At 43.8% G+C, this 60,948-nt stretch overlaps 1 protein-coding gene and 1 pseudogene across 1 annotated transcript; both read right to left on the bottom strand.

Annotated features, from left to right (window-relative positions):
* Positions 1 to 12,370: 12,370 nt before the first annotated feature.
* On the bottom strand, positions 12,371 to 13,428 carry LOC127770022 (putative F-box protein At3g16210). The gene is made up of 2 exons (XM_052295692.1): positions 12,656 to 13,428; positions 12,371 to 12,569 (listed from the first exon to the last, which is right to left on the bottom strand). Exons 1-2 carry the CDS (start codon positions 13,149 to 13,151, stop codon positions 12,493 to 12,495), a joined length of 573 nt encoding a protein of 190 aa, XP_052151652.1. The 5' UTR covers positions 13,152 to 13,428; the 3' UTR covers positions 12,371 to 12,492.
* A 25,637-nt stretch (positions 13,429 to 39,065) lies between these two features.
* Positions 39,066 to 45,227, bottom strand: LOC127769271 (aspartic proteinase nepenthesin-1-like; annotated as a pseudogene).
* Positions 45,228 to 60,948: the final 15,721 nt, after the last annotated feature.

Here is a 60,948-nt window from a genome sequence, read left to right as displayed (position 1 = left end):
TTATTGCATCAATTAGTGTTTACAAAGTGCACCAACAGCACTCTCACCAAAATCTCGAACTAAACTCGAAACCCAAACCTTCTCTAAACTCAAGTCTCTCTAAAACCGATACCGGGAGGCCTCACCCTCCCTCTCTATTTATACATGAGGTAGATTGTGCAAAGCCCACGAATCTAAGACAACTTAGGACTCCTAACCCACGTAGGAAAACCTCTCTTGCAAGTATACAACTCATCTCTTTCCTTAACTCAATCAATCTTACCGAATTTGGACACCCTTCCAAATTTGACTCCTCTTTCCGTACGTACACAATCCCTCTTGTATACCTCATGAATTTCTTCATCACCACATGCATTGTCCTCTAGCCTTTAGCATCCCGCATGATCTATTGATCCCTGGACATCAACTTCTCCCAAGTCGACTCCGATCTATCAACGGCAACACTATCCCAAGGCCTCAAGCAACAGTTGCACATGCAACAACTAAGAAACCATATTCCGAGCACAAGTTCGTCCCAACTTGATAACAACAGTATCCATACACATAGGAACAATCTAGAAGTCAAATCCCCGAAGGAAACATCCAAATCCAACAAGACAACCTGAAACCAAACACGATCAGAATCCTGCCGGTCAAACCGTCGGGTCGGCAGTTCTGACTGCCACAACACCTGTGGTCTGACCAGCGACACATAGCCGGTCTGACCGCCAGGGTCAACAGAAAACTACCACTTCACAAAATCAACCATCTATTAAATCTCCAAAATAACATTAGCAAACCAGCAATATTTTCATCACAAAATCTAAATCAACTCCTTGATTTTACAAAGTAGGCCAACTTCGGAGGAACACTGAAGAGAACTCACAGAGCAGGAACCGCCAAGAAAAGGCCAGTTGGGTTGGCCTGGGTTCGGCCGAACCCACAACTGCATCGTTCGCCTTCTGCTTCCACATGGACGTCCCAAATGGCTTCCCAAAGACGGTGGAATGGTGTTTCCAACAATTCCAACTGCCAAACCGTCTTGTGGAGACTATATCAGGGCCTCTCCTCCCTCATTCACAACACACACCATGCATGAGCTGAATTATAAGAGGCTCTATTGTATTTTTTTATGTACATTAGAATAGGAAGAGAGTAAGGAAGAAAAAGTCAGAGGAATTCCGCAATTGTCGGTATTTTTTACTTTATCTTTTGTACCTTGTTAATTACTCTGCTTTAGTTGATATTATCTTTATCGAGTAATTGAGATTTGCTTTGTGAGGATTATCTCTTAGTTAGTTTCTATTAGCGTATTGGATCATTGTTCATTATTGTTCATTAATAGATAGTGATTATTTTAGTGTTTAGCTAATGCTAGAGTAGTAATTAATTGCATAGGAGCGGTTGTTGATGTGAAAACACAGCTGTCTAGGAGATCTGCTTAAATGCAGTGCAGGTCCAAGGCTAGCCTCGAGTGTCCCACTAGACATGCCAAAAGCGTGTTGATGTGAAAACACAGCGGCCAGGGAGATATGCTTAACTCCAGTGCAAGTCCAAGGATGTGCCTGATTTGATCCTACAATCAGCAAGAAAGACAAAAGCAGAGTTAATCAGCCGATAGTGTATCGTTGGTGGTCTCAACCGATGAAGTTAGACCAAATCGGCTATGGACTGGACATATCAAAGAATTAATATTAAATCCTAAATATGCCTCATCAGCTATAACAGTATCTATCAAGATTGATAAAAAAGCTTAAGACAATATTATTAAAATAGCCGATGTAACCGTATTTGGAGCAAGAAAGATAATGTACTAGCTAATACTCTAGTACAAATCCATATAGGCAAATCAATCTATAGTAATAAACCAAATAGAGGTCAATAGTCAATATTGATAGCCCAGCCAATATGACCTGGACTTGATATATTACTATTAGGTGATCTGTCTATATCGGTGGTAAATATACATGAAACGGATAAATAAGTGTTGGTAGCGGTTAAATGCCAATTTTATGCCACCAATACCTGCATAAAACATCCAACATAGTGGTACGGTTTAAATCTAACATTTTTCACGAGTGTTGGTGTATATTTGGATACAGGTAATAATCCACCAAATTCGGGAGGAAATACAGACTTAGTAAATGAATAATTCTATCCATACAAGAGTGGGTCTTAAACTTCATCGAAGCATCAGAAAATGGGCCAACTTTCCTGGAAATGGATATGGCGGAGCAAGGAGGAGGCCCAGACCGAAGCTGGGGGCCATCTGGCCCAGCCCAAGTTCGGCCGAACCCTGTGATCGCCGTTTGATCCAAGGTTTCGCATGGACGTTCCAGATGTGCTCCTAATGGCAGTTGCGGGGCAATTCCTACAATTCGCATAATTACAACCGTCATACATGCCTGTAAATAGAGTTCTTCACTTCACTTCTCACACACACTCCAAGCTTGAACTGAATTATAAGAAGTTCTATTGTACTTTATTCTATACTAGTAGTAGGGAAAGAGTAGAGTAGAGAAACTCGGAAGAATTCCAGAGTTGTCGGTAATCCTCTTCTTATTTCTTTTACTCTATTATTTACTCTGCTTTAATAGAAATATCATTCTAAATAATTGAGATTTATTCTGTGAGATTTATCTCTTAGTTAGTTTCTAATTAGCGTGCAGGACCATTGATCACTATAATCCAGTAGAATATAGTGGTTGCTTTAGTGTTTAGCTAACGCTAAATTAGATATTAATTGCTTAGACGTAGTATCTGGGTAGTTAATTTCCGGTGAATGCTTCGTATCCCATGGTAGGTTTTAGGTGGGTGTCGAGGTGGTGACAGCCCTCAATTACACTAAAGTCCTCCCTGTCCAGGTACGTAGTAGAGCGACATCTAGTAGTAGCGGGCTGACCAGTGCCCGAAGTATCGCGTTAGGATTAAATTGAGCTTTGCATAGACATTGTCTTTCACTAGTAAATTCTCTCTACCCTTTGCAGACCCTTGATTTATGTCCTTGGAACCTGCTGAAGAGCTGACAAACACCTTCCCACAGTAGAAATCGATACCAAGGAATACTCTCGGGTGAAGTGCTACATCGGTATCTTCAGTGCGTGTTGACGGTCGCTATCGATCAGTTTCGACCGTCAATATTACCAAAATAAAGGAGAACTAGTGATGCTTGCGATGTATATATATGTTAGAATAATAATATTCCACTAGTATTAGGTATACTAACCTTTTTACAGAGAATGACCATAAAGTGGAGGAGAATCGACATCAACACAGACGATAAATCAATCGGACGATGTCGACAATCAGACTTATGCATGAATGGGCCAAGAACTCAGAATTGACACGATGAATTGGTCCAAAATTCATAAGTCTACGAAGTGAAGCAATGGAGGAGGCCACCTGCCGATTTTGGGCCAGGTTGGGCCGGCCCCTAGTTCGGCCGAACCTTCCTCTTCACCATTAGATGTGGGGTTTGGCAGGGACGCTCCAGATCTTCTCCTGATGGCGGTTGCGGGGTACTTCGGACATTTAGCAGCGGTTACAACCGTCATACCTGCCTATAAAAGGAGTTCACTATCTTCACTTCAACACACACCTCAAGCAAAGCTCTCTCCTATTCTCTCAAGTTTAGTTTAGTAATATCAAGCTAGTGGAATAGAAATAGAGTAGAAATCAGGAGTCCGGAAGCCTTAGGAAGAGTTTGGGTATAGCTCTAGTAGCTCTTCTCTTCTCTTTTGTAAGCTTTGTAATACTATTAGAATATTCTTCTATATACATTTATGGTATTGAAATACTTTCCGAGTATATGAATGCCTATTTTACATTATGTTTATGTTATACTGAATATGCTGCTAGCTTATCTGGGAGATGCTTTGGTGCGGGTATAATGTTTGCTTATGCAATTACTCTATGTCATGACAGTGATATTAGAGTAGTATCTGGTAGTTTAGACGTGGTGTCTAGATTACGAGATATCATTATTTGGGGTTATATGTTGCGGATGAGAGGTGGGCCGCTAATGGTGACAGCTCAGTATGGGTATTCCTCCGCGCGTGTATATAATCCTAAGTTAATTCCCTGGGAAGTGTATTCCTCCGTATTTAGCCCCGATTGTATGGTCATGACAAGCTTTCGTAAGGAACTCGGCAGTCAGGGGTGGCTTCTCGAAGTACCAGGAGGGCATCGGATAGAGGATATTAGCTAGTATATCAGATGACTAGAATGTATGTATAGTATGTATACTAGAAGTATAGGAATAGTTTATCTTTCTCTTTTCTTCCCACTTAGCTTATATAATTTAGTATGAGAATGAGTAGCTTAAATGCTTGTGTGTCAATCTACCCTTGGATTATCTTAACCCCTATTTAAGATATGATTATTGCAAGTAATATATAAATTATTAGTCAAGTTCTCTCTACATGATCTTCTCTCGGGATAAAATAAATACAATACCCTTAGAATACTCTCAGGTGAAATGCTACATTGGTATATCCGTACGCTTGCGGATGAACTCTGTAACCATAATATACCAGAAGTATTTCTGCGCCATTGCTGGGAATTATATTTCTAGTAATGTCGTTAAGAAATACCAACAGTGCGCTTGCGAATTCTATCTGTGACATTAAGAAATACCAACATTAAGCATATATATTAGGTAAGATCGGTTGAAACCCCGATGTTACCCCTATTAGCAATCAAGAAGCTGACTAGAGATTATGGTTCTAAACACGACTTAGTAGGTCAAATGTACTGATGCAGCACTAAGTACGAAAAGAAACACAATATCTAGACGATCAAGCCGGCTGATATAGCTAAATTGAATTGCTAAGACTAGATTAACAGAGACATATGCTAGCAATGGTCTTGATACAAGGACTAAGATATCTAAAACGACATAATAGCCCCGATAGCACAGGCCATCGAGACAGGTTACCTCTTGCGAAGCGAACTCATCATAAAGTAAAAACAAAAAGGGTGGCGATGTGCTAAAGTTGTATTGGATTGTTTACCGTATTACAATGCTAGGGGGTTTATATTTATACCCCGAATACAGATTTAGTCCATTATGGACATCTTGATGTGAAAATACGCCCGCTGTTGACGGTCGTTATCGATCAGTTGCGCTCGTCAATATTACCAAAATAAAGGAGAACTAGTTATGCTTACAATGCATATTTATGTTAGAATAAGTTATATTCCACTAGCACTAGGATTCTAACATCTTGCATCGAATAAATACAAAATGGAGGAGAATCGGCAGCAAAACGGATGATCAATCAATCGGACGCTATTGAGAATCAGACTTGCGGACAAGTGGGCTGAGAAAAACAAATTGACACGACCAAAACAGTCTGAAATTCACAAGTCTGCGAAAAGAAGCAAAAGAGGAGACCACCTGTCGAAATTGGGCTAGGTCGGCCCAGCCCATGGTTCAGCCAAACCCGTCGTGGCTCTGTTGGATGCAGGGTTTTGATGGACGGCTGAGATTGAGATTGGCTCTCTATAAAGGTTGGAGGGTATTACCGACCTTTCCAACCGTCGTACTCAAGCTATAAAAGGCTCTCACTCTCTTCATTTCAATACACACCTCATGTAAGAAGAATCAAGCTCTCTCTCTCTCTCTCAAGTTTAGTAGTGTTCTAGAGCTAGTGGAGTAGGAATGGAATAGGAGTCTTAGTCCGAGAAATCTTCGGAAGGATTCGGGTATTAGAATATTCTTCTTTATATTACTAGAACATTCTTCTTTATATTACTATCATATTGTATTACTTTCCAAGTATATGAATACCAACTTTGTTATATATCGTAATTATATTGATTATGATGCTAGCTTATCTGGGAGATGCAATGGTGTGGGTATAATGATCATGCATACGATTGCTCTATATGTCATGACGATGATATTAGAGTAGTATTTGGTAATTTAAACGTGGTGCTTAGATTACTGGATATCGTTATTTGGGGTTATATGCTGCAGATATGTCGAGGTAGGCCGCTGATGGTGATAGCTCAGTACGGGTATTCCTTCGCGCGTGTATATAATCCTAAGTTACATTATGGGGAGGGTACTTCTCCGTATTTAGCCCCGGTTGGATGGCCATAACAGGTTATCGTAAGGAACTCGGCAACCAGGGTAGTCTCTCGAAACACCAGGAGGACATCGTAAGGGGAGTATTGGCTATATGATTAATGCTTTCATCTTTGGATACCATGGGCCGATGACTCTTCTGGATATTACAATGCTCACAGGTCTAGATATCACCTCATCAGCCAACCCCATCAGCTTAAAGACCAAAAGCGAACACAAAATCAAAACCAAAGCTGGTGGTAGCTGGTCAGGATACGTAAGCTGATGTATGGGCACTGGACCAATGACAGATGAAGAACACATTGCCTTCCTCAACCTCTGGCTGGAAAGGTGTATTTTCTGTGGAACAACCTGTGGTGTAACAGCCAACTTTTTGCTGGTTATTGAAGAAGAAGAAAGAGGAAGTGGCACCGGAACTCACCAATTGCAGCAGCATTGTATGCCGACCACATCCAAGGTGAAGATGGCAGTAACAGCGTTCCGAAATAGAGCACGGAGCAGGAGGTGATAGCAGCGGACAAGATGACAAGATGACAATGTCGCCGGTTCGATCGCAGTAGCAGTGCTGGAAACAAGATGACAATGTCGCCGGTTCGATCTTCCCACGCAGCAGCTCGTGTTTGCGATGACAGCGGCGGCATCGGTGCTCACCCGGGCTGCGAGAACAGTGCCTGCTCGATATCCCAAGGTGGCAGCATATGATGGCAGCGATGCGGCTGGAGCTTCCTGTGGCGACATGATTCATCGTCAATGGATTTGTGCGACAAAGGATGGTGGCAAGGAAGACAGCGGCTGCGGTAGTGCTCACCAGTGGCAGTGGCTGTGAAGGCGGCAGAGGAGTTGGTTAGTTCAGTAAAAAGAGTAAACGAGAGAAGTGGTGCTGCTTTTTATAGAGGACATGGAGCTGAGCAGCCAGGAGTTGGAGCGGCAGTAGTGATTGGAAAAACGGATCAAACTCATCAAAGCTATTTAATTTTTAGCACTCATGGAGTGAAATTGATAAAGGAGAGGAAGGGGCCAGAGAGTTTTGATGGAGAAGGATAAGGGCACCCACAATGGTTATCTATAGGCTCTCTACAAGATATCCATATCAGCATATTTTTCTACATGGAAGATATTAAATGGAGAGAAAGAGCAAAGCTATCTACTAACTTAGAGATAGTCTATAGGGAAAAACAAGGCAATGCATTAGAGAGCTATAGATACCCATATAGACATACTATTGAGGTGGTTTACTATTAATCTAGTCTATTGCTGAGATATACATGTTTTATAGATAGCACCTTACTTTACCATTGCGGGTGCTCTAAGTGACGCGGCTGTTCGTCGTCATGCGCGTGTGGAGGATGAAGTGAGTGGTTGGGAGCCGAGAAGTAACCGGGAGATGAAAAAAATGAATCAAGCTCATCAAGACAGATTCAAACTTCGGTATTGAAGAGAGAAATTGATTAGGGAGGAAAAGAATGGTTAGTATTGGAAGTAGTGGCATGGTGTCCTGGCTGAGGGAGGAAGGAGTTAGAGAGGTGACTGCACATTGGTAAACTGGCTCCGGCAATTGAAGACGATTCAATTTTTGGCATATCGAAGAGGAAAAATTGATAGTGGAGATGGAGAGGTGGCTGGGGAACTGGAAAATTGGATCAAGCTTCATCAAGTTGATTTAATTTTTAGATAATCAAGAGAGAGATTGATTAGGGAGGGGAAGAAATTGATTTTGCTGCATGATTGTAAGACATGCATGGCGCTGCTTGATGGAGAAACTGAAACATCTGGCTTCTGAGGGAGAAGGGGGTCACAGAGGTGACAGGCAATTAGAATAACGGATGCAATTGGTGATGGTGATTTAGTTTCTGGCATTGATAGAGAATTAAGAGAGAGCAATAGATTAGTGGAAATTGAAGAAGGGGGGCATGGAATAGCCTGGAAACCAGGACAGGTGAGGAGTGGCTTTGGCTCTAAGCTTCAACTCCTCTGCACATAGAAAATAGAGAGAATAGATAGAACTGAGAGAGATTGGTAGAGATACACAGAGATTAGGAGGCAATGAGAGGAAGGAAAAAGAAAATGAGAAGAGAGGAAAGAGGAAGAAATACAAAGGAGGAAATTTGAATTTATGGAAAATTCAAAATCTGGAGATTTTGGATTGTTAGGAATTTTGAGGAATTTTTCTAGAGAGGGAATTTTAGGATTTGGAAGAATTAATCAAATTGAGCGCCACTTCCAAACTCAAATAAAAACCAAATAACTCCATTTAACAAACAATAAAATAATAAATGGGCAGCGTAATTAATTTATTTAGTAAAATTAAACCCTTATTCATTTATGAAAATTTTATTGAGCTAATTTAGGCAAATAAACACAAATGTGAATTTAAAAAAATTAAGAATTAGCTACAAGAAATCAGGACGTGACACCCTCTAACTTAAGTTGCTGATAAACAAAACGGAAAAAGCTACCAATTTTATTTTAGAGTATACACTAGTCGATTGCTCATAATCTGAGTAAAACAATACTTTAAAGACTAACATAGTAGAGTTTATAATAAAATAACTACCACCTCCATCCCAAATTGTAGCTATTTCTAACTATGCAATGTACTAGCATGAACTAGAACTACATATCATTATTATTTTACTTAATTTCAAGTTTCTGATTTTAGAGCAAACAGACTAATACTAAAACAATAATATAAGCAACATAAAATTCAGATAATCATCCATTTCCTTGGCCACCTCCTGCCTACACAGGGGTGGGAGGTACGGGCCTTGAAAATTCTTAAATAATGATATTGCCCATAACATCCTTCGTAGAAAAAGAAGATGAGGGGCCACCAGCAATACAGGTCATGTAGAGAATTGATAATTCTCAGCAGAAGTCACACAACAAAATTTGTGTAGAATTAAACTTGTTGTTCATATATCCTGTTTTATTAAAAAAAATGCAGGACAAAGAAAGTTAGAGTAGATAGCATTCACGCGGTTTCCATATATATGCACCAAACAAAGTAATCTGCTGTGAGGGTCAAGTGGCAGGTAATGTTGATAACTGAAGCCCAATTTTACCATTCCAACCCCCCAGTAAAGTGGAGATTAATAGACAATCAGATCCATTTCAACCATAAAAATATAAGTTGTAGTCCTGAACTAAGAGAAAAAAAGAACGGGGGAAAAGAATACAAAAGGTTGTGTTAAACGGCGCCACTTGAGACAAAATCTTAGTAGATGGCTAGCTGCTACACTTGTATGTTATAAAATTGTAGCAATGAGCCTCAGTTCTTAATGGATAATCTCTCACAAGTAGCACTTCCCTAGAACTAATGCTAGGTACTGGAACATGCCTAGCAGTTGATATTTTCCGGAATTATGAACTCTATCAAACATTAGTTCAGCATTTAACAACTACAACTGACAAAATGATCCAGGCAGGATATCATCCCGTATGAATTATATGCTTTTTCCCTGCCGATGTATCAGATGTACTTTTACTAAAAAAAAAACTGCAGAGAACTAGGAGCTAGCAATTTGTAGTACAATACCCCCCCCCCCCCCCCCCCCCCCCAAATCACAAACTAGAACACCATGTCACCAGCCCCCCCTCCCTCTGCCACCAGATCTCTTTTCTCCCTGCAAAAGTCAGAGAAAACTTACCACGAATTTTTAAAGTTTATGTATCTCTCACCGGTTACACATGACCACAGCTACAATACCCTGCAACAGACCGGAGACCATAGCTACCCTCCGGGGGTTGGGCCTTCCATCTATCTTACACACAAAATTGTCAACAGAATCAAAACAGAACGAACCATAGGAGTTGCTCTGGCTGCCTTGCTGCAAGGACCACCGTGGGAGGCACTATGGCCACGTTGCCGACTGCCGGCATGTGAAACTCCATGCCCACCTCGCCAACTGCAGTAAGAGATGCTGTGTCCACCTCGCCAAATACCCATGAGGTGCCATACCAGAAAGACAGCCCACTACAAGCCACAAAGGAAGGCTTTCAACTATGGGGACCAAGAAAGCGTGAGCCCGCTGCAAGCCACAAATTCGCCTGCTGAGCAAGAAAGCATGAGCCGCTGATGAATCACCAGGTGTTTCCTTTTGCTATTGGAGTTCTCACTCTGTCAACTGTGGGGATTTCTGTTTAATCGATAACCTCAAGATAGACTACATGGAGACACAGTAGACACTTGGTAAAACCAACAAAAATGAAGAGCAGAGTAGTTCTCAAAAGGGGGAAAAGCCCTTGCTTCTATTGAAAGCAAGATATGGGCACAAAAGGTTTATCGCTGGAGAGTGGAAACACCAGCTTTATCATAAATGAGTATAAAAACCCAACATTACAGCGGCCATGTGGACGTACTTCATCTCCCAAACAAATCCTGACAATGGAAAATCAAAAGACACTGAATTTACTTTGTATGCACACTTTCAGTCTGTTACCGAGATCTTCAACCTTCCCTTTGTCCTCACACAAGAGCACACTAAGATTGCAAATAAAATAAAAAAAAAATTTATTTTAATTCATCGACTAAGGATTTTTTTTCTTGGTTGCAATTTTATTCCGAGTATGCCAAATTGCCCAAATGTAGGCCCCAAAGCCAAAATAAACAAAAAATATATCACGTAATAGCTAAAGCCACACCTCAATTTTAGCCATCAGTTTAGAAAAATCCTCTCTTGTACCAGGAAACTTATCCCTACCAAAAGCCTCCATTAAACAGGCCCAACAAAAAGAGTAGTGCCTTGTGGGTTGAAGAAACAATATGAGTACTGGGATGCAATACCTAAACCAACATGCTTCATATCTTTTTATATGGACAGTGTGTTTTACATCTTAACTGCCCCAAGTGTTGAAACAGGAACCTAAAGAAGATTTCACTGGAAATGAAAAATCTAGTGGTGACAAATTTCTTTTTCCTACAGTATTCAAATCAGAAATAGTCAAATTAGAAATCTATTCTTCTGAATGCTAGAGAATTCTCAATTTATGTTTTGAACACTAGCTGAAATGAGTGATAGTGCTTCCACTCCCTTCTCAGAAGTGAAAACATTAACAACTAAAGTAGTCAGTGCACCCAGATGCTAATGTAAAATTTGTGTAACAAGGAAGCACACTATTACTATCTCACCTAATATTTTTTGTTGTATAGGTGTTTGCGTTACAGATTTCCCCATTACAGACAACTGCCATCTCACTTGATATTTTTCACTGTATAGGCGCACGTATGCTTTCACAGATTTCTTCAGTATAAACTCCAGTCATCAGTTATAAAGGTTAATTGTTTGATTCACTGTCAAGTCTGATTGATTGGCTGTGAAATAATATTTAAATAATTGACGCTATATGGACATACAACAAGGATGCATAGTTTCTAGCGGTGGACCTAAATACGTTATCTTCTTATGAAGTATATTATTAATGCTATGGACACTTCTACACCCCTAGTGCAATTTTTGGTTTTTGTTGTGGTTTGGTTTTGTGCCCAAGCATTGCCTCCAGCAAAACACTTCTTGTATTTCTTGTGATTCTCTCCTTTAACTCTCCACCTCACCAATTTGATATTGCTAGGTAGGACCCATACTAACCTTAACATTAACACCCATAGATCACCCTGACAGGAGAAGGCACACCCATCTCCATTCAAAGGAATAATATTACTATTCAGATGAATTTGCAAGCATCTAACAAAAAGGTCACTGAAAGACTCAAAGTACACCAAATTTAAACAGAATAGGACCATGGTAAGCTGTGAAGACGATATTGTCCTACCATTTGAAAAAAAATGTGGTCTACTAATTTAAGCTTCCTACATTTCAATATAATTTCACATGGGCCACATACTTACTGAGTAAGGAAAACGGTTGTCCAGAAGCATCATTGTAGCCTACAGCCCTCGGAAAAAACGTGGCTCTCTCACACAAACACCATCTTGCATCGGGAAGAATGCATGGCTGACTAGGCTTTCTTTGAACCAGTGCCCAGTGACATTTGGACACACCCCATCCCATAAGAATTTGTCCACCAACTTTCCCTTGCTGTCAAAATGGAACATGTACCAAGGATGGCGACAGCGGATTAGCACATCTCCATTCTCAGACACAACTGTTGCATAGTAATATTTACTATCTGTAATACTGGTCATCTCCAGCACTGGCAATTTAATTTGGTACTTCAGTGACCAGACTCCCATATCATAATCCTGCAACTCCCAGAGCTTTGCAGTTGTTACAATCATATCAGCACCAGTACGACTTAAGCCAAGAATACCATCCATCTCATGCAAATTAGCTTCACCGAAAGCTTTAGGAGAAGGTATCAACCTGATGAATGACTCAACCACCGGGTCGAAAACGACAACTTTGTGGTGAAAGAAGCAGCCAGGACCCCAATGCAGGCAACCGTGAAGCATGACAGGCGGGTGCTCATTGGCAGAAATAATCCCTCGAGTCAAGAATGGCTTCATTGACTCTGATGACACAGGCAGGACAATACACCTCGGCTTCTCAGAGGAGCCCACCGTGAGGACATAGTAAGCATCAATTGTACTGGTGTTTACATCCTTCCAGAATAGGACACGGTACTCACCAGACGGGCGATGCAGGTACAGCGCGTCGACTGTACCGCCGGTGAGGCCCGGAAGTATAGTCCACTGCCGCGTAGCCGGGTTGCAGATATAGAAGCGGTGGTTGGCGAGGGTCAGGAGCAAGAGACCGTCGCAGGAGGCGTAGATGGTGAAGTCATGGCGCTGGTTGTAATCGTTGAACGCGAGAACCGGGCGGCGCCATGGTGGGGAATGCCGGAGGTCGAAGGTTTCGACGGAGGCGTCGGTGACTTCGCGGCTGAGCCGGCTGATTGGGCGACGGAAGGAGACGAGCGGGAGCGACGGCTGGAGGCGGTGGTGCGTGAGGAGGAAGTCGGCAGAGGTGGCGAGGCGGCGCCAGCTGCGGCAGACCGCGCGGCAGCGGAGGAGGTCCTTCGCCGGCAGGCGGACGAGGATCTCCCACAAGAGCTCCTCCGGGACGCTGCGGGCGGCGGCGCGGCGCCCGCCCCGCGTCCGTCTTCCTCTCGTGGCCTTGGGCATGGTCTCCGGATCCGCAGCTAGCAGCCGGTGGTTCGGCTAGCAATGGCGAGAAGCTAGGGCTTTGGCAGGGTGACGGCGGCGGCGGCGCTTGGCGAGCGATTTTGGGAATTTGGGGGAATCCTGACGAGAAATGGAACGACAGAAGGAATTAAGGGGCTGTTTAGTTCAAAAAATATCGCATCGAATATTTGACACATATACATAGCATTAAATATAACTAAAAAGAAAAACTAATCACACAGTTTGTAGGTAAGATTCGTCCATGATTAGTCATAAGTGCTACAGTAACCCACACATGCTAATGACAGATTAATTAGGCTCAAAAGATTCATCTTGCGGTTTCCAGGCGAATTATGAAATTAGTTTTTTCATTCGTATCCGAAAAACTCTTCCGACATCCGGTCAAACATCCGATGTGACACCCAAAAATTTTCATTTCACCGACAAAACAGGCCCAAATATTGAACATATCCTATATCCTATATACCTATACAAGTCATCCCTACTAATTAACTAGTTAAATCCCTGCGCGTCGCTGCGGGCATAACAAATTAAGTACTCTACTTCACAAAATGTGAAATATTAGTGTGAGTAACTTGATAAAAAGCAATGAATTTGCTGAGAATATGTGATGGCATGGGAAATGTCAGCAGTTGGCCAAAATTTTGAATGAGAATGTTCTTCAAGAAAATTACTACTGTAGTCTGCTAACATACCGCTACCATATTTCTTATTAGGCGCAACACACCACTACTGTATTGCTGATTAATATAACTTAAATGAAACAAAACCAGCTATAAATTTGGTTAAATATCACAATAGAAAGCTAAGGATATGTTCAGATCTGGTTTTTCGCTGCAGAAATTGCAATTATCTGCTATTATTTTCTAAATTATGAATTTATGATGAGGAAGCACAAGCTGTAAATATGGATAACCAAATGCGAAAAGAACCATTGACAACTGGATGCAGAATAATTTATCATTAATTGTAATTTGATCATATATATTCTTCCAATATAATGGTGTAAAGTATTACACTTTTATTAGTGAGGTACAGAAATAGCACATAATGTAACTTTTTCTGTGTAAAAACTACAGAAATGGGTCGAACTTGCGATCCTGAACAAAGGAAAGATAGCTATGAATCCATATGCCTGATGCAACTCGACTTGAGCAAGTGGTGGTCATGGTGATCGGTACGTGGTGGGTGGGTAACATATGTGAGCCACATTTCCTCGGTTTTCTCCTCCTGGAAGCTCAAATTAACAGAAGGTGCACTGGTGGAGAAACCGTTTGTAGTCCCGTTTCGTAACCTCCCTTTAGTCCCGGTTGTCCAACCGGGACTACGAATCCGAGACTATTAGTCCCGGGTGAAATAACCGGGACTAAAGATCGGTCAACCACGTGGCCGGCTGATCCATATTTAGTCCTGGTTGGTGTTATCAACCGGAGCTAAAGATCTGTGTACCATTTTTTTTATCTGCATGGCCCTGTTTGCTGCATGGTTGATTTTATATATATATATATATATATATATATATATATATATATATATATATATATATATATATATTACAATACATATATATGCATAATATATATATTACAATTCTATATATTACAATGCATATATATAGAATACATATATATATATATGTATGTGCATATGTGTATATGTATAAATACATATATTACACACATATTTATAATTTAAAGCACTTAACATTTTATGTGCATATATGTTACCAAAATATATATTAACACTAAAGTAAATGTACGTACATATATATATAAATATATATATATATATATATATATAAGTAAATTTGTTTGGTGCTCCAAGGTGCCCGGGCACCATTGTTGAAATTGAGTATATACCCAATTCAAATGAGTATGAAACTTTTTCAGTTACTTAGGTATTAAAATTAACTACTTTACTAACTAGTTCAAAACAAATTTGAACTGAATTTGAACTTGTTTTTGTTAGATTTTGATTCTAGGTATATAGCATCCATACATATAATTAGTTAGGTATGTAATCATGGATTGTGAAATAAAGTTAAATTTGAGTTGTTTTGTTAATAGGTATAGGTATGAATCAAATTATTATAACTAGGTATATACTCACAATTTGAAAATTTTGAAAAATTTGAGTGATTTTGTGCATTTGATACCATGGTGCCTGGGCACCATGGTGCCCCATATGAGTGTCCTATATATATATATATACATGCATGTACAGTACAATTCCGATGCTCGCTCGCTATAGCTACGACTTCGACGCCGGCGTTACGTCAGAAGAGGAAGGACCGACGTTATGAATTGTCGATCCGTCGTACTAGAATTCACCATCGGGATTAAGGACTTCTTCGTTGATGAATCCCATCAATTGTTCTTGAACAGCCGTGATAAAATCCTTGTGTGGGAGATTTTCCCTCATGTGAATACGCTATCATTCGAAAAATAATGACATATCAATATATGAAATTAATAGACAACTTAACCGATCGATACGCAATGAAATTTTGAATGGTTTATGTATACGTACATCGAGCTCTCGTGTGGTGTATATTTGGTTTGATAGGCAGTGGGCATACTCGCATACGTAGTAGCCGCATAAGTTAGTTCCCTAGTCCTGCTTTGCACACTACATGAGAAACGATGAGAGATTTAATATACTCTTTATATTAACTGTAATTAGAGATTCAATTCAATATAATTTTGGATCATGCATGTACTCACTGGAAAATGAAACCTCCGTCCAAGTTTTTCTTTCCAAGTCCCATGGACCAATTGACGGAACCGATCCCAAGCCCTATATGTGCAGTTGCAAGCTATGATTAATTAATTATTACCCGAGATCAACATAATAGCAACAGAGTCCCGCGACTTTGGAATAGATGGCATTATATTACCTGTCTATTAGTTGGAAGACCTTGTCAAAAACCTTCTCCTCTTTATTCATTGAGTCGTACACAGTGACTCTGCATGCGTCTAAGTCGAAAAATAACAGGACCTAGTGGAATCTGGAATATGCATGAGATGAGATAAATATCAGAATGTACACGTGTTATATGTATGGGAATGAAATTTGTTCGAACGACAATAAAAACTCACTCTGTGTTGTATAGCAGTAGTATGAACATCTTGAAATGCTGCTGCGTTAGGAGATGGACGAGATTGTCCTCTGTTTCTTTCTCGTACTTGTCGATCAATTCGGTGTTGATTTTCCAAGGGTCGATGAACCTAGTATCGTAAATCCCCCGCCGTCGGGCCCTTTGAATCTCCATTCTACAACGATGAAAGGAAATTATTATTGCTTACATATATGCCAGGAGGTAATTATTGAACGAAACAAATCGAACTCAAAGATACTTACAAAATCCATGCGCTCAGAAGAGAGACGTCGAGGGCGTCCAGATGGTACAGATCGAAGACATCCTTGAAATGGATCCATAGAACATCTTCTCCTTGCAAGAAGTCGGGGTTTCTGATCCTCGCTCCGAACATCTCTCTACCCTTGGCGCTCATTTCCATGTACCGTTTATGGAATTTGTACATTTGTGTCGGTAGGGACTGCAGCTGCTCAGGCCTGACAAGCGGTTTACCGAGTTCAAACTTGTATGCCACTTCCACCTTCGGGATTGGTGCGCCTCCAACCAACTGATCCATAGTTAGACCGGTGTCTGAAATGAAATCCGTTATGCCAAAGTCTTCGCCGGTCACCAACGGCTCGACCTCTTGGTTTGGTTATTCTCCAAGCTGAGGAACTGGTTTGGACTTCTTGTAATAGGCTTTCCTAAGTGTTCGGTCATAGTCCGATAGCTTTAAGGCCTCTTTGTTTGTGGTGGACATTCCCTTGAAGAACTTCTTCACGCTCGGGTCAATAGGTATCTTCTTTACAGGACTCCGAGGCTTGAGTTGCCTCTTCACTTCTCCTGCCACATAAGTGTCAAGCTCCTCTTGACTGCAATCGTACGGCGGCTCCTTGTTTTTGGTGGCGTCAACTTTGGCCTTCTTCATTGCCCTTGTGCTGGCAGGAGGTGGAGCTTGGCGAGACCTTGTCTTGGGAGGTGCAGGCGGACACGGTGGAGGTGGAGGTGGAAGAGGCGGAGGAGGCGGAGGAGCCGGAGGAGATGGTGCAGGAGGAGGTGGCGGAGGAGCCGGAGGAGATGGTGCAGAAGGAGACGGCGGAGCCGGAGGAGATGGTGCACGAGACGCCGCTTGTCGCCCAGGGAGGATGATGTACCGCTTGCGCCATAGTATAATGGCGTGGCTTGTGTCTCGTAGATGCGTCTCACCGTCTCCTCCTGGGTAGTCCAACTCAAGGTCCTCGTACGCGGCTTCCACCAGCTTAACTTCGACCCTCGAGTATCCTGCTGGAATCGGCCTGCAGTGGTAAGTCCCTGAAATGTCCGTTGGATGGCCATTCCCGACGCCACCTTCACGTGATGAGAGGTTATCTATTAGTATTCAACCTAAGCAGCAACTTGCTGAACGTACAAGTCAAAAATTATAAAACTACGAGCATACCTTGATTGATAAGTTCTTGAAGGGAATATGTAGCTCAATGGTGTCCGCTGCGTGATCTCATCAACGGGGCAGGTGGTTTCGTCCTGGGTTTACATGGCGTCCATGCTCTGTGATCCTACCTGCCCCGTTGAGGCGCAGCTGCTACGATTGCCTAATGGGCTGACCATTGGAGGAGGTATGTACGGCTGGGGATCCTGGGACCGATGTGCTGCCATGCGTTCATCCACCTTCCTTGCCACCTCCTCTTGCATGCCGAGCTCGTAGCTCGATACCATGTACTCAAGATCTGCAATCTTCGCCTCGGTATCTCTCTTGCTCCTCATCCGACTCCTGCACGTGTGGACGTTCTCCTTGAATCCAATCTTCCAGGGAATCACGCCTTTCCCTCGTGTTCGTCCTAGATGCTCGGGAGTCTGTAGAGCGAGTGACAGCTCGTCCTTCTCTCTGTCGGGTCGGAACGTGCCCTGAGAAGAGGCTTCCACTGGGTCCGTTAGTTGACTGGCAGCCTCGCGTATCTGATTGCCGAAGACCAGGGAGCCATCAATTGGGTTAAGCGTTCCACCGTGAGCATAGTACCAGAACTTCGATTGATCCGGCCATTTAGCGGTGGCCGGTTCGATACCCCTCTCAATCATTCTTGCCTTCATCTCCTCCCACTTCGGCATTGCGACGCTATAGCCGCCTGACCCCAAGTGGTGATGGTACTTCTTCTTGGCGGCGTTTTCCTTGTTTTTGACCATCATCGCTTGCCCTTGTTGCCCTATCTTGTAAGCAACGAACTCATCCCAATGATCCCTTAGCTTTGGGAATACGTCGAAGTTCGGTGTTAGCCCCTTCAGGATGTATTTCTTGTACAGATCTCCCTTGAAGCTCTTGAACTGTTCTGCCATTTTCTTAAGAGTCTACTGTTTTACTATGTTCTCCGTACCCGTAGGGAGCGTGAACGTATTGAGCATTGTGGTCCACAGCATCTCTTTCTCTGATTCCGGGACAAAGCTGTCATTATCCCCGCATGCCCTTGTTCTGTGCCAGTACACCTTGCTGACAGGCACGTTGTCCCTCACACAACACAACCACTGTGGCGTACAAAATTCTTGGCTGCTTCTACCGGGGCACTAGGTCGGCCGTCAGCGTCCACCTTAGTTATGATGTGCCGACCCTCTATCTTCTTCACAGCACCTCGTTGTCCGCGTGCCCTCTTCTGTCCAGAGGAGGGATGACTTCCACTAGCCTCCTCCTCGTTCCCCTCCGCTTCCCTCTCCACAATTCCTTCCTCGTTCAAGTACTGGTTTGGATCCTCGTTCCCCTCTTCTTCATTCCAGTACTGGCTGCTTCCCTCTGCGATTGTATCGAACAGTATCTGTTCCTCATCGCGATCAACCATCTGTTCATAGAAGGAATATTTGCTAAGCGTAATATTAAAACTCTACTAATCTTGTATTAAAACTCAAATAATCATATATGCTAAGTCTAATTAAGTTTCGTATATTAAACCTCTAATAATCTTATATTAAATCTCTAACACTCACATATGCTAAGTCTAATTAAGTTTCATATATTAAACCTCTAATAATCTTATATTAAATCTCTAACAATCTCCAACACTCACATATGCTAAGTCTAATTAAGTTTCGTATATTAAACCTCTAATAATCTTATATTAAATCTCTATAAATCTCTAACACTCATATATGCTAAGTCTAATTAAGTTTCGTATATTAAACCTGTAATAATCTTATATTAAATCTCTAACAATCTCTAACACTCACATATGCTAAGTCTAATTAAGTACCGAATATTAAACCTCTAATAATCTTATATTAGAAATCTAATAATCTTATATTAAATCTCTAACAATCACATCTTTACATCACTTGCCTGCACGAATTCCTTCGAGGGCTAGCTACCACTTTGGCTTGAGGGACGACGACGACGACGACGTCTTCTCTGCAACATGCAAAAAAAATGTATTAATTTAAACGCAAAGGAATATATATTGTATTTCATGTTTTCAAGTCTATATAATCATATATATATATATATATGCTAAGTTCAACAAAAGTTTAATTATCTCGTTCGTACACGTTTCGCTCACGTTCGTTCTCACACTTTTAGTTCAAGTTTATTCACGTTTGTTCACGTTTCAATCACATTCGTTCGCGTTTCATTCACGTTCGTTCACGTTCATTCACGTTCGTTCACGTTCGTTCACATTTCAATCACGTTCGTTCGTTCACGTTTGTTCACGTTTGTTCGCGTTCGTTCACGTTCATTCATGTTTCAGTCATGTTCGTTCGCATTCGTTCACGTTCATTCACGATCTCTAACGTTCGTTCGCTTTCGTTGACGTTTCAAGCACGTTCATTCGCGTTCGTTCACGTTCGATCGCGTTCGTTCACGTTTCAATCACGTTCGTTCGCGTTCGTTAACGTTCGGTTCACGTTCGTTCGCTCTCCTCCCACTTCGGGCGGCCGTGGCGGCAGCGGAACGGCGGCTTGGCGGCGCGGCGGCGTGGCGGCAGCGTGTCGCGGCGGCGGCGTGGCGAGCTCGAGGCGTGGACGCGGCGGCGTCGGCGGTGGCGGCCGCGTGGAAGTCGGGGTCGGCATCGGCGGTAGGCGGAGGAGGGGTCGGCCGCGCGCGTCAACGTCGACGGCGGCGTCGGCAACGAGCTAGGTGGTGGCGGTTTGGAGAAAGAGAGAGAGAGATAGAGAGAGAGAGGGGGGCAGCGATGGCGCTCACCCCAGAGCTGCGGCGGCAGCGTCGGCGGCGGAGGCGGCGAGGACCGCGAGACGACGGCGAGAGACGATGGCGGCGTCGGCGCGGGGATGCCCTAGCTAGGCAGTGGCGGTGAAGGAGAAGCCGAGATCGATCGGTGGAAAACTTCTAAGTGTTGGTGGAGAAGACGAGGGCGCATCGGGAATATATATACCCCTAAATCTTTAGTCCCCGTTTGTGCGAACAACCGGGAGTAAAGATATCTTTACTCCAGGTTGTTCGCACTAACCGTCTTTAGTCCCGGTTGTTCTTATGAACCGGGAGTAAAGATATCTTTACTCCCGGTTGTTCGCACTAACCGGGACTAAAGATATTTTCCCGCTATTTCTAAATTCTTTTTAAACCCGGTTAGGGTTAAGAACCGGGACTAAAGATGATAGCACTGAATATTGAATTTCATTGCATATGTGTTTCTAAAATAGTAAATAATGCATTAAAATTATTTAAAGCCAAAAAATTTATGACAAAACCTTTGAAAAATTGTTAAAAATTCTAATAATTATACATAATTAGCATATGCATGATATTAAATTGTTAAAAATTCTAATTAACATATGTATATACCACATGCATGATTTAACACTTTTAAAAATTCTAATAATCATACATAGTTAGCATATGCATGATATTAAATTGTTAAAAATTCTAATTAACATATGTATATACCACATGCATGATTTAACACTTTTAAAAATTCTAATAATCATACATAGTTAGCATATGCATGATATTAAATTGTTAAAAATTCTAATTAACATATGTATATACCACATGCATGATTTAACACTTTTAAAAATTCTAATAATCATACATAATTAGCATATGCATGATATTAAATTGTTAAAAATTCTAATTAACATATGTAAATACCACATGCATTATTTAAAATTAATAAAAATTCTAATAATCATATATAATTAGCATATGCATGATATTAAATTGTTAAAAATTCTAATTAACATATGTAAATACCACATGCATGATTTAACACTTTTAAAAATTCTAATAATCATATATACCTAGCATATGCATGATTTAAATTTGTTAATAATCATATATAACTAGCATATTCAATACATCCAAAAAAGTTTACATCGTGTACACAACAATTACAGCAATACATCGGCGGTGACGGTTGTTCGCACGTACTTTTTCCTCATTGTTGTTCCTTCCTTGTGATCGCTATGTGAGTAAGGGGTGTCTTCATTTGATAGGAGGATGCTAGGGTCAATCGTCACCGTGAAAGGGGGTTGCCCATCAAACTGATCGTAATCCTTGTCAGTCTTGTCCTCTGCTCCGACGATTTTTCTTTTGCCTGGGAGAACCACGTGGCGCTTCGGCTCGTCAGGACCTTTGCCCTTCTTTCCTTTGCTAGACATGTCCTTCACATAAAAAACTTGCGTTATATCATTGGCAAGGACAAAAGGTTCGTCCGAGTATCCAACCTTGTTAAGGTCAATCGTTGTCAATCCACTGTCATCAATCGTTACGCCTCCACTAGTCAACCTAACCCATTGGCACCGGAACAGAGGGACCTTGAGAGGTCCATAGTCAAGTTCCCATATCTCCTCGATGGCACCGTAATACGTGCCAGTTGTACCATCGTGTCCCATGGCATCGATATGAACAACACTGTTCTGGTTCGTGCTCTTCATTTCTTGGGCTCTCGTGTAGAATGTGTACCCATTGATCTCATATCCCTGGAATGTCGCGATTGAGCCAGATGGACCCCTCGCCAGGAAGGCCAGTTGCTGGTTAATCGTCTCGTTACCCATGAGATGTTGTCGCAGCCACGCGGGGAAAGTATCAATGTGATGCCATGTAATCCATGCATCGGACTTACTGATGCTTCTGGCGCGAACTAGAGCCAAGTGCTCCTCGATGTAAGGAGCCACCAATGAAGATTGTTGCAGAACCGTGAAATGGGCTTTACGGAATAAATTGTTGTCTACCGTCATTATTGCTTTCCTTCCGAGAGTTCCCTTTCCCGTAGTCTCCCTTCATGGCGTGATTCAGGTACCCCGATTGGGCGAGGGTCTTCAATAAATTCTACGCAGAATTCAATGACCTCCTCTGCTCCATACCCCTTGGCGATGCTTGCCTCTGGACGAGCACGGTTACGAACATACTTCTTCAGAACGCCCATGTACCTCTCGAAAGGAAACATGTTGTGTAGGAACACAGGCCCAAGAATACCGATCTCTTTGACAAGGTGACAAAGTAGATGCGTCATTATATTGAAAAATGAAGGTGGAAATATCAACTCAAAGCTGACAAGACATTGCACCACATCATTCTGAAGGGCTTCTAACCTATCCGGATCGATGACCTTCTGCGAAATTGCGTTCATGAAAGAACATAGCTTTGTTATTGTTGCCCGGACATTGTCTGGGAGGATACCCCTTATTATAACTGGTAGCAGTTGTGTCATCAACACGTGACAGTCATGAGACTTTAGGTTTGTGAACTTCTTCTCCTTCGTACTTATTATTCGCTTTATATTCGTGGAGTATCCAGACGGTACCTTGATGCTCTCCAAGCATTCAAACATACTTTCCTTCTCTGCCTTACTAAGAGTGTAGCTGGCTGGACTCAAGTAATGGCTGCCTTTCTCCTTTGGTTCCGGGTGAAGGTCGCCGCGTTGTTCCATATGCTTCAGATCATTACGTGCTTCCAGTGTATCTTTCGACTTTCCATATACACCTAGGAAGCCAAGAAGGTTTACGCAAAGGTTCTTAGTGAGGTGCATCACGTTGATTGCGTGGCGGACATCCAAGAATTCCCAATAGGGTAACTCCCAAAATATGGAGTTTTTTATCCACATCGCCGCGTGACCATCTTCGCTCTCTATAGGCTGGCTGCCAGGCCCCTTTCCAAACACTACTTTAAGATCTTTCACCATAGCAAACACTGTTTTCCCGCTGCGATGTTTAGGCTTCGTACCGTGGTCCGTCTTATGTTCAAAGTGCTTTCCTTTCATCCGTACTGAGTGGTTTGCAGCAAGATATCGACGATGACCCATGTACACAACCTTCCTACAGTGCTTAAGATACGTACTTTCTGTTTCATCCATACAGTAAGTGCAAGCCTTGTACCCCTTGTTGGACTGCCCGGATAGGTTGCTAAGTGCAGGCCAATCGTTGATGGTTACGAACAGCAGCGCTCGTAGGTTAAACTCCTCCTGTTTGTCCTCGTCCCACACGATGACACCTTCCTTCTTCCACAACAGTTTAAGATCTTCGACCAGTGGTCTTAGGAACACATCGATGTCGTTACCAGGTTGCTTGGGGCCTTGAATAATAATCGGCATCATTATATACTTCCTCTTCATGTATAGCCAAGGGGGGAGGTTGGAGATACACATCGTAACGGGCCAAGTGCTATGGCCGCTGCTCATCTCTCCAAAAGGATTCATGCCATCCGTACTTAAACCAAACCTTATGTTTCATGCGTCCTTTCCAAAGTCTTAAAATTTTCTGTCGATGTTTCGCCACTGCGAACCATCGGCGGGGTGTCTCAGCATCCCGTCCTGTTGACGTTCTTCAGCGTGCCAACGCATCATTCTAGCATTCCCCTTGTTCCTGAACAAACGCCTTAGCCGTGGTATTATAGGGAAATACCACATCACCTTAGCAGGAATTCTCTTCTTCGTTAGCTGCCCGTCAACCTTACCTGGATCATCTCGTCTAATCTTGTATTATAGTGCTTTACAAACAGGGCATGCTTGTAGGTTCTCGTAGTCCTCACCGCGATATAGGATACAATCATTCAGACATGCGTGAATCTTCTGAACTTCCAGTCCTAGAGGGCAGGCTATCTTCTTAGCCTCGTACATTGTCTCAGGCAATTTGTTTCCCTCCAGAAGAATGTTCTTGACGAGTTTCAATAAATCGCCAAATGCCTTGTCACTAACACCATTTTTTGCCTTCAATTGCAAGAACTCCAGAGGGGTATCCAACTTTTTGTACCCCTGCTCGCAACCTGGGTACAACGACGTTCTGTGGTCCTCTAACATCTTGTCCAATTTATGGGCCCCCTTTTCACTTTCGCAGTCCTCCTTGGTGTCCTGCAACATCTGACCAAGATCATCCGCAATGTCGTTATCATCAGCATCTCTGTCCTCCTCGCCCGTTTGATTTCCTTCAAATCCAGCGTACTGAGGAAAGTCTGGAATATTGTCGTCTTCCACTTCATCTTCTTCCATTTCAACCCCTTGCTCTCCGTGGGATGTCCAACAATTATAGCTTGACATGAACCCCGACTCAAACAAGTGGAAATGAATAGTCCTGGATGCAGAATACTCCTTCTGATTCTTACACTTATTGCATGGACAACAAATAAAACCCTTCTGCTTGTTAGCTTCGGCCACTCTCAAAAAATAATGCACGCCATCAATAAACTCTTTGGACTGCCGGTCAGCGTACATCCATTGCCGATCCATCTACATGAAATAAAAAAAATCGTACACAAATAATCATTCGTACAATAATGACAGTCATACAATAATGATAAAATAATCACAAACTCTTTCAACAGTCATACAATGATGACATATCATTATTCATACAAAAATTATAAAATATTCCACCAAATAATTCTTATTTATTATTTTTGAAGTTTTAAATTCTTTTAATTTTCAATTTAGTTTGTTTTCTTTTATTTAAGATTAACTTTCACTATATTTTCCTACGCAACTATTGTATAAAACCTTCTTTAGCAAATAAACAAAATTTCTATATATTCTTTCTTTTCCCACACAAATTTTCTCTCTCATCAACTTACAACAAAATTTTGGAGACAAAAGTGTGCAAAACATAGCTCCAAATGTAATATGACAAAAAAAAACATTGGAGGATAAAGTTGCTAACCTTTTAGGCACCTCCGATTTGTATATAATCACCAAAGTAAATTCACTAGAAATTTTGGCATGACCTCCCCTCTTTTTTGAAGAAATTTTGAAGCTTGCTCGGGCTGGAGGAGGAAGAAGACATATATAAAGGGGTGGGACTTTAGTCCCCGTTGGTGTGTTACCAACCGGGACTAAAGATCGCTGGGATCTTTAGTCCCGGTTGGTAATACTAACCGGGACTAAAGTTACGATCTTTAGTCCCGGTTGGTAACACCAACCGGGACTAAAGATCCGGGGGGGGGGGCCTGACAAGCCCTGACAGCATTTGAACCGGGACTAAAGATCAAATATGGCCGTTACCCTTTTTAACCGGGATTAAAGATCATCTTTAGTACCGGTTTTTATTGCAACCGGGACTATTGTGGAAATAGCCCGACCGACGAAAGATGGTTTCTCCATCAGTGGTGTGCTGTGATAAGATAAACTAAATATGAAAACGTAACGGGTAGGACTGCAAAAGTTGCTTCAGTGAAATCCAACACGATTAGAAAAAAAGGAGTAAATTTCACATTGGGCTAGCTTTTTTTACCCAAGTTTTACATTGGACCAGGTCTCACTCAAGTTTTACTTTGGACTATGATTGGCGATTTGGGGTGCTCTGCTGGCTTTGGTCCATTCATGCAAGCAGGCAGTACTTTGATTCTCTTCTCCAACACTGGAGGTCTTGCCCAGTCGGAGTTGCCGCAAGAAAAAAATGGAGTTTCTACAAGATTCAGGATGTTGCCGTGTGGGTGCAGCGCGTGGGAGGTGTTCTTCGTGCATCACGGCCAAGCGTGAGTGCGTGCTGGGAGAAAGAACAGCTGCGGCCAGACTGGCCTCCGAGAGCAAGTCATTGAGGTGATAAGAGAAAATTGATCTCCCATTGACGGGGATGTGTGAGAGGTTGCGTAGAGATCGGCGGTGACGGCTGGGTCGCAGACGCTAGCTCGTGCATCCTTCCTCGTGGATGGGCTGGCCCAAATAACAGACCCCGTCCAAAGTGAAATCAAGCGTAAAAACATGTGGTGCTAAGTGAAAACTTTAAAATATGAGATATTTGGGAGTTCCCATTGATAAAAAAAGGATATTGAAAAAAGATTGGAAGGCAGCTGAAAACAAAATGGAACATAAGTTAGGCTGCTGGCAGGGCAGATTCCAATCCATTGGGGGGAGATTGATCCTGATCAATTCCAGCCTTAGCAATGTGCCTTTATACATGATATCATTTTACAGACTTCCCACTGGGGTGAAGGAGAGAATGGATTTCTTTAGAAGAAGGTTGCTCTGGCAGGAGGAACAGGGGATTAGAAAGTATCACTTAGTTTAGTGGCCTGTGATCTGTTCTCCAAAGGACCAGGGTGGCTTGGGAGTCCTAGATTTAGACCTTATGAACAAAGCCCTACTTGGGAAATGGATCTGGAAACTCGAAAATGAGGAGGGTTGGTGGCAAGATATTTTAAAAAACAAATACTTAAGGAAGAAACCAATGTCAATTATAAAAAACAAACCTGGTGACTCACATTTTTTGCAGGGGCTGATGGAAATAAAAGATAAGTTCTACTCTTTGTGTACTAAGAAACTTGGAGATGGGAAATCTATTTTGTTTTGGAAAGACAGTTGGTTAGGGGGCAGACCCCTGAACATCCAGTACCCTGCCCTGTATAATATCACTTTTTCTAAACACATTACCTTAGCCAAGATAAAAGAGAAAGGCTGGGAGGTGATTAAATTCAGAAGGTCCTTATATGGGGATAAGCTACATGACTGGAACAAGATCAAATCGAAATTTGGGGAGTTGGACTTTCAGGAAGGGGCTAAAGATAAACTTAGTTGGACTCTGACAAAACATGGGACCTTTTATGTGAAATCTTTTTACAGGGCTCTGTGTGTTCAACAGGCCAGCTCACCTCTGAAAAAGGTTTGGAATTACAAAATCCCCCTGAAAATTAAAGTTTTTCTCTGGCTCTTGCTCAGGGGAAGAATCTTAACTAAAGACAATATGTTCAAGAGAGGGTGGAGGAAGGGTAGTTTAAACTGTCAGTTTTGTGACAGCAACCATCTCTTTGGCTCTTGGATCTCTGCATTTGGGAAAAAAATGAAGAACCTGATTGTTGTTGGTGTGGCAGCTATAATTTGGGCCATTTGGAAAACAAGAAACAAAGCCTGTTTTAACAAGAAATTGCCAAATGATCCTACTGATGTAATTTTTTCGGTCTGTCATTGGATGGACTCCTGGGCTATTTTGCAGAAGGCGGAGGCCGATTGAAGAAGGCTGCTCTTGGGTGCCAAGCTCTTAAGACAAGTGGCAAATGATATCTTCTGCTCAAAGTTTGGATGGAGGCCTGGGTCAAGAAGAATTGGCTACTGTTGACAACACTTGGATATGCAGGAAAACGAAAAAAGAATCTGGGGCTTGGAGCTCCTTTAGACTCTTCTTTAGTCTGATAGTTAGCTTAGTTTCACCTGGGTGAATGTTGTTTTGGGAGGATGTTTGCAGGTTCTCTTAGAAACCTTGCTGAATGTTGTCCTGTTTTCAGCCCAACAAAATGTGGGCTTTGTGTCTGCTACTTAACTTTGTTCTGAACTCTCTGTAAACTCTATCATTTCTAGTAATGGAAATGGGAGGCTTTCACGCCTCTTGATCAAAAAAAAAAGTGAAAACTTTAAGCTAGATATGGTCCAATGTGAAACTTATGTAAGAAAAGGTAGCCCAATGTGAAATTTACTCAAAAAAAAGTTTTAAAAAATGAAATCTAACATGTAAACCTAATGTCTTCATAAACTGTAAAACTGAACTCTATGATTAGAAGGTACCTGTGATATTGATTGGTTAATTTCTTGCCTATGAACCACTTGAACTTGCATAAAGACATAGATGTACTACACATCTTGTTTCAGTTTCAGTTAACTTAGGCCTTTAATTAATGTGTGTAGCCGCTTAGAGCTGCAAGAGAAAGAATCACATGTTGAAAGTTCAGAATTAGTCGAATGTACGATATCTCCTCGCAATTTGACCATATTTACCGGCAGAGAGTTCCAGTAGGCAGTCGCAAGGAAAACAGACAAATACAGTAGCAAGGAAGTGATAGTGATCCCGCGGAATGTCCAATCAGAAAAGGTCAGCAAGACAACAGATCGGGAAAAAAAAAATGTAAGATTGGCCTGAAAATAAAATCAGAAATCAACAGAAGAGCCAGTGAGATATACGTAGTATGTATGTTTCTGCAAAGTTGCTAAGGGAGTTCACCGAGAAGATCATCCATGCTGTTAGGCCAAAGGGAAGCACCGGCCATGGACGCGATTGAATCAACTGAGAGCTAGCATTGTGCAGATAGAAGAAATGGAGGAAATGGCCTAATTTGTTCTAACACTGTTAACATTGTGCAGTGAAAAAGATAAAGAGTATCAACGATGGATGAAGATGTTTAAAGCCATTCATGCCGAGCGTTTGAGATGCCGCCGGCAGTTTCCTGATGTTGCGCTGGTGCGGCACGTTGCGAGCAGTCCAATGACTCAACATCTCACCTGGACCTTCTCATCCAACGGTTCATATGCGATCTGATCCACCGATCGAATGGCTGAGAATTAGTGATGACGTGGAACGCTGTGATTTCAGCTTTGGGTCTTAACTTTATAAAAAGAAGGGATTTGCTGCTTTGTTAATAAGCCACGTCATCCCTTCTAGTCCTAACCATCCGATATCAAATGTGCGGTCCATGTTGATCTCCTTCAGGCTTCAATAGCCAAAGTCAATCTATTCACCTTTGGCTATTGAGCTACCCATTATAGATGACCATAAGACCCGCCCGGCACAGCTAGGCACGGCTCACCAGCAATCGGGCCGGTACGGCTCGGTCGGCACTTCATGCTGGGCCTTGCCGGCCCATGGGCTACACCTCCGGCCCAGGCACGGCCTACCAGCAGTCAGGTCGTGCCGTCCCGGCCTGAAGGCACGGGTGGCTCATCATGCCTTTTTTAAAATAAGTCTATTTTCCCTCCCTCCTCTTTGGGTAGGACATATATATATATAGCTAAATAAGTTTATTTTCTCTCCCTCATCTTTGGGCTGACATATATATAACTAAAATAAATCTATTTTACATCCTTATTCTTTGGACCGTGCATATGATGTCTAATTTCACTCCCAATTCTTTGTGTGTCGGGCCTGGCCTGCCGGCCCATCGTGTTGTGCCGGTCCGGTCGTGCCAGGCCGGCCCAACGTACCGGTGGAGGGGCCAGGCACGTCCCGGCAGTTGGGCCGGGCTGGCACGGGCTAGACCCCCGTCGGGCCGTGGCGTGCTTGGGCTGGGCCAAAATACCGTGCCGTGGGCCGAGCCTTGTGGCCATCTATACTACCCATCATCTCTCTCTAGGAGCAAGAGGAATTACTCACCAGGAACGGTCACCAACAATGAGTGGTCCAAAAAATTGAATTCAAATTCAAATTTGAATCGGGTTTATAAACTTTTGACTTATAAACTTTGGGTCTATAAACTTTAGGTGTATAAACTTTAGATGTGTAAACTTGAGGTGCACTATATGTAAAGAATATTTGAATTTAAATTCAAATTTGAATCGGGTATATAAACTTTTGACTTATAAACTTTGGGTCTATAAACTTTACGTGTATAAACTTTATATGTGTAAACTTGAGGTGTACTATATATAAAAAATATTTGAATTCAAATTCAAATTTGAATCGGGTATATAAACTTTTGACTTATAAACTTTGGGTTTATAAACTTTAGATGTATAAACTTTAGGTAACTTACCTAAAAAGAAAAACTATATGGTGTCAAATAAAATAAAGTGGTGAAAAAGAACGATCGCCTGGGACGATAGATCGCTAATTAGTGATCTTAACACCGATCTAACGAGCTGATCGCGTGGCGCGAGTGATCGCTCCTTAGGATTTTCGAGGCCAATGTGGCATGTGGCTGCTCGATGGTCTTCCTGTGGGAAAAAAGTGTAAGCTAAAAATGCTAACCAGTTAGAGCAGCCCACGAAGAATTGAAGACTTTCACACGTATTTGCTAAAAAAGGAAATATGATACTCCCATACATAATTTGTCGTGCCTAAAAGGGATGTTGAAACCTAATCGCGTGCTGCGAGGGTAAGCAACCGATCGCTCATTAGCCCTTTCGCATTAGAAGTCCCTAGTATTATGGGGGCTCTAATGGTCTATTAGGGGGAAGGAGGGTCTTTAGCCCCCCCTCCCCCCCCCCCCCCCCCGCCACAACGCTGTCTCTGCCCCTGCCATGAGGTAGTTGTCAGCGCCAGCCTCGATGTCACGGGCTTGATGCCCTCGAACCTGATCCAGAAGCAGCCGAGGCAGCAGGAACATGAAGGCAGAGGCGTAGGCGATGGTGAGCACGGCGGACGTGGCACCCGTCAGCCACCCCGCGGCGTGGTGCGCCTTGAGCAGCAACACCCACGTGATCTGGCACGCGTTCTTGCCTCACCCGGCCTTGCCCGGCCCCGCCGGCGACTGGCGCCACCTCCGCCCCATTTCTCTTCTTCCCCGAGACCGAATCCCCTCCGTCCACGCTCCCAACGGTGCGGCCAGCTCTGTCTCCGCCCTTTAGGTCATTGGCCTCGACATCACCTCTCTGCGCTCTGCATCTACACTACAGTCGAATCTGCGACCCTCCTCACTGAGGACGGCCGCGTCGGTCTCACAGGTGGCTCGACCGCGTGCGGCTGCGAAGCGTGGCGACTTGGTCGACGACGGTGCCCGTATGCCATTTGACTTATTCTGTCAATAAGCGAAACGATGAGTCCAATTCACTGGATTTCGTGGGTGTGCGATATTTTGGTCTCCATCGGACAACCGAAAGTAAGCACTCTCCCTAACCAACAGTCTAGAATTCACAAGATTTTGGAGGATGCTTTCTATCAAAATCAAATAGACGGTCCCAATTTATTTTGGAGCACATAATATATGTATACATATGTAGCAAGAAGCATGGGTGAATATATGCATATATGTAAGAGTCCCACTCCGGTGCTTTGTACTCGGAGTAGAAAGTAATCTGAGCCGTTGGTCATATTTAATTGTAGGGTTAAGATCTAGTTCTACTCCCACCAAGATTAGTGGAAGTAGAAATTTGAAGGGGCATTTTCGTCCAGAAATAATAATTCGTGTAGGGGTATTATCGTAATTTATCAGTATCTTACTCACCCTCTCCCTATCCTATCGTATCGTCGCCATTTCTCTCCATACCGACGCCATTCCCCTCCAGCCCCGCCTCTGTCGCCGTCCCATCTCCCTCGCCAAGCAGGCGCCGGCCATGGGCTGCGGCGACCTCATCCCGCCACCCGTCGTGCCACAGCAGATAGCAGGCGCCATCATGGCGCCTGTGCAGGAGCAGGACAAGCAGTTGGTGGTCGGCCTCGCCCCCACGGCGGCGGACCAGCTCGCCAGGATGTGCAACGCCGATGAGCCGCTGTGGGTGCGGCAGCGTGGCGCGGAGGTGATGGCCTTGGAGGAGCACGCGCGGATGTTCAGATGTGAAATACTGTTGGCATCTATGAATTATCAAGGGACATCGATGTGAGATGCCTTTTGTTCAGTGCACAAATACTGCACCTTTGAATACAGCACAAGCATGTTGGCTTGTTGTTTGGTTTGACTTGGTGTGTGCTTCCAAGAAATACCACACCTTATATTAATCTCATTTGGCCATTTGGGATTCAAAGAAAATATGGACATATTTTGTTGGAATTAATGAATGGACCTTAGCCCACTCGAAGATTAATTCTTTGGAAAATCACAAAAGCCCACCTCATGGGATGGCATGCATGTGGAGTTTAGTACCACCTTGCTTATTCTAGGAGAGGGGGACCTCCTTAAAAGGGAGGATGCCCTCCTAGCCACTTGAAGCATGTGTGGTGGAGAGAAGAGGGGAAACACACGCGCGCGCTCGCTCGCCTGGCCTGGGCAGGGCAGGGCAGGCGGCGCGCGTGCATGACGTACGCGTCGAATGGTCCGAAAAATTGGCTTCTCACCCTTGCGCAGATGCAGCCTCCTTTTGCAGTTTTGTTTTGCTGCAAATTCGGATTCGTTTTTATTTTGGAAAGGTTCCGAAAAATTCGGTGCGTGCAAACGGCGTGGAGTCCGGATAAGTTACGCGCGACTTATCCAGTTCGGTTACGCGCAGTAGAGATAGGGTTTGCCTCCTACTCTGTACTGCACCGTCGCTCGTAGACTACTCCATCTCGCTCGCCGGCGTGCACCGGCGATCGGAAGAGCAGGTCTCCGGAACCTCTGCCTTCGACGTCCTGCACCGGGAGAAGGCGGCAATAAGGTTTTTGGGAAGCGCTTTGCGCGACTGCTCCCTGTTCGTTCGCGACGGCTCGCCTTCCTCTTCGCTCGCGTGTTTCGTGCCTTCGTAGACGCCTGTGAAAAGTTTCGACCAAGCAGCCGGTCTTTCCGTCACCTCGGTACGTGTTCAATATGTTGCTCATATTTGATCTGTTCATGTTATACTGTGTAGTTTACATGTGTAGATCTAATGATGCGTTCATGCTAGTTTTCATCTGTAATGTCATGATTTATTTATGGAATAGATTAAATCATTATATGCCTATAATCTCAACAATCCAAAAACCTTATTATAGGCACTGTGATTTTACTATGGCTGGTTTTGCCGATGCACTGAGGCCGGATAAATTCACCGGTGTGCATTTTAAGAGATGGCAGATCAGGGTCACTCTGTGGCTGACAGCTATGAAATGCTTCTGGGTGAGTACTGGCAAACCTGAAGGAGTTCTTACTGCTGAACAGCAGAAGCAATTCGAGGAAGCCACTACTCTCTTTGTGGGATGCATTCTTAGCGTTCTTGGCGATCGTCTGGTCGAGGTGTATATGCATATGACCGACGCTAAGGAGTTGTGGGATGCACTGAATACTAAATTCGGTGCTACTGATGCTAGCAATGATCTGTATATCATGGAGCAGTTTCATGACTACAAGATGGCTGACAACCGTTCTGTAGTCGAACAGGCTCATGAGATACAAACCATGGCTAAGGAACTCGAACTCCTTAAGTGTGTCTTACCCGACAAATTTGTGGCCGGGTGCATTATTGCGAAATTACCTCCATCTTGGAGAAGTTTCGGTACTGCACTCAAACACAAGAGACAGGAATACTCCGTTGAGGGGTTGATAGCGTCTCTTGATGTTGAGGAGAAAGCTCGGGAAAAGGACGCTGCGTCTAAGGGCGATGGTGGGCAGTCCAGTGTCAATGTTGTGCACAAGGCCCAGAACAAGAGCAAGGGAAAATACAAAGCTCAGCAGACCACCAACTTCAAGAAGCAGAAGAAGAACAACAACAATCCTAATCAGGATGAGAGGACTTGCTTTGTGTGTGGCCAAGTTGGTCATCTGGCTAGGAAGTGTCCACAGCGCAAGGGGATGAAGGCACCTGCAGGGCAGACTTCTAAGTCTGCTAATGTGACTATTGGCAACACTGGAGATGGAAGCGGGTATGGTAATCTACCTACTGTTTTTTCAGTTAATCAGTCTACTAATTGGTGGGTTGACACTGGGGCCAATGTACATGTTTATGCTGACATCTCATTGTTTTCTTCTTATCAGGTTGCACGAGGTTCCACCGTCCTAATGGGGAATGGGTCACATGCTTCTGTTCATGGTGTAGGCACGGTAGATCTGAAGTTTACTTCGGAAAAGATCGTGCAGCTGAAGAACGTGCAGCATGTCCCTTCTATCGACAGGAATCTTGTTAGTGGCTCCCGTCTGACTAGAGACGGATTTAAGTTGGTTTTTGAGTCTAATAAAGTAGTCGTGTCTAAACATGGATATTTTATTGGTAAAGGTTATGAGTGCGGAGGCCTGTTCCGCTTTTCCCTTTCTGATTTCTGCAATAAGTCTGTGAACCATATTTGTGGTAGTGTGGATGATGAGGCTAATGTTTGGCACTCACGTTTATGTCATATTAATTTTGGCTTGATGTCTCGGCTTTCCAGCATGTGTTTAATTCCTAAGTTTTCCATTGTCAAAGGTTCTAAGTGCCATAGTTGTGTGCAATCGAAGCAACCTCGCAAGCCTCACAAGGTTGTCGAGGAGAGAAACTTGGCACCACTAGAACTCCTACATTCAGATCTTTGTGAAATGAATGGGGTGTTGACGAAGGGTGGAAAACGATATTTCATGACGTTGATTGATGATGCTACTAAATTTTGCTATGTGTATTTGTTGAAAACGAAAGACGAGGCTCTAGACTATTTTAAAATTTATAAGGCAGAAGTTGAAAATCAACTTGACAGAAAGATAAAAAGGCTTAAGTCTGATCGTGGTGGAGAGTTTTTCTCGAACGAGTTTGACTTATTCTGTGAGGAACATGGCATCATACATGAGAGGACGCCTCCCTATTCTCCCGAGTCTAATGGGATTGCTGAAAGGAAGAACCGCACACTGACTGACTTGGTGAATGCCATGTTGGACACCGCGGGACTGCCTAAGGCATGGTGGGGGAGGCATTGTTGACCTCAAATCATGTGTTAAACAGAGTTCCTAACAGAAATAAGGACAAAACACCATATGAGATATGGATTGGGAGAAAACCATCACTTTCTTATTTGCGCACATGGGGGTGCTTGGCGAAAGTCAATGTACCAATAACGAAAAAGCGCAAACTTGGACCCAAGACTGTGGACTGTGTCTTTCTGGGATATGCTCATCATAGCATTGCCTATAGATTTTTAATAGTTAAATCCGAGGTACCGGACATGCATGTTGGTACAATTATGGAATCTCGTGATGCTACCTTCTTTGAGAGCTTTTTCCCAATGAAGGATACACATAGTGGTTCGAACCAACCCTCTGAAATAATTCCCAGTTCAATCACACCACCAGAACAAACTGAACATACACATGAACATGTCTCTGAGGAGGATGTCAGTGAAGCTCCTCGAAGGAGTAAGAGACAAAGGACGGCTAAGTCTTTTGGTGATGATTTCACTGTGTACCTCGTGGATGACACTCCTAAGTCAATTTCAGAAGCATATGCATCTCCTGATGCAGACTACTGGAAGGAGGCTGTCCGTAGTGAAATGGATTCCATTATCGCTAACGGGACTTGGGAGGTGACAGAGCGACCCTATGGGTGTAAACCTGTGGGGTGCAAGTGGGTGTTCAAGAAGAAGCTTAGGCCTGATGGTACTATTGAAAAGTACAAGGCTCGGCTTGTTGCTAAGGGCTATACTCAGAAAGAAGGCGAAGATTTCTTTGACACTTACTCACCTGTTGCTAGATTGACCACAATTCGTGTGCTACTTTCCCTAGCAGCCTCACATGGTCTTCTCGTTCATCAAATGGACATTAAGACAGCTTTTCTTAATGGAGAGCTGGATGAGGAGATCTATATGGATCAACCTGATGGGTTTGTAGTTGAAGGTCAAGAAGGCAAAGTGTGCAAATTGTTGAAGTCTTTGTATGGTCTGAAACAAGCTCCTAAGCAATGGCACGAGAAATTTGACAAAACATTGACATCTGCAGGCTTTGCAGTCAATGAGGCAGATAAATGTGTGTAGTATCGCCATGGTGGGGGTGAGGGAGTTATTTTGTGCTTGTATGTTGACGACATACTGATATTTGGGACAAACCTTGAGGTGATAAATGAGGTTAAATTATTCTTGTCTCAAAATTTTGATATGAAGGATTTGGGAGTAGCTGATGTTATCTTAAACATTAAGTTAATTAGAGGTGAGAATGGGATTACACTCTTGCAGTCTCATTATGTGGAGGTCTTGCAAACAGACCATTTTGACGAGGTCAACCATGGAAGCAGAGCTGACGGCACTGGATACTGCTACTGTTGAGGCAGAATGGCTGCGTGATCTATTAATGGATCTGCCTATTGTTGAAAAACCGGTGCCGGCTATCCTTATGAACTGTGACAATCAAACGGTAATTGTCAAAGTGAATAGTTCTAAGGATAATATGAAATCGTCTAGACATGTGAAAAGACGATTGAAGTCTGTCAGGAAATTAAGAAACTCCGGAGTTATAACGTTGGATTACATCCAAACAGCGAGAAACCTGGCAGATCCCTTCACGAAGGGACTATCACGAAATGTGATAGACAATGCATCGAAGGAGATGGGTTTGAGACCTATGTGAGTTATACTATGGTGGTAACCCAGTCTATGTGATCGGAGATCCCGTGAATTAGATCCTGGGAAGAACAAATCATTAGTAAACTAGAGGAGAGTACCAATATATACCCTCTCCAAGTGAAGATGCATGTACTCTCGTGAGCTGCAAGGCAGGTTGGCTATGCCTTAATGAGTTCTGTTGGCTTTAATTAGCGAAGATGTTGTCCTGCAGAGCATTCTTGAAAGAACTCACCTTTGTGAGCTTGACTGTTGGTCGCAGTCTATGAAGATTTTGGGTGAATCTTCTAGGAAGCTTACTAAAGACCTAGGAGTATGACTTATACGCTCCACCCGAGGGGTAGTCTACAGACGGTCTAGTACCAGATAAGACTTTGAGTGAAACTTGCTTGCACAAGACTTGCAATTCAAGGCGTAGTCCATTGTTCAAGTTGTGAGTAAGTGTAGCTTGGAGTTCTAGGTGGATGTTCAACCTTAATCGGTCTCCATCGAACCGCTGGTATATAAACAGTACATTGGAAAAGGCAAATCTCAGTGGGATTTTGAGATTTAGTGGGGGATTGTTGGAATTAATGAATGGGCCTTAGCCCACTCGAAGATTAATTCTTTGGAAAATCACAAAAGCCCACCTCATGGGATGGCATGCATGTGGAGTTTAGTACCACCTTGCTTATTCTAGGAGAGGGGGACCTCCTTAAAAGGGAGGATGCTCTCCTAGCCACTTGAAACATGTGTGGTGGAGAGAAGAGGGGAAACACACGCGCGTGCTCGCTCGCCTCGCCTCGCCTGGCCTGGGCTGGGCAGGGCAGGCGGCGCGCGTGCATGACGTACACGTCGAATGGTCCGAAAAATTGGCTTCTCACTCTTGCGCAGATGCAGCCTCCTTTTGCAGTTTTGTTTTGCTGCAAATTCGGATTCGTTTTTATTTTGGAAACGTTCCGAAAAATTCGGTGCGTGCAAACGGCGTGGAGTCCGGATAAGTTACGCGCGATTATCCGGTTCGGTTACACGCAGTAGAGATCGTGCGGGCGCCCTGATCAAGCGACTCTTCTCTATATAAACCGACCTGCCGTCTTCACGGAACATACGCGAAATCAATCTAGGGTTTGCCTCCTACTCTGTACTGCACCGTCGCTCGTAGACTACTCCATCTCGCTCGCCGGCGTGCACCGGCGATCGGGAGAGCAGGTCTCCGGAACCTCTGCCTTCGACGTCCTGCACCGGGAGAAGGCGGCAATAAGGTTTTTGGGAAGCGCTTTGCGCGACTGCTCCCTGTTCGTTCGCGACGGCTCGCCTTCCTCTTCGCTCGCGTGTTTCGTGCCTTCATAGACGCCTGCGAAAAGTTTCGACCAAGCAGCCGGTCTTTCCGTCACCTCGGTACGTGTTCAATATGTTGCTCATATTTGATCTGTTCATGTTATACTGTGTAGTTTACATGTGTAGATCTAATGATGCGTTCATGCTAGTTTTCATCTGTAATGTCATGATTTATTTATGGAATAGATTAAATCATTATATGCCTATAATCTCAACAGATTTTGTGCGCACTCATGCAGTCTTTGTCCGTTCCTTCTGCCAAACGTTGTAAACTTACCAAAATTACTCTAGAGATAAGGAGAAATAGGACTATATTTTGGCAATAACCAGGGGAAAGCCTGGAAGCTTTCATGGACACTGATGTCACAAACTGCACACTTTGTTGCTAATCAGAGATGCTGTACTGTTAGCAATCACAGTTGGCTGCATTTTCAGTCACGTGATATTTTGACAGCAAATATTTGATCATTGCACACATCCGCAAGCCATCAAGATGATCTGGAAACGGGAAAGATCTGGTAGACACTAATGAATCGCAAAACCACGAAGCTACGGATCACCAAAAAGATGGAAAAGATTAGCCCTAATCGCACCGTGATTAAGCAGTTGTCTGCGATGTAACCAGTCTCACTTTGCATAGTATTACGGTCTGATCCAAAGAGAGAGTATAAAGCTAGGTTGTTCCTGACAAACAAACTTGTTCCTGACATTACACTATCTCACCCGTCCGTCACTAAGGTGACTAACTAAAGCGATATCATCTCTCAAAATATCATTCAGATGGTCTTCCAACATCCTTTTGTAGCATTCATCCAAAAGATCGTTCTTGTTGAGATCGATCGCAGCCTGTATAGTGAAATCAGATTAGAAACATAAGCATCCGTCTGAACAGAGAAATCAGGCAGCCCACTAGGTCACTAGTACCTAACACTATATTCCTCAATTACCAAATTAAACACGTCTGCAAACTGCAGATTTCGCCGTGCCGACCCACTGGCAGCGCCGCTGCCTGCCGGGAGGAAGCGAAAACCTACATCGGGGAGAGATGCGGTGCCTGCGTCGGGGTGAGATGCGATGCGTCGGACCTAATGCGAAGAAGTGAAGAAAACATCCCATGTCAAAATTACCCCTAAACTATATTAGGAGATTACTAATCTACCCTATAAAATTAACGGTCAAGATTAATTCTACTTGTAGTAGAATAATTCAAGTAGAGAGCACCGGAGCATAACTCTATATGTAATGATGCAGTGATGCGATGACTAGAGCTTGCTGCAGGTGGCGAGCTGGAAGGAGAGCTGCCCCTGGTCAAGGTCGTAAAGCAGATGCATGTTCTGCTGCTGGAAATTGCCAATGGTGCTCATCCTATTGTTCGACCTGTCGATCGCCATGCACGCCGTGAAGTTGTCGACACGCATCCAGTAGTTCACCGGCGGCAGCGCCATGTCCGCGCGGCCACTGAAGTGGAGCACCAGCCTCGGCGCCTTCTTCTTGACATCGCCACGTGCGAGGCACGGAGCCATCGGCAGCACGAAGCTTCCCCCTATCTGCTTCGTCAGTTCGTCCACCAAGGCCTTATACGCGCCGTCTGTTGGAGTTAATTTATTTCTAGAACATACCAGCCTACTCTCTAACTCTCTCTACTACTCATGAAACAAAAGTCAAGGAGCAAGTCCTTCCTCTGTGAAATTTCTAGAGTAGTGTAGACAATAATATGTTCTTTGTGAGTTCTAGTATTTTCATGCATGTACCAGTACTAGTTGTGTTAAGAAAAGTTCCTAGCCATCCTATAAATAGGCAGCCATGTCCTAGATGTGAGGCTTCTGTCCAACAATCAATGTAACGTGCAATACTTGAGCAAAGCATAACCAGTTTGTGAAACAAACACAGAGCTTCTCTCCTCTGTTCTCCTTCTCTGTTCCATTGCTAGCAAAATAATCAACACCAACAACTGGTATCAGAGCGCCCAGGTTCGAGTAGGGCGAGACAGAGTAGCACGGCGTATCGGTATTGTCAATTGAAGCTACAAGTATGGCTTCAAGTTCGGGCGCCACAATAGCGCAGTCTATGGTTCCTGTATTTGCAGGAGAAAATTATGATATATGGAGCATCAAGATGCGGACGCTGCTGCTATCTCAAGGATTGTGGGATATTGTTGAGAATGGCTATCAAGAGTATTCCGCTGGAGAAACTCTTACGGCGGAACAGAAAAAGTCTTTGGCAGAGGATCGGATGTCGGACGCCAAGGCCTTGTTCTTGATCCAACAAGGAGTTGCGGAAAGTCTATTTCCACGTATTATTGGCGCCAAGAAATCCAAGGAAGCATGGGACAAGTTGAAGGAGGAGTTTCAAGGATCTCAGAAGGTACTTGCGGTAAAGCTTCAAACTCTGAGAAGGCAATTTCAGAATTTGCAAATGAAGGAGTCAGAGAAGGTAAAAGACTATTTCTCAAGAGTTATTGAGATTGTTAATCAGATGCGCCTCTATGGTGAAGATATAAACGACCAGAAGGTCGTGGAGAAAATTTTAATCAGTCTGCCTGAAAAATACGAGTATATTGTTGCTGCAATTGAGGAGTCCAAGGATCTGTCAACTCTCACAATTCAGCAACTTATGAGCTCGTTGGAATCTCACGAAGAAAGAAAGCTTCAACGTGAAGGGAGCTCCGTTGAGAATGCATTTCAGTCAAAGTTGAGCTTCAGGCCTCAAAACTCAAGGTTTCGTGGGAATTTTCAGAAAAATGGATTTCCAATGCGAGACCGTGGTTTTCAGAAAAATGGTTTTTCCAGGCAGAACGAATATGGTCAAGAGAGAAGAGAAAAAGGTACGTCCAGTTCAAATTTGTGGTGTGACATTTGCCAAAAATCTAGTCATACTACAGATATGTGCTGGAAGAAAATGACCTGCAACAAGTGCAAAAGAAAGGGTCATATTGCAAAATATTGCAGAACTCGGGAAATTAACCGGGCTAATTTTTCACAAGAGAAGGAAAAATCTGAAGAAATGGTTTTCTCTTGCCATACTGCTCAAGAAGAAAAAGATGATGTTTGGGTTATTGACAGTGGTTGTACAAACCATATGGCCGCTGATCCAAATTTATTTCGAGAAATGGATTCATCGTATCATGCAAAGATCCACATGGGAAATGGCTCTATAGCCCAAAGTGAAGGCAAAGGTACGGTTGCTGTTCAAACAGCATACGGTCCAAAGTTTATAAAAGATGTCTTGTTGGTACCCGATTTAAAGCAAAATTTGCTAAGTATTGGGCAGCTTCTAGAACACGGGTACGCGGTTTATTTTGAAGATTTTTCTTGCAAAATATTGGACCGTAAAAATAATCGTCTGGTTGCCAAAATAAATATGGAGAAGAACAGAAATTTTCTATTAAGGATGAATCATCCAACTCAAATGGCTCTCAGAAGTGAAGTTGATATTTCTGATCTATGGCACAAGAGAATGGGTCATCTTAATTACAGAGCATTGAAACTACTCCGAACAAAAGGTATGGTTCAAGGCCTTCCATTTATTACTCCCAAATCTGACCCATGTGAAGGATGTGTATTTGGAAAACAAATTCGGGCTTCTTTTCCCAACAGTGGAGCTTGGAGAGCAAGTGCACCATTGAAACTAGTGCACACTGATATAGTTGGTAAAGTGCCAACAATTTCAGAAGGAGGAAATTGGTACTTTATCACATTTATCGATGATTATACAAGAATGATCTGGGTATATTTTCTAAAAGAAAAATCTGCAGCCTTGGAGATATTCAAAAAATTCAAGGCCATGGTGGAAAATTAGAGTAATCGGAAAATTAAAGTATTGCGCAGCGATCAAGGAGGAGAATATATCTCAAAAGAATTTGAGAAATATTGTGAAAATACTGGCATCCGAAGACAGCTAACGGCAGGCTATAGTGCTGAACAAAATGGAGTTGCAGAACGGAAAAATCGGACGATCAATGATATGGCCAATTCTATGCTCCAAGACAAAGGTATGCCTAAATCTTTCTGGGCTGAAGCAGTTAATACTGCAGTTTATATTTTAAATAGAAGTCCTACCAAGGCAGTACCAAACCGTACACCTTTTGAAGCTTGGTATGGTAAAAAGCCTGTCATTGGTCATATGAGAGTATTTGGTTGCATTTGCTATGCTCAAGTGCCAGCACAAAAGAGAGTAAAATTTGATAATAAAAGTGACCGTTGCATATTTGTTGGCTATGCTAATGGTATAAAAGGATATAGACTTTATAATTTGGAGAAAAAGAAAATTATTATCAACAGAGATGTGATTTTTGATGAAAATGCTAGTTGGGACTGGAAGTCTCCAGAAGCCTATAGTACTCCATTATTGCCAACCACTACCATCACACTAGGCCAACCACATATGCAAGGTACTCATGAAGTGGAAGATCATACTCCAAGTCCACAATCATCAAGTCCAAGGTCAAGCTCAAGTCCTAGTTCAGATTCAAGCCCGAGCAGTGAAGAGCAAATTTCTACACCGGAATCAGCTCCAAGACGGGTAAGAAGTATGGTTGAATTATTAGAATCTACTTCTCAACAAAGAGGGTCAGAACAACATGAATTTTGCAATTATTCTGTTGTTGAACCACAAAGTTTCCAAGAAGCAGAAAAACATGATAATTGGATAAAGGCCATGGAAGATGAGATTCATATGATTGAGAAAAATAATACATGGGAGTTGGTTGATCGTCCTAGAGACAGAGAAGTTATTGGAGTTAAGTGGGTTTATAAGACAAAATTAAATCCAGATGGCTCAGTTCAGAAATACAAGGCAAGACTTGTGGCAAAAGGCTTTAAGCAAAAGCCTGGGATTGATTATTATGAGACATATGCTCCTGTTGCTAGGCTAGAGACAATTCGTACCATAATTGCTCTAGCAGCTCAAAAGAGGTGGAAGATTTATCAACTTGATGTTAAATCGGCTTTCTTAAATGGCTATCTTGATGAAGAAATCTATGTTGAACAACCTGAAGGGTTTTCAGTTCAAGGAGGAGAAAACAAGGTATTCAGACTTAAAAAGGCTTTATATGGATTAAAGCAAGCGCCTAGAGCGTGGTACAGTCAAATTGATAAGTACTTTATTCAGAAAGGATTTGCCAAGAGCATAAGTGAGCCTACTCTATATGTCAAGAAAACAGGTACAGATATTCTAATCGTCTCACTCTATGTTGATGATTTGATATATACTGGCAATAGTGATAAGATGATGCAAGACTTTAAAAAGGATATGATGCATACATATGAAATGAGTGATCTGGGCTTGCTCCACTATTTTCTCGGTATGGAAGTGCATCAAAGTGATGAAGGAATATTTATATCACAAAGGAAATATGCTGAAAATATTCTGAAGAAACTTAAGATGGATAACTGCAAGTCAGTTACAAACCCCTTGCTACCAAATGAAAAGCAAAAGGCTAGAGATGGAGCTGATAAAGCAGATCCAACAATTTACAGAAGCTTAGTTGGAAGTTTGTTATATTTGACCGCAACACGACCGGATATTATGTTTGCGGCAAGCTTATTATCAAGGTATATGTCTAGCCCAAGTCAATTAAATTTTACTGCTGCGAAGAGAGTTTTGCGGTACATCAAAGGGACCGCAGATTATGGCATTTGGTATAAGCCAGTTAAGGAATCCAAGTTAATTGGCTACACGGACAGTGACTGGGCTGGATGTCTTGACGATATGAAGAGCACATCTGGCTACGCTTTCTCACTTGGTTCAGGTATGTGCTCCTGGTCTACAAAGAAACAAAATATTGTTGCTTTATCTTCAGCCGAAGCAGAATATGTAGCAGCATCAAAAGCCGTTTCACAAGCTGTTTGGTTGAGGAGAATTATGGAAGATCTGGGCGAGAAGCAGTATGAGCCTACTATAATTTATTGCGACAGTAAGTCTGCAATTGCGATCAGCGAAAATCCAGTCAGTCATGACAGGACTAAACACATTGCTATCAAGTATCATTATATCCGAGAAGCTGTTGATCGCCAGGAAGTGAAATTGGAATTTTGCAGAACTGATGAGCAGTTGGCAGATATATTTACCAAGGCTTTATCCAAAGAAAAATTCATCCGTGACAGAGAGCTCATCGGAGTTTGCAAGAAATAAATTAAGGGGGAGTTTGTTGGAGTTAATTTATTTCTAGAACATACCAGCCTACTCTCTAACTCTCTCTACTACTCATGAAACAAAAGTCAAGGAGCAAGTCCTTCCAGTACTAGTTGTGTTAAGAAAAGTTCCTAGCCATCCTATAAATAGGCAGCCATGTCCTAGATGTGAGGCTGCAGTCCAACAATCAATGTAACGTGCAATACTTGAGCAAAGCATAACCAGTTTGTGAAACAAACACAGAGCTTCTCTCCTCTGTTCTCCTTCTCTGTTCCATTGCTAGCAAAATAATCAACACCAACACCGTCGACAAGCGACGTGATTGTGCTACCGGAGTCGATGAAGACGCCGCCGGACCAGTTCCCGGCGCCGACCTGCCGGAGATCGACAGGCTGCTCGGGATAGGCAGCTTGGTCTCGCCGACGGTGAGTCCCACAAGAGGGAGAAAGTAGACCCCGTTGTACGGCGGGTCTGTAGGGTACTTGACGAACTTGATGGATACCACGGGGCTCTCGCCGGCCAAGTTCGCCGAGGCGCCGACGAACAGGTGGCTAGCGGCCTTGCCGTCGCTGTCGTACGGCGTGAGGCAGTAGGAGAACTTGCCGGCGCCCGTCTGAGACACCAGCGACAGCCTGCCGCGCCCGAGCCCGATGAGGCCGGATGTACCGACGAGGGATCCCGGATCAATACTGCTTGCGTTCACGCACCCGAAGGCAAGGTCGGCGGCGCCGGACTGGAACGCGAAGACCTCCGTGACGAGGTGTCCAGCGATGGTCCCCGAGCCGAACTCGTCCAGGAGGCAGGAACACGCAGCTGCCGTCCCGGTCGCAGAAGTGCCCGTACGGGTTGGCTTGGCAGAGCGCGTCGGTGCACGGCACGGGCTTGGTGCTGCGGGACGCGGAGTAGTTGTAGAGAGGAAGGTGCTGCTCGAAACAAGGGTCGGCGACGGCGGCGAGGCAGTCGGTGCACTGCGTCCAGACAAGGTTGCTGCCGGTGTCGACGATGGCCTCCGCGCGCTGCGGCGGGTCGCCGATGAGGTACTCCGTGAAGTACTCGCCCTGCGCTCGCTGCACAGGCGCGCGCACGTCGCCGTGCCCGGTGGACGACATGGATGCCGCCAGCCGCCGCCGGCTGCGATCGACGGCGCGACGTGCGCGTTCCGTCGTGGTGTAGCGGCCTCCCTTGGCGTCGACATGGGTGAGCTCGAAGTCGAGCCCCACGCCACTAGTTAAGGCAAGGACACTTGAGCAGATCAAGAGCACGAGAAGCAGCACAACGCAACCTCGCTCCATGGTAATTTCGTAGTGTTACTTAGGTTCGTAGTTCGTGTTAATCGGTGTACAGCTAGAGGTAGGAGATTATATATGTAGCATACAGATAACGTGGACTTAGTAGATAATGTACATTAGTCGATCATATAATCAAAATTTCGGACTGAAATATCGGGAATTTCGGATGCCCAGATATGATATCATTTCGACCGAAATTTTTAATTTTTTAAAATTTTTCGTGAATTTTGGCAATATTTGTTCAATTATTGTTCAAATTTGACTAAATTTTATTCAGAATTTGAGAAATTTCGGACCGAAATTTCGCCATATCGGCACCCCCTGATACACATACCGAAAACGAAAGAACCCTGCATCTAGAAAAGATAACGTAGGCTGGAAGTAATATAGAGCACTCAACATTGGGAACTATGTCTGCTAACATACATAAGATTTGCCTACTATCGAGTGAAGCAACTAGAAGAACTATAAAAAATAGCCTCTTTGATTGTTATCAACGCATTCTTTATTTGTGGCGACATTAATTAGGCGGTAATTTTTTTTCGGAATTTCTAAATGTCATTTGACACAACACCCACATCCAAATCTTGAAAAGTTTGGGTTGTCGAATGTGCTTCAAGATTCATGCTTCTGCCCTTTTCCTTTAGCTTACGCGACCTCTTTTATCTCCGGTGTGGTGGGCCTCAAACTTGATAGGAACCTATGGATTAGGGTCCTAGGTTATGGTTAGCGTAGGGAGAGGGAGAAGAAAGGGGAGCTCACCATCTTCAGAGGGATGGCCGTGCGAGGCGGCAGTCAGTGCTGGGTAACGGATTGGTCGGGCGGTGAGGCGAGTAGTGGGCCGGTATTGGCTGTGGGGCAGAGCAAACGGACTGGTTAGGAGGCAGCAGATAGTGGTAGGGGAACAATGGCAGCTCGCCGACGTTGGCTCGAGGAAAAGGATTGAAACAACAACCAATTAATCGTCAAAATTAATTTATTACCCAAACGGCCAAACTCTCTATATTCTACATCTCCCTCCTTCTTGGTACCTATCCTAAATTCTATTATCCTCAAATTCCCAATTGCCCGTCGTCTCTCGTCTCTACAACATTAGAGGATGTCCTAACTAGCCTGCTGAGCCTAGGACAAACCAACATGTGTTCACCCTGATGGCGTCCTTCCCAGGTGTTCGTTCCGAGACATCTACCTCCACTGCGGTGGCTTGTCTCCGGATGCCAGTGCAAGTTGCACATAACATACTCATGATTTGGTGGCGCGCCTAAACGTTAACTGTGTCGATGATAAAACTCCATCCTTTTCCCTGTATTGGAGTTTTTACATTATGCTGCCAGTTTCAGAAAGGTTATCCAGATATCACACTCATTCCTCTAATAGTAATGAAAACCACTCATAAATTTTGTTTGAAACTCAAACCTCACATGGCCAGCTTTCCCTAAATTCTCAGGCTTATGTTGAGCACAGGCAAGGATAAAGTGGCTAGCCTGTCCTATGTATGTTGCAATCTCGAAGAAATGGTTCAAATGGAAAATACAACACTTCTCATTCTGACCATTGAGAAAACTATTTCCTGGGGAGAGGGAAAAATGAACTGACGCAAAAGGAAGGTGGTTGTGCAGCCTGCAAGGTCCCAGAATGGGTTACTGTACTAATAGATGAATTGGTCTTTTTGCTAGATATGAGAAAATACAGTTGCTTGGAGACCCATGGGAGTTCTAAGCTTTTTCGCGACTAGTTTTCTGACTCATCTCCTCTCTCTCTCTCTCTCTCTCTCATTTTGTTTTTTTTCTCATTTTTTCACTCTTTTTCACAGCCTTTGAACGAGCCTTTGCACTCCCATGGTTGCTCAGATTTTGTAGGCGCGCGTGCACCTTCACCGCCAGCTCCGATACTGCCACGTAAGATACATACACATGATCATAAGGAAAAACGCATGGATGAGTAGAGGTGGATGCTGAGTGTAGTCATGGGAAGAGGGACAGACATGGGGAAAGAATAGGTTGACAATACATCTAGCAAGGGCCTAGTGAGGATGTACTAGGAAAAAGAGTTCGAGAATATATGACAAACCATTGCTACCCCAGTGGGCTGTAAACGAAGGCCCATGACAGCTGAGCAGATGGCATACATATGGTACATGGATGCAAGTAGAAAGGAACTCAATACGATAACAATACATGTCCGAGAAGAGACTTTCATGAGCAGATCATTATTTTATTTATCAATTTCAATGACATGTATGCCTCCGGGACAAACATGATGTCAATCTCATGGCCGTGTGGTGCCTGCAAGTAATCATCGTACCATTTTGCTTAGAGCAAGTATAATAGTAGACTATAAGCCAACTGGAGGAAAGAGAATTTAGAAAATGGAGAGGGTTGGCTCTCATGTAAGAGCTAGCTATTCACATATTTCAAGATAAATACATTAAATGCATGGTGAGAGATAGAGGGAAGGAGGAAAAAAGAGATAACCTTATAACTCATTTACTATAAGTTTATAAGTTTATAGTTGGCTCTATTATTAAACATGCTCTTATTCATGCATTTTTTGACATTGTACCTAATAATTTGAGCCGCCTGATTGCATGATTTGTATAGAAGTTGCACGAAGCCACGAACCCCTCGGCTTTCACAACACATGTAGAATATGACAGACAAATCATGCCATCAAATTCGATGCAGATCTGAACGAGCTGATGGAGAATAAATACTACGGAAGATAGGGAGGAGTACATAAAGAACACGATACCGAGAAAAGATGCACAATGGCACCATAAAACTTTTGGTAAGTTTGATAACCTGTCAACATTTTATTTCTGAGATTTTTTACAGTCCAATAGATTTTTGGTACCTCCCAGTACCTGCAATCAGAGCCATCCATCTAGCCAGATCCAATAGATGACAATCATCGATACTGCGAGGTACCGAAATCCCCTCGGTGGTACCTCCTCCGTCCGCATGCGTTAAACAAGTGGAGGGGCAAAACTGGGTTATCGCATGGTCCGTTCTCGCTGAGTCCACACCGCTCATCCGGTCCTCCCCGACGCCCGCAAGCTGATTCTCCCGATCTCATCCCTTGAGGCACCTTCTCTGCATCCGTCCTCCATGGAGGAGGCGTGGCCAAGCTTGCCAACCATCAAGCTAGCTGAACACATCTGCCTCCCTCTCTCTGTAACCTGCCGCCACCATTTTTGCTTCATCCCAACTCAACTCCCCCTTTTTGCTCCAGGGCCAGATGTGGCCGACGAGGACGACCTCAATGCGATGACGATGTGGCGGCCACGGCAACTAGCTCAGCACGGCGGTGACTTCGGCGGGCCATGGGCTGATGTGTGGATGTCGGTCGACTAATCCCCAGGATCCTCCCTCCTCCTTGGCACTAGTACAGTGGAGGCAGAGATTGGGCATATCTTATTTAGAAAAGGTCAGTGATCTTTCTATTAGGCCTCTCTATTGGATCACCTAGGTTTAGATATAGTCGGGTTGTCTCTATTGGGTTGATGAACGACATTGTAGATGAAAGTGAGAGGGTTTAGATACCGACCGGTTGAGGTGTTCGTGGAGGAAGGGGCGCCGAACATCGTCGTTGTCGTTGCAGCTCGACGTGGACGGCGGCGACGGTGTGCTTGGTGCTGATGGTGGTGATGCAGCGGCTGTCGCAGGCAGTGACGCGGTTGTGGCAGCGATGGTGTCGATGACGAGGCGTGGCGCGGCGGTGGACTTCTCGTCACTGGCTGCGCCCCCTCGAGAACGGTTTAGGGTTTATGGGGTGGAGTGGCGGCGGCGATGAACCTCGTGTCTTGTGCCGTCCCGTCCTCCACCCCTCTTTATATGGCATAGTGTGACGGGGGCCCACCAGCCATTGGGCTGGGCGCCCCTGATCAGGGCGTGGGTCAAGGCCCCCTTGAGCCGTTGGGCTCAAGGGGAGGGAGATCCATCTAACATTCTCCCCTTTGATCTCACTATTTCTTTTAGCTTTTTCTATTCCATCACAGATTTACATATAGAGCATGTTTCATCGTCACGGTTAATTACCGATGGATTCGACAGCCACTATACACATCTCTCCTCAGAAACAGATACTTTAACTTTTGGGCCCTATAGTCCAGGATTCATAAGGCTTCCCTTAAACCCATGCATGCTACATGTTCCTTGAACATGTTGGGAGGTAGGCCTTTCATGAGCGGATCCGCGAGCATCCTTTCTGTTGTAATGTGCTCGAGACTGATTGTTTGATCCCGGACTTTGTCTTTCACAACATAGTACTTTATGTCAATGTGTTTGGCAGCACCACTTGACTGATTGTTGTGAGAGTATATTACTGCGGATTCGTTGTTGCAGTATAACTTTAGTGGTTTCTCAATACTGTCAACCACCTTTAAAAACCGGGTATGAACTTCTTTAGCCAGTTCACCTGCCCCGTTGCCTCATAGCATGCTATAAACTCGGCATACATAGTAGACCCTGTAGTGATGGTCTGTTTTGAGCTTTTCCATGAAATAGCTCCTACTGCCAGGGTAAACACATATCCCGATGTTAACTTTGTATTATCTTTTGCAAAGTCAGAATCTAAATACCCCACTATCTGGAGCGATTCTGATTTTCTGTAGACACCATGAGGCCTTTTGTTCCTTGCAAATAGCGCAAGACTTTCTATACCAACTTCCAGTGCACTGGGCCTGGATTACTTTGAAATCTGCCAAGTAACCCGGTAACAAATGCCAAGTCAGATCGTGTGCACACTTGAGCGTACTGTAGGCTTCCTACAGCTGACGCATATGGCTTTGTTTTCATTTCATTGAGCTCATACTGATTTCTAGGACATTGCGATGCCCCATACTTTTCGCCTTTGACTATAGGAGTAGGTGTAGCACTGCATCTGTACATATTGAATTTCTTCAACACCTTTTCTATATATGCCTTTTGAGAAAGTCCCAATGCATACTTTGTTCTATCTCGGTGAATCTCTATGCCCAAAACATATGAAGCCTCACCGAGGTCTTTTATGTTAAAGTTTGAGGACAAGAATTTCTTTGTTTCCTGCAATAGACTGTCATCACTACTAGCCAGTAGAACGTCATCTACGTACAGAATTAGGAAAATGAATCTCCCATTCTTAACTTTGAATGAACATAGTTGTTCTCGATATTCTCTTGAAAACCCAAATTTCTTTATTGTTCCATCAAACTTCAAGTAGCACTGTCTCGAAGCTTGCTTTAATCCATAAATGGATCTCTTTAGACGGCATCCCATATTTTTGTTTCCTTTCATGACGAAACCTTTCGGTTGTGCCATGTATACTTTTTTCCTCCAAATCTACATTTAGAAATGTTGTTTTTACATCCATCTGATGTAATTCTAAATCATAATGTGCCACCAGTGCCATTATAATCCCGAAGGAATCTTTATAAGAGACTGGAGAAAATGTCTCATTGTAATCAATCCCTTCTCTTTGCGTGAAGCCTTTTGCCACAAGTCGCGCTTTAAACTTTTCTATATTCCCTCTGGAGTCATATTTGGTTTTGTAGACCCATTTACAACCTACTGTTTTGGCTCCTTTAGGAATTTCTTCTAAATCCCTGACATCATTTAATTTCATTGATTTCATTCCATCTTTCATGGCTTCCAACCATTCAGATGAGCGAGCGCTTCTCATGGCCTCTTCATATGAGGTGGGATCTTCCTCCATATGCGACTCTTCTATATTGTAAACATGATAGTCATCACGGATAGCCGATCTTCTGACTCTTTCAAACCTTCTAGGGGGCTCCACATTTGGCACATTATCTGTTTGAGGCTGTTGCAGCTCCTCCTCTGGTGTGGCAATAATTTCTGTTGAATCCTGTAAAACAGGTTCCTCACTTTCATTCATTGTTGCCACATGAGAGATAACAACAGGTGTTGGTACCGCAACATCATGCATTGCAAGCACAACATCAGCAGGTAGAGAGAAGAAAGGTTCCTGAGTAGATGGAGCAGGTACAGACACCCGCCTCTCCTCAAGATCAATTTCTCGAACTACCGAGCTCCCCCTAATCATTTCGTCTTCCAAGAAGACGGCGTGTATCGTTTCTACAAACTTTGTACAACTATTTGGACAGTAGAAACGATAGCCCTTTGATCTTTCAGAATAGCCAATAAAATGGCAGCTTACTGTTTTGGGATTCAATTTCCCAAGATTTCGGTTAAATACTTTATCCTTTGCAAGACTCCCCCACACACGGAGGATCCATAGCTCATGCGGTGTTTTGGGCACCGATGCATTCTATGCATTGTTCTAATACTGAGAACTACAATGGAGGAAGAATTACAATCTTAACCAGTCTCTCAATTCTCCCCCTTGAAATATGGCCTAAACGACAGTGCCATAATTTCGATGAGACATCAGGAGTTCGCTTTCTTTTCTTTTGTCAACGAGGACACAACATTCACATTCTCAGAAAGAGATAACAAATAAAGCTGATTTTGCAATAGAGAAGACCAACACATGCATTATTATACCATAGTTCACATTTGCCATTTCCAAAATGACAATCATATCTATCAAAATCCAATTTGAATACACATATTTCTTTGCAAGGAAGGGACATAAAAAACATTTCAAAGTAAAAGTGTGAAGCCATTTGCGAGCTCTAGGCGAAGATCTCCAACAGCTTCAACTCCATTGGTAACTCTAATGGATCTTTCACTTCTTTGCGTAGTCCTCATTGAACGGAATCCCTTTAAACAATTACACATATGAATAGTTGCTCTAGAATAAATCCACCATGTGGATCTAGAATAACCAATGATAATGAGATTCATTTACAAATGTAATAATGTTCTCACCTTTCTTTGCCATGATCACTGTCAGGAAGTCAGGACGATCTTTCTTGGAATGTCTTGTCTTCTTGCAGTGGAGACACTGATCCTGTCTCAATTGTGAACTGTTGTTGCTGAGGCAGATGCTGAGGCTGTTTTGCTTTTGACGAGGGTGACCTGTGACTCTTTTCCTTGTTATCTTTAACAAGGTTAATGGAGCCACCATTGGTCTCTTTGAGTCTTTCCTCCTCTTGCACACAATTAGAGATGAGCTGTCAAGCCCAGAAATTCACTAGTAATTTCCGAACTTATTTGTGCATAAAATCCTCGTCCAGGAATCAGCCGAGGTACACAAACTGACAATTTAATATATAGATTCATCAAATTAACTAAAACGATAAATACTTACTTAAGAGGCACTTAGTCCTCACCATGAAGAAAACTGCAGCGGAAAATAAAATCTAGCGAAGCTCCGACTCCACTCCCACAGGCAGCTCAACTGAGATATAAGCCAAACGTCTTCTCCTTCGCAACTTGTCTTCAACTGAGGTTTGACTGATTATTACAAAGTGAGCATATGACATACTCAGCAAGCCACACAGCAAATATGCAAGTGCACAAGGATACCAAAGGATGGCATAATATAGGGCTCATTTGCAAAAGCAGCATTTAGCAAACATTTGAGAATTGTAAAACAGTAGAGTAATTAATCATCAATATTAATCAACACTAAACAGCACACCCATGCTGCACAGGCCCAACCATCCTGAACAACCATACCCGGCTGCACAGATCTATCTCCAAACCAGGAATGTACCATTCCAAACCAGGAGCTAATCAAATTATTACCAGTTATAGCATCATTTATTATGGTGAGAAGTGTGAGACTAATCACGAAAGACATTGTTAGACCCGCCAATAACCGCGGGTACGGCTATTCGAATAGTTTTACTCTGGCAAGAGGTGTACTACTGTACCCACAAGACACAGCCGCACAACATGTCACCATGCGCCTCAATACCACCACGGTACCTCGGAAAGGAGCTGTGACAGTACCCCTCGCACAACACAATCCACCACAGCGCACCATTCCTAGATCATAATCACCCCCTTATAAACAAGGCATGGACTCTCCAGCGACCCCCATGGGCTTATCTCAACCACTTCTCAGTCTGGTGCTCCGTAATGAACCATGCTATACAAAAGGTAAAGTCGTTGCCCACGCTAGCTTGTGGTTGGCACGGTTAATGTTTCACAACCGAAACTCGTGAACCGGTCCTTAATTGTCATGAGCACGACCATCAAAACCATGTGCTCACAACCCACTATTATCAAGTTTTAGTTGGCAAATTAATTAATTAACCAATCACGATCAACCATCGTGAGCTTCCATTAAATATCCATAAGTGATAGTGAAGCATGATTTATCCCATTAGTGAGTTATTGTTTCTAAGCATGGCTAAACATCTATTATAAGCATCTAGCTGAACCAAACCAATATATAAGGTTCTAGCTAATCAAATTATAACCCATAGGAAAATAAAGTCATCTTTGGCCATAATTAAATGGGAAAGGCTCACCACCCGGTGACATTCGAAAATAAATGCACAGTTGAAATAAATAGAGAATTTAAATATAGGATCAACATGCTCAAACAAATTGTGTTTGGGATCTGTGTGACTTGCCTTGCAATAATCGGTCTTCAATTAATCTTCTTGAATACTTCCGACGCACACGCGAACCTTCGAAACGACGGAAACGACAAGCTAACACGCAAAAACGAGGAGAAAGACTAATAAAAACCAAATAAATAGTACATAAAAGTAAACAAACATGTAGATCATGATTTTAGATGAATTTAGAGACTTGAACGACCTCATTCCGATTTCATATAAATTAGTTATGAATTTTACAAGATTTAATTCCAATTAATCCTATTAAAGAAAAGACTATTCCAAATTAATTAAACCATTTACAAATGATTTATAACTGAGATAAAAGATTAAAACAACCTCGGAAAAGATTAGATTATATTTGGTAGATGACATATATTAAAAAGAAATAATATGCCACTGAAAAGAGAGAACGGATTTATATCAATTTTTGACGGCTGAGATTAATCTTGACCAAGAGTTGACCAAGATCGGATGGCTTGGATTGATCTGGCAAGCGGGCCTCACGAGATACCAACTCAACGAGTCAATTCTACGTGACACGGGCTCACCCAAATGATCAACCGAAACCGGCGGCTCTGAACGGCTCTAAACTAAAGGACGACTCCACACAGACGAACGAACGAAGCACGGGGAACACCTCATTCGAACGAACGAGTGAACGACTCAACAACGGCTGCGACTAAACCGGTGAGCTAGACACGACTCACGATAAAGCCCCGGTACGGCAAACGATAGGCCGGTAGGAACCTAGGGATGCACCTACGGCTAGACAACTTGATTACCGAGCAACGGCTAAGTGGCGGCTGGGTTAAAGCGGCACATAGCTGCGACACGGCAGCACTAGGGCGACTTGGCTCGGCTAGGCAGCGGCGACTTGGCGGAGACACGTGGCTAGGGTTAGGATGACGGCACAGCGACGGCTAGGTGGCTAGCGCAGCGGCGACGCTAGGGGAGCAGCTAAGCGTGGCACGGCGGCGGCTACTCGACGACGAAAACGAGAGATTAAAAACTAAACCGAGGAAACGCGAATAGAAGTCTCACCGAACCAAAATGATTGGAGAGGGAGAGATGACGATGGCTACCCGGCGGCAACACACGGCAACACACAGACAGCGGATTAGGTTAGATCGGATTAAGGCCCTAGGGAAAACCTCACAGGTGAACGGCATAGGAGCGGCGGTTGCCGGCGAACCACGGCACAAAAATGTAAACGGAGGGCACCGGGAGGTAGAGAAGGCGACGGCGATTCTTACCAACACTTACGCAACGACGGACAGCGACGGAAGATGGCCGGCGACGAGCTTCGAAGGGCGGCGAGGTACTGTCCACGGAGGCGACGACTTTCCGGCGATGTGCGGCGACAACGGAGGGGTGGCCGGGCTTCACTTCGCAGCTGCGAATCCAATGGAGGCAGCAGCGAAGCTTGGCGATGACGGGAGGAGCAGCAGGGCTTCGCCGGAGATCAAAACGCGACGGCGAGCTTCGGGTTGATGGCGACGATGGAGCTCCGGTGGATTTCGGCTTCGGGGAGATGGCTGCCGGGCTTCTCCTTACTGCTGCGATACCGACAGTGGATACGGCGAGGTCCGGCGACCACGGAGTCAACGGCAAAGCTTCGCCGGAGATCAAAACATGGCAACGGTTCGGCCTTCACGGTGACGGCGACTTCCGGCGGGGTTCGGCGCAAAAGAACGGGTGGCCGGGGTAGATCTCTTCACTGCGAAGCCAAGGGAGGTGGCGGCGCAGAAATGAGGCAGATGAGGCGGCGGCTAGGGACGGCTGGAGCGGCGCCGGCGCTTGGAGAGAGAAGGAGAGCGCGGGGAGAGCGTTTCCGGCGACGGCGGCGGACGGGACTAGAGGGGATGAGTAGAGGACGACTAGGGGGTCCTTTATATAGCCATGGGAGGTCGGGATCGAGCCCACAACGACGGGAAAAACTCGGGAAAGTTTAGATCTTCGCCGGAAAAAGGAAAGGTTGAACCGCGAAATTGGAAAGGATTTCCATATAAACTTTTGGGGATTTCTTGGGGAAAAGGAAGAGGAGATTGAGGGGATTCCATTCCCGCAACCAATTTGGAAAGAAGAGCAACGGAGAGGTTGGATTTTGGAAGGGGATCGGCGGCAACGGGCACGGCACGGCTCGGCTCTGGCTCTGTCCAGAGCTGGAAGAAGGAGCACTGTAGCGCAAGGGAGATAAACTAGACTTTTCTGCCGGCTGAGAGGAAGGGAGGGAATGGGCTGAATTCGGCCCAAGACAAGGAAGGAGGATTTTTATTACTTTTCCAAATAAATTAACCAATGAGATGATCTTTCAATTGTTAAAAATACTTTCAATGCTCAGATAATTCCAAGAAAAATCTTGAACATACTTAGACACTCTAAGTATTTAATATAATAATATCAGATCATTTAATGATTAATTTATTATTTAAATAATTGCTAAACTGTTCTTTGTATTATTAACATTAGGAATTGAGCTCCGAAAATTCCGAGAAAATTTCAGAGAGTATAATTAATCATGGAGAATTTAATACAACTTAAATCCTGCCATGCTTTATATTTAGGAAATTTTATTTCCCACATTTAACTTCACTTGTAAATTAATGAACATTTAATATAAATTCTATTAATAATTTATTAAATAATTTATAAATCCTAAAACGGAAATTCAGGCTGTGACATGAGCTCTTCAAGATTCCATTTTTCTGGACTTATTTTGTAGTTGACAACAAAGTTGTCAAAGTTCTTTGGCAATGAGGACATAACCAGATGGACCAGAAAGTCATCTGAGATGCCCAAATCTTTTTGCTTCAACTTGGAAGCCATGTTGCTCATCCTAAGAATGTGGTCTTTTACACCACCTCCATGGTACCTCTCTGTCACGAGCTGCTTTATCAGCTTTGTCGCATAAAACTTTGAAGAACCAGTAAAATGACTCTTTATTCTTTCGAGATACTTAGAGACGGTGTCATACTCTGGGATTGAGCCCAATATAGTTGGCTCAATCGTGTTCTTTACCGCAGCCAAACAATTCTTGTTGGCTAAGGACCATTTCGCATACTCAATGTCATACGACATGATGAGGGAAGCATTGTCCCTCTCTCTTTTGCCATTCAGCATCTGACTCTTTTCCACCTCTGACAAGGTCAGCAAGTTCTATAGGACATGGGGTAGTCAACACCCAGTCCACCTCTCCCAAGATAAAAGCAAGGTCGAGTTCTCTTTTCCATTCTTCGTAGTTATCTCCTTTCAGGGTCGGAATATCTTTAATGTAACCCATCAAGAAGTAGCCACCTAAGATAATCACGTGTTGTGAGAACAAAATTAACATTAAAAATATTATGTGTTAAGTCTACATCACCGTTGGGCAGAAAATAGACATAGCACATAGAGCCATAACTATAACATTGCAATTATCAATGTTGGTCAGAAAATTACAACATCACAGCACATAATCAATGCTCCTAAAATTAAAATCTCCCGTTGGATTGAAATTTAATTTTAGAAACACTAATTTTCATCAATTTCATCTATTTGCAGCGGAAGATCTATATACAATTCATATAAACAATAACAAAACTCTGTTGTTTACTCTCTGTAAAAATTCTCCCATTGGTTCAAATTTAAACAGAGGTAAAACATGCAAAAACAATTCAAAATTCTATTGTAATTTGCATGAAAATATACAAAATACATGTTCAGAAGCATTTCTCACATTTATCTGTTATCTAAACAATTTTCACGTTGGTTCAAATTGCTTAGAAATAAATACATCTAATAACTATAATTGTAAATGCTTCTGAATCAAGGACTTAAAATAAACTTATTTTCTTTTGATTCGGCCCCGAGGGACCTAATATGAACTTTTGCCGGTCGGCCCACGGCCGCCTTGTGCGCGGGCGAGCGCCTCCTCCCCCCTCCCTAGGCCGCAACCTGGGCCTGGGCCGGGAAAGTGGCTCGCCGTGCACTCCCACATGGGCCGATTTCAGTCCGGCCGCTATCGGCCGTCCGATCGCTAGGATTTCGATCGGACGGCCGAGCGGGGAGATCGGGAGAGCAAAACCCGAGCCCCAAACCGCCGGCCGAACCCTAGCCACTCTTCTCTTCTTTCGGCCGAAAACCCTAGCCATGGCGCGGCGGCGGCGCGGTGGCACGGCGGCGCCGTCGCACTCCCCCTCGCCGGTGTGCGCACTCACTCGAGGGTGAGTACGCCGCCGTCGAGCGGCTGTGCCGCGGCGTCCCCTCCTTTCTCTCTTTCCGCGCCGGCGTGAGGATGTCCGGCAGCGGTTTGATCCGTGTCACACCCTAAAAATTTCAAATATATAAATTGTTGTTTAATTGGAATTATTAGAATTGATTTTAAAAGCCTAGAAGAGAAGATCTAATTTTAAATAATAAATTCCAATATAAAATGGGGCTAGATAAAATTTTATTAAATACTTTGCTTAATTCTATAATTTCTAGATTTTTCTGGGATTTATTTGAGCTAAGGAAGTATTTTTAATAAATGGAATTGCATTTCATGAATAATTTAAATGGAAAAAGGTTTTTAAAAGTCTCTTTTGGCTTTGGGCCGAAAGTCGGCCCAAAACCTTCTCTCTCTCCTCCTCGGCCCAAGTCGGCCCAGTCCGCAGCCGCAGCCGTCGCTCGCGCGCGCGTTCGCCCGCTGACAGGTGGGGCCCGCCTGTCAGACTCGTCGTCTTCCTCGCGCCGCCGCCGCCCGAAACCCTAGCGCCGCGCCGCCGCCGTCTCTTTCCAAATCCGGCCGATCCTTTCCGTTTCCGGTGAAATCAATAGAGGGGAAATGATCTTCTCGATCTCCTCTACCTTTTCCCTTTTGGAACTTCGGCTAAAATCGTTTGGAAAGCGGAGGATTCGATCTCGAATCGGATCGGTCTCTCTCCTCCGAACCCTAGACTTTCCTTCTCGTCGCCGGCCGCCGTGGGCCTTCGCCGCCGTGTTCTTGCCCCTATAAAAGGATCCCCGGTGTCTCCGCTACCCGTCGCCACCCTCGCCTTCGCCTCTCGTCGTCCGTAGAGCCCTAGCGCCGTGAGTCCTCGCGCCGCCGTCGTCGCCGCCGCTCCAGCCGTGCGCCGCCGTCGCTCCAGTCGTCGCTGTCACTCGGGAAGGCCGCCGTCGTGGTCGCCGTCGCGTCGTCGTCCTCGTCAGCCCCTTCGCCGTCGCTGTCGACCGCCGGAACATCGTCGCCGTCGTCAAGCCGGAGGTCGCCGCCGTTTCTTCCTCGTCGCCGACGTCATCCGGTCATCGTCCGCCGTCGCTTTGGTCGTCGGTGAGTTCGCCGTGCCGTCCGCTACCCGTAGGTGCTCTCCGTTCGCGCCGCCACGCCGTCGTTCGCCGGCGAGCTCGCGCGGTTCGGTCGCCGCCGGTGGTGACGTCATCGCCGACGTCACCGATGCCGTCCGCTGTGGTCCGGCCGTGGACCGGTCGATCTCGGCCGTTCGTTTTGAATGAATCGATCTCGGCCGTCCGTTCTCGTGAACCGTCGCCGTGCACCCAGTCCACCGCAAGCCCTAGCCGCTGACGCAATAAATCCTCTTTTCCTTTTCAAAAATAATTCATTATTGCGTCATAATTCAATTAAAATCCATATAAGTGTTTTAATCCGTTTTAATCTTTAAAAATTCATAACTAATTCATCTTAGCTCGGATTTAGTTGGTTCAAGTCTCTAAATTTTTCTAAAATTGAGATCTACATGTTAAAAATATCCACATGTACTGTTCATACTTGTTTATGTGCTGTTTTGGTGTTTTGCTCTTTTCTGTTTAGATTCCGATGTTTCCGGAGAGTCCGTTTTCGCAGGAGAAGAATTTGAAGAGTTCCAAGGCCAGCAAGGCAAGTCACACAGATCCCAAACAACCCCTTTGAGCATGTTGATCCCATTTAAAGCTATTGTTTCTATTCAACTATTGCATTTATTTTCGAATGTCATTGGGTGGAATTAACCTATTGTTTGTTATAGCCCTTTTGTTCTTGATTACTTTATTCCTTGATACCTTGGGTTCTTATAAATTGACTAGTTGAGCTTTATATATTGGTTCAGCTAGATATTAGATGTGATTGCTTAGCCATGCTTAGAAACATTAGCACACTATTGGGATAACTTATGACTCCCTATTATTCAATGATGGCTTAATGATAACTCATGATGGTTAATCATGATTGGTTAATTAATTAATTTGCCTACTAAAACCTGTTAATGGTGGGTTGTGAGCACATGGTTTTGATGGTCGTGCTCATGACAATTAAGGACCGGTTCACGAGTTTCGGTTGTGAAACATTAACCGTGCCAACCACAAGCCAGCGTGGGCAACGGCTTTACCTTTTGTATAGCATGGTTCATTGCGGGGCAGCAGACTGAGAAGTGGCGGAGATAAGCCCACGGGGGTCGCTGGGGAGTCCATGCCTTGTTTATAAGGGGGTGATTATGATCCAGGAACGGTGCGCTGTGGTGGATTGTGTTGTGCGAGGGGTACTGTCACAGCTCCTTTCTGAGGTACCGTGGTGGTATCAAGGCGCATGGTGACATGTCGTGGGGCTGTGTCTTGTGGGTACAGTGGTACACCTCTGGCCAGAGTAAAGCTATTCGAATAGCCGTGCCCGCGGTTATGGGCGGGTTTAACAATGTCTTTCGTGATTAGTCTCATACCTCTCATCATAATAAAAGATACTATGACTGGTAATAATTTGATTAGCTCCTGGTTTGGAATGGTATATTCCTGGTTTGGAGATAGAACTGTGCAGCCGGGATTGGTTGTTCAGAATGGTTGGGCCTATGCAACAGGGTATGTTGTATAGCGTTGGAATAATATTGTTTAATTATTACTCAACTGTTTTACTAAATTCTGAAATGTTTATTAAATGCTGTTTATGCAAATGAAACCCTATTATGCCATCCTTTGTTATCCTGTGCACTTGCATATTTGCTGCGTGGCTTGCTGAGTATGTCATATACTCACCTTGCAATCATTCATCAGAGGAGGAGTTCTACAGTGATGCTGATGGTGTGGAGGATTAGGTGTAGCCCTGGTCAAGCTGCCTGTGGAGTGGAATCGTCTGCGCCGTTTATCTTATTTTCCGCTGCTTAGATCTTTATTGATTGAGAGGAACTATCTACCTCTGTAATGACATTTTATTCGCTTATTAATTAGAGTAATAATTGTACTCTATTATCAATTTGTTATTGTGTGCCTCGGCTGATTCCTGGACGAGGGTTCGCGCACATG

Source organism: Oryza glaberrima, chromosome 4 (genome assembly GCF_000147395.1).
Source record: "Oryza glaberrima chromosome 4, OglaRS2, whole genome shotgun sequence".
In the NCBI taxonomy this organism is placed as follows: Eukaryota; Viridiplantae; Streptophyta; class Magnoliopsida; order Poales; family Poaceae; genus Oryza; species Oryza glaberrima.
The sequence above is the reverse complement of the archived record's forward strand: the minus strand, read 5'-3'. Positions and strand labels throughout refer to the sequence as shown.

Excerpts from the sequence above, each read along its gene's own strand:
- LOC127770022 (XM_052295692.1), bottom strand. The coding sequence starts at position 13,151 with ATGCCCAAGGCCACGAGAGGAAGACGGACGCGGGGCGGGCGCCGCGCC. Across the intron at positions 12,570-12,655 it reads GTACCTGCATCGCCCGTCTG|CCGAGGTGTATTGTCCTGCC; the intron begins GTGAGTACCGTG and ends TCCTCTGAGAAG.